This window comes from Vidua chalybeata, chromosome 10, assembly GCF_026979565.1.
Source record: "Vidua chalybeata isolate OUT-0048 chromosome 10, bVidCha1 merged haplotype, whole genome shotgun sequence".
Classification (NCBI taxonomy): Eukaryota; Metazoa; Chordata; class Aves; order Passeriformes; family Viduidae; genus Vidua; species Vidua chalybeata.
In genome coordinates this window covers 26,022,606-26,093,169 of record NC_071539.1, presented here as the reverse complement: position 1 = coordinate 26,093,169, position 70,564 = coordinate 26,022,606, and the positions used below count along the sequence as shown (strand labels likewise).

At 49.5% G+C, this 70,564-nt stretch overlaps 1 protein-coding gene and 1 long non-coding RNA gene across 4 annotated transcripts; one reads left to right on the top strand and one right to left on the bottom strand.

Moving 5' to 3' along the window:
• Positions 1-8,400: 8,400 nt before the first annotated feature.
• On the bottom strand, positions 8,401-16,026 carry LOC128792773 (uncharacterized). 3 transcript variants are annotated; one of them, XM_053951481.1, is made up of 5 exons: positions 15,958-16,026; positions 14,329-14,592; positions 13,516-13,880; positions 13,123-13,314; positions 8,401-12,538 (listed from the first exon to the last, which is right to left on the bottom strand). In XM_053951481.1, exons 1-5 carry the CDS (start codon positions 15,974-15,976, stop codon positions 11,867-11,869), a joined length of 1,512 nt encoding a protein of 503 aa, XP_053807456.1. In that variant the 5' UTR covers positions 15,977-16,026; the 3' UTR covers positions 8,401-11,866. The 3 variants fall into 3 exon arrangements, with proteins under 3 accessions (XP_053807456.1, XP_053807454.1, XP_053807455.1); XM_053951479.1 differs by having other exon boundaries at positions 13,123-13,880; XM_053951480.1 differs by having other exon boundaries at positions 13,252-13,880.
• An 18,519-nt stretch (positions 16,027-34,545) lies between these two features.
• On the top strand, positions 34,546-36,037 carry LOC128792966 (uncharacterized). The gene is made up of 2 exons (XR_008432612.1): positions 34,546-34,989; positions 35,228-36,037. It is a non-coding gene; the product is annotated as an uncharacterized LOC128792966 (long non-coding RNA).
• The last annotated feature ends 34,527 nt before the right edge of the window (positions 36,038-70,564 follow it).

The following is a 70,564-nucleotide window of genomic DNA, read 5'->3' as shown; positions in this document are numbered from 1 at the left end:
GCGATCTCCGGCTGCCGGAGGACAAGAAGCGGCTACTTCGCGCACAGATCACTGGAGCGGCAGCGGTGCGCTCCGAAGCGCCGCTTCTGCCGAAAGACGCCGGCAAGCGGCACTTGCTTTCGGCCAGCTCCGGAGCTGCGTATTCTGCCTCTCTAGTCGCCTACATCTTAGCCAAAAGCTTTTCCGCTCCAGTTCTCAAGGAGAAAGTGTACCAGCACTGCTCACTTAGCCCGACCTTGCCAGGAAATAGATTTGCTGCACATTCCAAGGACACTGCACTTTCCTGGGCAAGCTGCAACCTGCTGGCAGATGGCCGTGCTCCCTGCCCACTCCTGCCCAGCTCTGGGTGATAGCGGGCACGTTGCAGCCTGGCGAAGGCAAGAAGCCTGGAGAGCTGTCACAGAGCAGAAGGGCAGCTGAGATGCTGAAAAGCAGCAAAGCTGAACAGCCTGCCTCAGCTTCAGCAGTGTGTAATTGACTGAAGGCGAAAAACCAAGCAGCAGAGCAGCGGGCTTCTGTGCGCACTGAAGGCAATTGCAAGAATCCAGCAGCTGCTCCTTGCCAAGCACAGTCAGCTGCCTAGGTTCTTGCTTCTTGACCAACTCACAGTTGCCCTTCTTTTCAGCAGCTGCCACCGTGTTCTCTGCATCTCGGAGCCTCTGGGGAGCAACAAGAATTTCCAAGGTGGGATGCATGACGACTATGTCAAAACCCAGGAAAGTTGTCCTGGAACACCTTCCATTGGCATGCCAAGAGTGAATTCAAGAGGCAGGAGAGCAGCAGCCACCGTCCTGCAGCTGTCTGCGAGCTTCGCACACAAGCCGGCTTCTTCGCGGCTTCCTTCTTCGCCTCTTGCAAGCTACCGCGATCTCCGGCTGCCGGAGGACAAGAAGCGGCTACTTCGCGCACAGATCACTGGAGCGGCAGCGGTGCGCTCCGAAGCGCCGCTTCTGCCGAAAGACGCCGGCAAGCGGCACTTGCTTTCGGCCACATCCGGGGCGGCGTATTCTGCCTCTCTAGTCGCCTACATCTTAGCCAAAAGCTTTTCCCGCTCCAGTTCTCAAGGAGAAAGTGTACCAGCACTGCTCACTTAGCCCGACCTTGCCAGGAAATAAGATTTGCTGCACATTCCAAGGACACTGCACTTTCCTGGGCAAACTGCAACCTGCTGGCAGATGGCCGTGCTCTCTGCCCACTCCTGCCCAGCTCTGGGTGATAGCGGGCACGTTGCAGCCTGGCGAAGGCAAGAAGCCTGGGGAGCTGTCACAGAGCAGAAGGGCAGCTGAGATGCTGAAAAGCAGCAAAGCTGAACAGCCTGCCTCAGCTTCAGCAGTGTGTAATTGACTGAAGGCGAAAAACCAAGCAGCAGAGCAGCGGGCTTCTGTGCGCACTGAAGGCAATTGCAAGAATCCAGCAGCTCCTCCTTGCCAAGCACAGTCAGCTGCCTAGGTTCTTGCTTCTTGACCAACTCACAGTTGCCCTTCTTTTCAGCAGCTGCCACCGTGTTCTCTGCATCTCGGAGCCTCTGGGGAGCAACAAGAATTTCCAAGGTGGGATGCATGACGACTATGTCAAAACCCAGGAAAGTTGTCCTGGAACACCTTCCATTGGCATGCCAAGAGTGAATTCAAGAGGCAGGAGAGCAGCAGCCACCGTCCTGCAGCTGTCTGCGAGCTTCGCACACAAGCCGGCTTCTTCGCGGCTTCCTTCTTCGCCTCTTGCAAGCTACCGCGATCTCCGGCTGCCGGAGGACAAGAAGCGGCTACTTCGCGCACAGATCACTGGAGCGGCAGCGGTGCGCTCCGAAGCGCCGCTTCTGCCGAAAGACGCCGGCAAGCGGCACTTGCTTTCGGCCAGCTCCGGAGCTGCGTATTCTGCCTCTCTAGTCGCCTACATCTTAGCCAAAAGCTTTTCCGCTCCAGTTCTCAAGGAGAAAGTGTACCAGCACTGCTCACTTAACCCGACCTTGCCAGGAAATTGGATTTGCTGCACATTCCAAGGACACTGCACTTTCCTGGGCAAGCTGCAACCTGCTGGCAGATGGCCGTGCTCTCTGCCCACTCCTGCCAGCTCTGGGTGATAGCGGGCACGTTGCAGCCTGGCGAAGGCAAGAAGCCTGGAGAGCTGTCACAGAGCAGAAGGGCAGCTGAGATGCTGAAAAGCAGCAAAGCTGAACAGCCTGCCTCAGCTTCAGCAGTGTGTAATTGACTGAAGGCGAAAAACCAAGCAGCAGAGCAGCGGGCTTCTGTGCGCACTGAAGGCAATTGCAAGAATCCAGCAGCTGCTCCTTGCCAAGCACAGTCAGCTGCCTAGGTTCTTGCTTCTTGACCAACTCACAGTTGCCCTTCTTTTCAGCAGCTGCCACCGTGTTCTCTGCATCTCGGAGCCTCTGGGGAGCAACAAGAATTTCCAAGGTGGGATGCATGACGACTATGTCAAAACCCAGGAAAGTTGTCCTGGAACACCTTCCATTGGCATGCCAAGAGTGAATTCAAGAGGCAGGAGAGCAGCAGCCACCGTCCTGCAGCAGTCTGCGAGCTTCGCACACAAGCCGGCTTCTTCGCGGCTTCCTTCTTCGCCTCTTGCAAGCTACCGCGATCTCCGGCTGCCGGAGGACAAGAAGCGGCTACTTCGCGCACAGATCACTGGAGCGGCAGCGGTGCGCTCCGAAGCGCCGCTTCTGCCGAAAGACGCCGGCAAGCGGCACTTGCTTTCGGCCAGCTCCGGAGCTGCGTATTCTGCCTCTCTAGTCGCCTACATCTTAGCCAAAAGCTTTTCCGCTCCAGTTCTCAAGGAGAAAGTGTACCAGCACTGCTCACTTAGCCCGACTTTGCCAGGAAATAAGATTTGCTGCACATTCCAAGGACACTGCACTTTCCTGGGCAAGCTGCAACCTGCTGGCAGATGGCCGTGCTCCCTGCCCACTCCTGCCCAGCTCTGGGTGATAGCGGGCACGTTGCAGCCTGGCGAAGGCAAGAAGCCTGGAGAGCTGTCACAGAGCAGAAGGGCAGCTGAGATGCTGAAAAGCAGCAAAGCTGAACAGCCTGCCTCAGCTTCAGCAGTGTGTAATTGACTGAAGGCGAAAAACCAAGCAGCAGAGCAGCGGGCTTCTGTGCGCACTGAAGGCAATTGCAAGAATCCAGCAGCTGCTCCTTGCCAAGCACAGTCAGCTGCCTAGGTTCTTGCTTCTTGACCAACTCACAGTTGCCCTTCTTTTCAGCAGCTGCCACCGTGTTCTCTGCATCTCGGAGCCTCTGGGGAGCAACAAGAATTTCCAAGGTGGGATGCATGACGACTATGTCAAAACCCAGGAAAGTTGTCCTGGAACACCTTCTATTGGCATGCCAAGAGTGAATTCAAGAGGCAGGAGAGCAGCAGCCACCGTCCTGCAGCTGTCTGCGAGCTTCGCACACAAGCCGGCTTCTTCGCGGCTTCCTTCTTCGCCTCTTGCAAGCTACCGCGATCTCCGGCTGCCGGAGGACAAGAAGCGGCTACTTCGCGCACAGATCACTGGAGCGGCAGCGGTGCGCTCCGAAGCGCCGCTTCTGCCGAAAGACGCCGGCAAGCGGCACTTGCTTTCGGCCAGCTCCGGAGCTGCGTATTCTGCCTCTCTAGTCGCCTACATCTTAGCCAAAAGCTTTTCCGCTCCAGTTCTCAAGGAGAAAGTGTACCAGCACTGCTCACTTAGCCCGACCTTGCCAGGAAATAAGATTTGCTGCACATGCCAAGGACACTGCACTTTCCTGGGCAAGCTGCAACCTGCTGGCAGATGGCCGTGCTCTCTGCCCACTCCTGCCCAGTTCTTGGTCCTAGCGGGCACGTTGCAGCCTGGCGAAGGGAAGAAACCTCTGAAACGATACGCGGAATAAATAAATAGAGTCCGTAACCTGGGGTCGTTATGAAATGGGTATGTATGTCAGCGCCCGGCACAAGTGAGATAGCTCTCCAAAACTTGTGTCCCGAGCCTCAGTCTGACCCACGCTTTTATTCTTAAAGACGTTCCATATGCAATACACTGCACAACTTTTTCATGCGTATTCAACCCCTGGCCCGCCTGTCCTCGCTTCTCATGCTAAGTAAGTCCACGCCCTTCTGGGCATGCGTGGTTTGCTGTGGTGGTCGTACGGGGGGTCTCTTGGTGGTCCTGAGGCTGAAGATTGTGGTCTTCCTCATAATTGAACTTTTGAACTTTTCCTCTCTGCGCGTGGGCTTTTGGTCCTTTGGTGCTTATCTGAGTACGTCTGTCAGTCTTGATAGGCTTGGAGACAGAGGAGCTTCTTTATCTGGGTTCTTTGCTTCTTCTGGTATTGTTCTTTATGCAAGAAGCTTCCGAAATTTGCATTTTCCTATGCCCTTTGTACTAGGCAGAGGTTTCTTAAGTAAAAGGTTGAAAATTCAACACATAACTCTACAAGCTAAATTGGAAATGCTTAATTCATTTTGTTAACCTAACTCTAAAAATCTCTGCTTCAGTCCCCCCTTTTCTTAAAATATAGTAAATTCTTTTACTACAGGGGTCTTGATTTAAATTCTGATCTACTATCATGACCGTCCTCTTTCAGTAAGATTCTATGAATTCTAGAGAGTGATGTCAGACTGGCCATGTGTTTTAACATCCTCGAATTCTTACATGAGTGTTAAAGTAGACATCATTAAACTTACAGTAACTAAAATTAATAGAATTATAATTGGGTGACATAAAGTCTTCTAAACAGTGTATTTCACTAGTTATGACTTGTGTTTATTAGCTAGTGATTGGTGCTGGATACACCAAGTTAAGAGACTTAACATACAGGAGGTTAGTGACATGTCTTGGGTAGACATTCTCTTTCGCACCCCATATGGTTATTCATAAATCAATTCAAAGTGGTTTAGCTTTTCTTTAGTCTTGGGTTTGGTTCGGATCTGCAGTAGTGCTAATGGGAGGGATTGAGTCCATGACAAATTAGCTTCTTGTCCCAATTGTACAATTTGTTGTTTGATCAAATGATTCATTTTTTTTTACCTGACCACTTGATTGTGGGTTATATGGGGTGTGAAGTTCTCAGTCTATGTTCAAGTATTGGCTAACTTGTTGCACGAATTTTACAATAAAATGTGGTCCTCTATTTGAGGAGATTGTGGCCAGGACTCTAAAGCGTGGTATGTTTTCTTGTACCAATACCTTAGTTACTTCTTGAGCTTTAGAAGTCCTGGTGGGGAATGCTTCTGGCCATCCTGAAAAGGTATCTGTTAGCACCAGTAAAAACTTATACCCCCCTTTTCTTGGCAATTCTGTACAATCAATCTGCCATTGCTGCTCCGGCCCATGACCCTTCCTCATCTGGCTAAGCTTTGGTTTGGGAGTATTTTTGGGGTTGGTCTGGAGGCAAAGGTCACATTGTCGAGTTGTAAATGTCTAGTTATGCTAGAGCATCAATACCCCAATGGTTTTCTGGCGTTCTTCCTTTATTAGGGACCATAATAAATAGGAGGGTAGAACTAATTTTCCTTCTATGGTGGCCCATCCCTCTTGGTTATAGTCTCCTTTTTGCTCATAGATTAATTTTTTTTTCTAGTTTGTTGTATCTTGGCTTACCTTTAGGGGAAATTTGCCCGTCTGGAATCAGGGCTGCCTCAGTTATGACCTCAATTCTTGCTGCTTCTTTTGCTTCCCTATCTGCCAGCTCGTTTCCTTCTTCCAATTCTGAGTTTATCTTCTGATGTGCCTTAATGTGCATGATCGCTACTTTCTCTGGCAACTGGACTGCTTCTAGAAGTCGCAGTACTTCTGATGCATCTTTAATATTTTTCCCTTGAGAGTTCAGCAGTCCTCTCTCTTTCTAAATGGCTCTGTGAGCATGCACTACTCCAAATGCATACTTCGAGTCCGTGTATATGTTTATTTCTTTCCCTCTTGCCAATTCTAGGGCCCGAGTTAGAGCAATTATCTCGGCCTTCTGTGCAGAGGTATTTGTTGGCAGGGGCCCAGATGATATTACTTCCTTGCACGTTGTAACTGCCTACCCGGCGTGCCGTTTTCCACTGATGATATAACTGCTTCCATCAGTAAACGAGACTTCTGCATTCTCCAGAGGGGTGTCCTTCGAGTCAGGGCAGCTGGAGTAGGTGGCTTCAATGGTCTCCAGGCAGTCATGTTCCACTGGTTCCCCTTGGTTTCTACTGAGGAAGGAGGCTGGATTGACAATGTTAGTCACTACTATCTCTACATCATCTTGCTCCACTATGATAGCTTGGTATCTCAGGAGCCGTTGTGGGGAAAGCCAATGCCCACCTTTTACCTCTAGCACTGCAGACACTGTGTGAGACACTAGCACAGTTCTTTTCTGGCCTAGGGTGAATTTGTGTGCCTCTTGGATGTTCAGTACGACTGCTGCAACAGCTCTGAGGCACCCAGGCCACCCTTTAGCTGCTGTATCCAATTGCTTCGAGAAGTAAGCCACTGCTCTCCGATATGGGCCGAGGTCCTGTGCTAGTATTCCTAAGGCGATTCCTTGCTTCTCATGGGAGAATAAAAGGAAAGACTTACTCACGTCCGGCAATCTCAGGGCTGGAGCTGACATGAGGGCTTTTTTCAGCTGCTTGAAAGCTTGCGTAGCTTCCTTTGTCTCTTGGATGTTCCTGCTTTCAGTTGCAATCAGTTCATAGAAGGGCTTAACAAACAGTCCATAGTTATAGATCCATAACCTGCACCACCCTGTCATCCTCAGGAAAGTTCGTAGTTCCTTTACAGTCTGAGGTTTTGGGGTCTGGCATATTGCCTCCTTCGGCTTTGGCCCAAGGTACGTTGTCTAGCACTGACTTCGTAGCCCAGATAAGTTACTTTCTGTTTTACTACTTGGGCTTTTTTCTTTGATACTCAGTACCCTTGGAGCCCCAAAAAGTTCAAGAGGCTTATCGTCCAGGCCATGCATGCTTCCCTTGTCCGTGTGGCTATCAGGATGTCATCTACATACTGTAGCAACTTCCCTTCCTCTGGAGGGGCTTCTCAGGTCTCTAATTCTTTTGCAAGTTGTTCTCCAAACAAAGTGGGTGAGTTTTTGAATCCTTGTGGGAGTCTGGTCCATGTCAGTTGAGTTCTTCGCCCGCTCTTAGGATTTTCCCATTCAAATGCAAAAATTTTCTGGCTTCGTGGATAGGAAGGCAAAAGAAGGCATCTTTTAAATCTAAAACGGTAAACCAAGTTAGCTCGGCTGTTAAGCAAGTTAATAACGTGTAGGGATTGGCCACCACAGGATACAGATCCTCAGTTACCTTGTTTATGGCCCGCAGATCCTGTACTAACCGGTATGACCCATCAGGTTTACGAACTGGTAGGATAGGGGTATTAACACTTACATAACATAAGTTGTAACAAGGTATGTAGGATAGGGGTATTAACACTTACATAACATAAGTTGTAACAAGGTATTATAGACAATATCATGGTCATCAATGGAAGCAATATTTGATTGAACTTTTTCAGTTCTGAGGGTTCGTAACTTGTGTTTGTCAGTCACAGCAGGGAAGCACAGTGAGGCTGCTTAACAGGGCAGGATGCATACATATACTTTCCTTCGTCTACATTCACTTCACTTTATTTTTACTTACTCTTACACATAACAAAACAACCACAACAACAAGGTACCTTTTATTTTTCAACACACCTATTACACTTTTAGGTGTCCCTGGCTAGTCCCAGTGTTCTTGGATACCCCTCAATCTAGCTGTGTGGTTCCCAACTCTAGATCCTGTCAGACTTATCTTCAAACTGGCAAAATTTTTACTCAATCTTGGGTGCTCTCAACAACCCAGCAAACTTAATTCTGGCTGCTCTTGGAATGTTAATCCCTCAACCCAGCAGGTTTGACTTAACCCTGGATGCTCTTGGAACATTAATCCCTCAATCCAGCAGGTTTGATCTTGGATGTTCTTGGGCATTCTTATCCCTCAATCCAGCAGAATTTTTAGGGGCCCCTCCTACACATTTTACCTTTTATTTTTCCCCAATAGATTATGCCAAGAAAACCCTCTTTTTACCTTTTAATTAATTTTTTTTTCTAATTAATTACCTTTTCCTCCCCCCCCCCCCCACACACACTAAGGGGTCCCACTCTTTCTCTGAGACCCAGTCCCAGGGGGGGGTTCTCTCACTCTTTTTATCACTCGCTTAGTCTCTTTACTGGCCGCTTTTCTCGCGAAAAAGACGGAAACGCAGCATGGGAGACTGCCGCTCTCGCTTAGCAGGTCTGGGGTAACCAGCCCGCGTCTCATTCACACACATTCATCCCCCCTTTATTCGCCCTGTAATGCAAAGGATCTCCCAGTTGCCGAGCCGTGGGGGCTTTTAGGCACTCGGCACGAAGCTCGGATAGCTGGTACATCTGAGGGTCCACCAGAAGAACGGGAGGGACACTCGGGTTGCTGAAATCCTGCTCGTTTATTGAAGGGTCGCAGAAGGGGCAAACAGGGAGACAACGAAGCAGAAGGGAGGCAGATTCCGAGAGCCCCGAAGGGCGGGGTGAGGATTCTTTTACTGCGTAGGGGTAGGAGGGTTTAGCATTCGAGGGTACAATCTGGAGAAGGCTAAAGGGAGGGGAAATACAACATTAACCAGTGGGGAAAGGGGAAAGGAGTGTTCTTGGTGGAAGAAACAAAGGGAAAACGTGGAACAGAGAAGATTCTAGGCTAAGGGGCAGACTTGAACAATAACCGACAGGACAGGGGGAGGGTACAATTCTCTTACAAAAGGGGGTGGAGAACTCATACAACTGCTGTTTCCCATGGCAACCCTAGACTGCCTTCCCCAACCCCTCCTCCTACATCTCTCCCGTTTTTATTTATTAAATAAGCACTTCCCAACGTTTTAAGCAACATACGTCTAAACAAAAATAAAGCAACCGAGATCATGAACATTATCAGAAAGATCCAAAAGAGTCCCCTGAGGATGATAGCAACCCACCCTGGGACACCCCATTGAGACAGCAGTTTATTCACAGGATCTACAGTCGAGGTCTCAGTCTTGAGGTCGTCAACTTGCTCTCGGATCCGCTGGATATTAGCTTGGATGGATGTGCTCTTTGATGCCAGATTGAAGCAGCACATTCCTTCCAAGTCCTCACAGCCGTGGCCATGGGCGAGCAGTAAGAAGTCAATAGCAGCCCTATTTTGCAGTGTGGCGTGCCGGGTGACTTCTTCGTCCGCTAGCAAGTCGGAAAGGGCAGCGGACGTGGCGTTGGCCTGCTTACTGAGCCAACACTCGAGGTGAGAAAGCTCACCGAGGGCCTTTGCTGTGGCATACCATGGTAAAAATATGGATACCGTGACTCTCTTCGTCTTTCCCCAATTGTAAATTTTTGAATCACAATTTTTGTCGAATTGGTTATAGGATCTCTTTTTGCGAGCCAATTTCTTTTCGTTTTTCCAATTTAAAATTTGGGTTTTGTTCGGTGTCAGTGTGGTAAGCTGCCCAAGGCTGCAGGGGCCTCCCTGGATTTGGGAGGGAATCCCTGCCCACACCCTGTCGCCGCAGATGAGAAAAACCCCCCTGGGGAGCACCCTGGGAACTGAGGAGGACCTAGATACCATGGTCGAGGTGTAATTGCACCAATTTGCTGCATGGTATCTCCCATCGTGGGGAGATACATCGTGTCTTTTTACTTCTTGGGTACCAGCGGGGTGGAGTTTAGCCATTTGATCCCAGTCTTTCTGGGAGGGCTGGTACCTAAACCTGACACAATATGTTGCCTGAGAGGAGCCCAATAGGTCCAATTCTTGGGGCTCCTGTGGTGCATATGGCAGAATCCTCGTCCACTCATCCCAGGTGTCCACAGGATTAGGTTTTTTTCCTGCATATGGATAGTCGTTTGGCGACAGGGGGACTCCTACCAGGCACGTGGATAACGGATTGTCCACACTTCCCATGGCCATACAGAAGTTGTCCTGCTTCAAGGACTTCGCCAGCGTGACCCATATGTTTTCTCTCAGCTGTGGGACTATCCAGCTCCTGACCGGTGACAGCCAGATGATGACGATCAGGAGCATCAGATGTTTCAGAGGTGTCCTCAAGGCGGTAGTCATCCTCAGCGTCTTGTGATAAAAGAAAGCATAACTTGAATGATAAATTTTCCTCAGTGGTCCCTCCCCAACCTCCCCCGTTTTTATTTACTAAATAAGCACTAAATAAAATTAGAGAAAAGGGGTAAGGATTGAGGGAAAGGGGAGGTTAGGGGAAAGGAAAGGGTACAGGGGGCGATGGGGTAATTGGGTACATAGAGTTCAGCGGGGGAAAATATCTTCGGGTAATCATGACACGTGTGACGATATTGGGAGGAACGGTCTTTCTTCTCCTCCTCTTCCAGGCAGTGGAAACTCCATCCAGTGATGAGGTGTTCTCGGTGCTTTGCACCAAGGACACGTTGTCTTGCTGAGCTGGCACCTCTACAAAGGGCTTGACATATTTCCCCGGAATCCATCTTGGTCCTTTATCTGTAGAAACACAGGCATACCCTCTCCCCCAGGTTATTAGAGGGAAAGGGCCCTGGATAGCTTTGGATTCTGGGTCCTTTATCAAGACTGGTGGCCTCTCGGCGAGTTGCGCTCTGGTGTTATTGTGAAAATGGCGGATAATAGGAGGGTCAGGCTCCCTTTCTGAGCAGTTTAAAAAATTCAGGACATACAGGGCCTTACATAACCTTTCGGCTGGGCTCACTGTAATGTCCGGCTTATGTTGTTGTTCAAGGAGCCTTTTTAGATTTCTGTGGGCCCTCTCTATTATCGCCTGTCCTGTAGGATTGTGGGGAATTCCGGTGGTATGGGAAATTCCCCACTGTTGCGCAAACTCACCGAAGCGCTTTGACGCATAGCATGGGCCATTATCAGTTTTTATGTGAGATGGGACTCCCAACGTAGAGAATGCCATGAAAAGATGTTTCATGGCATCCCTGGTTTTTTCGCCTGCATGGACGGAGGCAAACACTGCGCCGGAAAACGTGTCAATAGAGACATGTATGTATTTCATCCGACCAAACGGCTCGAAGTGTGTTACATCTGTCTGCCATATCTCTAGCGCTCCCAACCCTCGGGGATTTGTCCCCGAAATGAGGGAAGGAAGAGCGAAAGACTGGCAGCTCGGGCAGGTAGAAACAATGGTTCTTGCCTGTGCTATCGAGATCTTAAACTGTCGCACTAGAGCCGGGGCATTCTGGTGGTAAAATGCACGGCTGAGCCGCGCTTGCCGGAGTATGTCTGGTAAGGTGGTTGAAGCGGTTGCAGATATTTGTGTTGACATGGCTAGGAGGTCCGCTTTCCGATTACCCTCAGTGATCTCTCCGGGTAAATCGGTGTGTGCCCTTACGTGCATGATATGATAAGGTTGCTCTCTATGGGAAAGTAGCCAAATGAGATCAGAGAGTAAACGGTATAAATTTGTGTTTGAAACTTCTTTGAGGAGGGCACCTTCGGCCCTTTCTGCTAGCCCAGCGACATAGGCCGAATCAGTGACCACATTCAGAGGCTGTTGAAATTTTTTGAATGCTCTCACGACTGCGGCAAGTTCCGCCATCTGGGGGGAACCCTCAACCACTTGGACGTCAGACTCCCACTTCTGACTGTCCGGGTCCTTCCAAGTGATCACCGATTTGTGGGATCTGCCCGACCCATCGGTGAACACCGTGAGAGCACCTGGAATTGGTGTTTTGCTTTTAAACATTCTCGGGGCCAAATGCAATGTATCCTTAAACAATTTATGCTTAGGATAGTGAACCGAAATTTGTCCGGGGAAGCTGTCCAGAGCAATGAGCAAATTTTCATTAGTTTGCAACAACGAGTCCAATTGATCTAATCTAACAGGTAAGTAAATGCACTCAGGGTCACACCCTGCGAGGGTTCAGAGGCGGTGTCGTGCCTTCATTATTAAAGTGGCTAGCAATTCTGCAGGGGTCGTGATCGTCCTAGAGGGCTGGTGTGGTAGGAAGAGCCACTCTAAGATGACCAGGGGATCAGATGCTCTGTTATCCCACTGGAAGAGAAGTCCATGGAGGTGGGGGCACTTACCCAACACCGCGAAGTTCACGGGAAGGGTCCGGACCACGCGGTGTGCCTGGCGAGACTTCAGAGCAACAGCAACCCGTTGCAGGGCTTCCCGCGCGGCAGGTGTCAGCTCGCGTGGTGAGGCGAGGTCTCCGTCGCCTCGAAGCAGACAGAAGAGAGGTGACAGCTCCTCAGTCGTCAGTCCCAGGAGGGGGCGGATCCAGGTGATCGTTCCGCACAGCTGCTGAAGGTCTCGCAGAGTCTTCGGATCCTTGTTGATGGTCAGTGTCTGTGGCGTCACTGTCCTTCCCGTGATGAGGAATCCGAGGTACCTCCATGGTGCTGAGAATTGGATCTTCTCTTCTGCTGTCTGGAGCCCTGCAGCTTTGATAGCCTTAATAGTCTTGTCCAGTGTTGCCTTTAGGTATGTCGAGTCGGAAGCACAAACTAGCACATCATCCATGTCATGCAGGATGATGGCCTCAGGGAAAAGCCGACGCACAGGTGATAAAATCTGCGCTACAAAAGTCTGACAGAGCACAGGGGAATTTTTCATCCCCTGAGGCAGGGATGTCCAATGATATCTTTTAAAAGGTTCAGCCCTATTCAATGATGGTACAGAAAAGGCGAACCTGGGAGCATCCCCGGGGTAGAGCGGAATGTTAAAAAAGCAGTCTTTGATGTCTATCACTGCTAGCTGCCAGTCTCTGGGGAGCATAGAAGGTGACGGAAGGCCTGGTTGAATGGGACCCAAATCTTCTATCACATCATTAACCCTTCGCAGGTCTTGGAGCAGGCGCCACCTGTCTGTGCCAGGTTTTCTAATTACAAAGACAGGGCTATTCCAAGGGCTGGTAGAAGGTGTTAAATGCCCAAGTTTCACCTGCTCCTCTACTCATTTATGAAGCGCACTCAATTTTTCTGATGGAAGGGGCCACTGATCCACCCAGACCGCTGTGTTGGTTTTCCAGGTCAGGGGTGGGGAAGTGCGCTCTGCAGTGGCCCACGCTAAAAATCCCACAAAGGGCTAGGGATGTCGAGGCGGGCTCCCCATTGGCACAAAACATCCCTTCCTAATAATAGTATGTTTGAAGAGACAACAAAAGGTCTCACCGTTGCCAATTGTCCTTCCGGACCTTCCACGCACACAAGATGCCTACTCCTCAGAGAGTGGACCGCTCCGCCCACACCGGAGATCCTGCCGCAAGGGGGCACAAGCTCCCAGTCGCTGGGCCACCTCACCTGGGGGATGATGGTCACGTCAGCTCCTGTGTCTGCCATGAGCCGCATCTGCACCGACTTTCCCTGGAAAGAAAGTTTGGCATCAATTAATGGTCTTTCTTTACATACATTTTGGGTGAAGAAAACATGTCTCTCTGTGTCCGGGTCATCGTGGGTGTCCAGTACGTAAAGCAAAGCAAAAGGATCGCCTTTCCTTAAAGTAAATGGTGGGTGGTTACAAATGACGGAGACGGTGATCTCCTCTCCTGGTGGAAAACACACTACCTCAGGTAAGATGGTGATTTCATTCGGCGTGTTGAAGGAGTCTTCTAAGATGAGCACGGTGGTGTCCCGACAGTCGTGGAGGGGGCCCAGGAACCCAGCAGGAATTCTCGTCAGGTCCTCATCCTGGAGAGAGATGGTGACGCTGCTGCGGAGGACCTGATGATTGCCCTGATTTAGGGTACCTGTCCGGCGGAAGAGGCGGAGTCCGTCCTCGTGGCTGCGCTGAACTGCTGGACTTGGCCGCGCGGCCACTCGTCCTCCCTGATGGTCGGGAGGCTGGGATGCTGAGAAGGGCCACTTGGTGTCGTCGCGCGGCCCTTCCTCGCGCTTCGCCGCCAGTTTCCCGCTGGCTGGTACCCTTGTCGCTGTAGATGAAACTGGTGATCTTGATAAAATGGGTTCCTAGGATATGGTCTTGGGGGGGCAAGATAGGTTGTTGAATCTGTGGCCAGTGGGGACAGTTCACCTGGATGTGACCCAGCTGACCACAGTTAAAACAGCGCGTATTTTGTAAGTTTATCATGGCCTCTCCCACCCCTTTGCTGACAGCCAGGGCCACCGTGTGCTCCATTGACATTGCCTTTGTGCAAGCCTCCACCATCTGAGAGATGGTGGGCTCGGGGTCCTGAGGTAGTGCACGGAGAATCTTTTTTGTTTCCGAATTAGAAATGGCCATCTTTCGTAGAAGCTCTGCACGAGCTTCTGCGTTGTCTATTTGTCTCTCAATGGCCTCTTTCAGTCTATCAACAAAAGTAATAAAAGTCTCCTCAGGCCCTTGCATGATAGAAGAAAAGTTTTGCAGGGGGGTCTTACCATCCGGTATCTTCAGGAGTGCCTCCTTTCCCGCTGCTGCTATGTCCTGAAGCAGCTCCTGTGCTAGTAGAATTTGGTCCTCCGGACTGCTGAACTCCCCTTCTCCAGCAAGGGCTTCCATTGCCTCATCCCCCTCTCCCACCTCCTCTGCGAGATCATACTTGCGCAGGAGTGGTTTCAACAGTTTTTTCCAATGAATCTCCCAGAGGTCGCATTCGGTGGGAGAAAACAGTGCCTTAGCAATATACCTTAAATCATGGGGGACTAGGAAACGTCCAGCAAATGTTAAGTCCAGCACATTTTTAAAGAAAGGCGAGTTTCTGCCATAATCTTTGGCAGCCTTCCTTAACTCCTTCACCTCAGCGTATGGAATTTGCTCCCACTTTGGCTCCCTCCCCCGCCGGAGGATGACCGGTGCCGCAAAGCTGCCCAAGTCCCGTGCCAATTCCAAATTCCCATCCTTAATTGCCTCCTCTCTGATCTTTGCCCAACCCCCCCCCCCCGACTTGTTGGAATGCTGGGGGCTGCCACTCTCGTCATCCTCTTCCGAGGATGAAGCAGGCTGGGTTAGGGCACGGTGCCTCCCCCTGGCCGGTGGGTCCCGGAGACCGTGCGTCCGACAGGCCAGGATGGCCTGCTTCTGGCCAGGCTTCTTCCTGGTTCTGGTACTGGCAGTGGCAGGAGAGGAGGAGGCGTGTCCCGACCCACCCACTGGGGCGTGACTTTCTGGTGGGGGGTTCCCACCCACAGGGGCTGGGCCCACTTGGGGACTGGTCCCAGCCACAGGGGGCCCACCCAGGGGTGTGGTCAGAGGGAAGGAGGGGACGGGTCCCGACACAGGGGCGGCACTCGACGGAGTGGGGGGAGGAGGTGGGGGCGAGATGTCAGGAATTTTCTGGGGTGAAGGAGAAGGAGGGGCACCATCTTGGGGCTGGTCTTTTTTCGCCATGAGGCAGGCGCCATTTTGTCCTATTTGTTCAGTTAAGTCCTCTAAAGAGCAACAGGGTTTCAAACTAGGATTAGGGTCTCTGGTATAGAGGGAACAGGAATGATATGTGTTGGGCTGGCCAGTCCCAACACACGAATGGGACAGGGAGGATCGGGAAGCAGCAGAGAGACGGCAGCAGCTCTGTGCCGATGTACGGCAGGATCTGTCTCCCGATCCGCCCTTAGGGGAAGAGGGAATAGGATTGGGGGGGGAAGAACACGAGGTAGGTGAACTGGGGACCCAACTCTCTCTCTTCTTTTTTAACAAATTAAGAATGGAATAAAAAAGCGGAAAAAAACGACCGACTGAAATCCTCCCCTGAACTTGTAAATCGTAAATCTTTCTCCCAACTCTTCCCCAGAAATCAGGCACCAAAACATCTTCCCGTGTAATAGCAGGAAAATGTTCAAAAATAAATTTAACAAAAGGCTTTAAATCTCTCTTATTAAAAGAAATGTTCCCTAAAACAAGGTGGGACTTAATTTGGATCTAAAACTCCTGTTGAGCTGGAGACAGGCGGTTACCCATTATATCAGGTCTCACAGCTAAATCACCCTCTTCGAAAAGGAAAAAAAAACAAAAAAAAACAAAAAAGGGAGGTGACGCCTAGTCAGGCATAAGAAAAAGCAAGATAAGCATACCTCTGAAGGACACAGGCATAAAACGGGGACATCGAAGAGGGGTCTGGTGGAACTTCTGCTGGTCCGAGGGCGTTGCTGCTGCCGCGCAGCTCGAAGGTCCGTCGGTTATCAGCAGAACCCAGGAGACAGAAGCCTTCCGAACTGAAAGGGCGACTGTCCCAGGAAACTGGTCCCGAACGCCACTTGCAATCCTGGAGAAGGCTGGTCACAGAGCAGGCAATCTCCAGGAGACGGTCAAGGACTGGACCCGCTGGTGTCCGTCCCTGTTCGGGCAGCCACTTGCCGAGCCGTGGGGGCTTTTAGGCACTCGGCACGAAGCTCGGATAGCTGGTACATCTGAGGGTCCACCAGAAGAACGGGAGGGACACTCGGGCTGCTGAAATCCTGCTCGTTTATTGAAGGGTCGCAGAAGGGGCAAACAGGGAGACAACGAAGCAGAAGGGAGGCAGATTCCGAGAGCCCCGAAGGGCGGGGTGAGGATTCTTTTACTGCGTAGGGGTAGGAGGGTTTAGCATTCGAGGGTACAATCGGGATGTGATAAACTGTGGTAACTTGTTTGTTCATCAAAGGAATTGGAATATTAAAGGAGGAAAAATAAAATTAAAGTATGAGGGACTAGCTTGCTTGTTAGGAGATAGGGGAAGCATCTGTGAAGTTGGGAAACAGCAACTTGTGGGTTTTACTAAAAAAAGGACAATAAAGAAGCAACTGCTACAAACTGCAAGGCTATAGGCATATTGCAAGGCTATAGACATATTGCAAAACGCAAGACCGCAAGTGTGATTAATCACCATTTAGGGAGCTTTTCTTAGCTTCTCTTGCAGACACAGGCTAAGGATGTTGGGGGATGGCCGGAGATGATTATGAAATCAGCGACCACCAGGCAACGGCCACCGGACTAGACAACGTAGGAGTGCTCCGGGTATGCCCATCACTGTCCGGAACCGATTGTGAAACCAACGATCACCTGCCTCGACATAACGCAGACACGATGCAGAGGGATGCTCAAGCTACGCCCACCGCTATCGCAAGAGACGCGAATGAAGAAACCTCCAAGAAACTACAAAAGAGACTGAATAAGGGGGGTGGGGTGTGGGGCACTGCAGTGTGGGACACTGCAGGAGGGGCGGTTAGGAGACCCCTACCCACCCAGCGCTGTTTTGCTTGCTACTGCTTGCTGTAATTAATAAAATTCTAATTGACCTTAAAAAGGCTGAATTAAATTATTCGCCTCAATTTATCACAATTTGGTGCCGTGACTCGGATAAAGGAAACCCGGGACGGAGGCCCCACTAGCGTGAGGCGCCGCACCGCCTTTTTGCGGTGGACCTAAGGGGGGGCTTCCTCCTTGGGCCTTTACCGACGAACCTAAAACTCAGTAGCAAGCAAAGTTACCCCCGTTAATCTTTGTGCACGAAGAACCGCGGAAGAGTGAACACGCAGGAAGCATAAGTAGCCCCCGGTGGGTGGTGGGCCTCCTTTTTCCAGGGTTGATTCAAACCTGCTGGATTGAGGGATTAATATTCCAAGAGCATCCAGGGTTGATTCAAACCTGCTGGATTGAGGGATTAATATTCCAAGAGCATCCAGGGTTGATTCAAACCTGCTGGATTGAGGGATTAATATTCCAAGAGCATCCAGGGTTGATTCAAACCTGCTGGATTGAGGGATTAATAGTCTAAGAGCATCCAGGGTTGATTCAAACCTGCTGGATTGAGGGACTAATGTTCCAAGAGCATCCAGGGTTGGGGGACGTAGGAGGGGGGGAGCTGCACCCCCCTCGGCGTCGAGTTACCCTCGGTGGGGAGGCTCCTGGGTTAGGAGGAGAGCAAGCGGGCCTAACCCAGACGCAGAGGTGGACTGCGTCAAAGTTCCTGGGGCAGGGGATCCCCGGAGAAACTTCCCCAAGTTTCGGCTTACTAATTTAGTATAAGTGTATGTGCTCGGTGGGCCCCGTACAAGCGGGCTCCGGAATGCGTGTGCGTGTGAAAAAGACGGTGGGCCCCGTACAAGCGGGCTCCGGAGTGCATGTGAAAGGGACAAAGCCTCGACCCCGGAAACGGGGTCTTTAAGAGTCGTTTAGGGGTGTGTAGTCCCGGGGTGATTGAGGTGAATAAGAAGACACACAGGGCGAAGCCCCGGTCGAGAAACGGAGGCGCCGGAAAGACGTGAGTAGTCCGGTCTGCTCGGTCGCTCGGTCAGGGGTGGGAGTCCTGGAGTGTAGCAAATGCGAATGTGTGTGTGAGAGGGGAACTGGCAGCTCAGATTCCCCAAGTGAGTGTGGACCCCATAGTAGGGCGTTTCCCATATCCGGCGACAGAGTAGGCCACGAATTGGGGGAAGCGACTGTCGTATTGTTTGTGTTGAGTGTGAGAAGGCACTCTAGAAGATGGGTCACAGAAAAAAGTAAATCTGCTGAACCCATGGGTGGGAGAATCTTGGTAAAACTTCCACTAGGCTTAACGGTAAAGTATTGGGATGCCTTTCCTTCTAGAAAAGGAAAAGATAGGGTTAAAATGATCCATTATTGTATGAAAATTTGGGGGAGTAAACGGATAGGGGGAGACCAGCTGTATTGGCCTGTGTTTGGGTCGTTTGAGGATTGGATCTGTCAAGCTCTAAATATATATATATATTAACTCCAAAGAGCCCTTTAACCAAGAGGAGAGCGAATATGCAGCTCTTTGGATAGTGGGAGAGATTGAAGAAAGCTTTCCAGTTGTATTCAGGGGTGGACCCCAATACCCCAGAGGGTGAGACACTTTTGAAGGTGCATTTTGTGGTCGATTCTTGGGTGGACATTCGGAAGGAGTTGGAGAGGTTGGAGGGATGGCAGGCGAGAGGATTGGATGAGTTGTTGTGAGAGGCTCAAAAGGTGTGTGTTGGGAGAGAGGATGAGAGTTTTAAAAAGCAGTCTGGAATCGTGTTAGCAGCAGTGGGGGGGACAGCGGAGTCCCCGGGGTGGGGGGAACTGGAGGTCAGTCCAGAGGTCGGACTGACGTCCAGCGAAGATGGTTTGAAGGGAAGTCGAGAGTTGGTTTGAAGGGAAGTCGAGAGATGGAGAGAGCATTGTCTGTTTCTATTGTGGGAAGAAGGGACACATGAGGAGAGTGTCGGCAGAAGATTGCTGATGAGGAACAGTTCAAAGAAGATTAAGGGGGTCAGGGGCTCTATCTACTGGGGACAAGAGAAAGAACAGAGCCCCTGGTAAAATTAAAAACAAGAATATGAGTTCCTTGTGGACTCAGGGGCGGAGAGATCAACCGTCCAGACCCTTCCCCAAGGGTGTAAAGTTTCACCTGAAATAATACAGGTGATTGGGGCCAAAGGGGAACCCTTTGGAGTACCTGTAATTAAGGATGTACTCTTAGAAAGTGATTCTAAATTAGGAATTGGGTTATTTTTACTAGTTCCAGAAGCAGATTATAATCTATTAGGGAGAGATTTGATGGTCAAGTTGGGGATAGGGATAGAGGCTAAAAAGGGAGAACTAACAGTAAAACTATATCCTCTCCGGGCTGAAGACGAGAAAAAGATTAACCCAGAAGTTTGGTATACCCCAGACAGTGTGGGGAAATTAAATGTTGAACCCTTTGAGGTAACTATCAGGAACCCAGAAATCCCTGTCAGGATTCGGCAATATCCCATACCCAAAGAGGGGAGGGAAGGACTAAAAACAGAAATAAAGAGACTTTTGGAAAAGGGACTTTTAGAACCCTGCATGTCCCCTTTCAATACCCCCATTCTGCCGGTAAAGAAACCGAATGGCAGTTACAGATTGGTGCATGACTTGCGGGAAATCAATAAAAGAACAGTTGAGAGATTCCCGGTCGTAGCCAATCCACATACTGTTTTAAGCCAACTTGGCCCAGAAAACCAGTGGTATAGTGTAATAGATCTTAAAGATGCTTTTTGGGCCTGTCCCCTTAAGGAAACTTCTAGAGATTATTTTGCTTTTGAATGGGAAGACCCGGATACACATAGAAAACAACAATTGAGGTGGACAGTCCTTCCCCAGGGGTTTACAGAATCCCCAAATTTGTTTGGGCAAGCTCTGGAACAAATATTGGCAGAATATTCACAGGGGGAGGGGATTGTGCTTCTACAATACGTAGATGATTTATTAATTGCAGGGAAAGAAGAAGAAAAAGTAAGGGAAGAAACTATAAAACTCCTAAATTATTTAAGCCTTAAGGGACTCAAAGTTTCAAAGTCGAAATTACAATTCGTGGAAGAGGAAGTTAAGTACCTCGGACACTGGCTGACTCAGGGGACTAAGAAATTGGATACTGATAGAGTCCAAGGAATACTTTCCCTGGAAGCTCCAAAAACTAAAAGGCAGGTTCGACAGTTACTGGGACTTTTTGGGTATTGCAGACAATGGATTGAAAATTTTAGGGGGAAAGTTAAATTTCTGTATGAAAAATTAACAACAGATGGGCTATTAAAGTGGAGCTCTGAGGATGAGACCCGGTTAAAATCATTGAAAACTGAATTGGTCAATGCCCCGGTTCTCAGCCTCCCGGATCTAAAAAGACCATTCTTTTTATTCATTAATGTCAATGAAGGGGTGGCATACGGGGTGTTAGCCCAGGAATGGGCTGGCGGAAAGAAACCAGTGGCATATCTTTCAAAGCTTCTCGACCCTGTTAGTCGAGGGTGGCCTGCCTGTTTGCAATCGATAGTGGCTGCTGCCCTTTTGGTAGAAGAAGCAGGAAAGATAATTTTTGGGAGTGAACTGAAGGTTCTATCTCCTCATAACATCCGTGGAGTACTACAACAAAAAGCGGATAAATGGATAACAGATGCCAGCCTCCTAAAGTATGAAGGCATCCTAATTTCTTCTCCTAGGTTAAGTATTGAAACCACAAGCTTACAAAATCCAGCCCAGTTTCTATATGGGGAACCAGTTGTGGGACTAACTCATGATTGTCTTTTGCAAATAGAGGAACAAACAAAAATAAGACCAGACCTCAAAGAGGAGGAATTAGAAGAAGGATATCGATATTATGTAGATGGATCCTCTCGGGTCCTTGAAGGGAAAAGGAAATCTGGGTATGCTATTGTGGATGGGAAGATTCTTAAGAAAATAGAATCTGGTCCTCTTAGTCCCAGCTGGTCAGCACAAGCATGTGAATTGTATGCAATGCTCAGAGCTTTAGAACTGCTAAGAGGAAAGGCTGGGACCATTTCTACTGATTCAAAATATGCTTATGGGGTGGTTCATACATTTGGTAAAATCTGGGAAGAAAGGGGACTTATCAATTCACAGGGAAAGGGGTTGATACATGGGGAATTAATTCGGAAAGTGCTCCAGGCCTTGAGAGGTCCGGAAAGAATAGCTATTGTTCATGTAAAAGGACATCAAGTGGGGATGGGAAACTCAGTACAGGGAAATAACTTAGCCGACCAGGAGGCGAAAAAGGCAGCTCTAATGAGTTTAAAACCATATAAGGGGGGGTCGCACAAAGGGAAAATTGCTCCACTTGTGGAGCTGACTTAGAGGAAGAACCATGTTGGGCTTGTTGGGATGCATACGGAATTGATTCGATACAGTGTGCCTGTGATAACCCCCAAAAGGAACATTGATGGTGCCACGGACTCATTAATCATGAGTGTGCCTGTGAAGACCCCCAAGAGAAACATTGCCGGTTCCATGGACCCATTAACCATGTGTTAGCCTTCACGGTACAGGAAAAACAAAAACTAAACCAAATGGGGGTGAAGGAAAAAGAGGGAGGCAAGTGGATACTACCGGACAGGCGGGAGGTACTCCCAAAAGGAATGGCAATGAGGCTCCTGCAAGCAATCCATGAGAAAACCCACTGGGGAACTCAAGGCCTGGTTGACCAATTTGCAATTAAATATATGTGTATAGGGGTCTATAATCTTGCAAAACAGGTAACCCAACAATGTTTAACCTGTCAAAGAATAAATAAACAACAATTAAGAGAAATACCAATGGGCAGAAGGGAACTGGTACAACGACCCTTTTCACATATACAAATAGATTTTACAGAATTACCAAAAGTGGGGAGGTATAAATATTTATTGGTACTGGTAGACCACTTAACCCATTACGTGGAAGCTTATCCTACGGCCCGAGCTACTTCGAACACTGTGGTAAAAGTATTATTAGAGCAAATTATCACCCGGTATGGATTAATTGAGTGTTTAGACTCAGACCGGGGACCCCATTTCACCTCTAAAGTTGCAAAAGATGTCCTGACAGATTTGGGAACTCAATGGAAATATCACACCCCATAGCATCCACAGAGCTCGGGAGGGTGGAAAGGATGAATGGAGAAAAAAAAACAAAAAACCAAAAAAACAAAAAACAAAAACCAAAACAAAAAAAAAAATTAAAAAAAAAAAACCCCAAAAAAAACAACAAAAAAACCTCACAAAGTTAATGCTGGAAACAAAAATGTCATGGGTTAAGTGTCTACCTCTTGCCTTATTGAACATTCGAACTCAACCCCAAACTAATGTGGGAATCTCTCCATTTGAAATGTTATTTAGAATGCCCAAAGATCACCCTGCCTAAAAGATGCTCATATTAAATTTTACATCACCCAAATTATGAGCAGAAGGCAGGACTTGAGGAAGAAAGAAGTGTTGGCACAGAGACCACCAATCCATAAGATAAAACCAGGAGATCAAGTATCACAGAAACGGCAGTCAAGACGGCCGAAAAGGGGTGGACTCACGCCAGCCGAGTGAAAGGCCCGGTTGCCACAAATAACCAGTGGAGAGTGACTAGCCAGCCTGGGAACTTGAAAGTGACTCTTAAGAAAAACTAATGAACTCTGTGGACATCATCCAAATCAACCATAAGGGGAAGCAAAGGGATACAATTACAAACTAGCTAAAGACTATATAGTGATTTGTAACAAGGAAGGTTGTGGAGATTGTTATCCTTTTGTGTGCTTTATATGTAAAATTTGCCAAGAACGGTGGTGGGTCCATTGCCAGAGGGGAAGACCACCAATTGGGGTTTGTACTGAGTGCTATAAAACTCAGCGAAAACTAACTGAAACTGTGCCAAGGATAGGAGAACTGGAAAATCGGTGGGTCAATTTTGGATCTGAGTGGTGGGAAATATTTACCAAGGGAGTATACCCTGAGTATTTTTGTTTTCATACTAACGAGCCCACTCCATTTGCTGCTCAGATAATAAAAGGGTGTTGTCGAAAGGAACTGAAGGGGATTCCTTGCAACCCACTTCTGGCCAAAGATAAGAACTGGGAACAGTACAAGGCTAGGCAGGAGCGGAAAAGGGGACGCTCAGGCGAGTACTGCTGCTGCCGAGAAGATGGTTTACCTCGCGGCTCGAAGCACCCGAGTCGGCGAGCGAGGCAGAGAGGAAAAGGCCAAGCCCCCTCTAAGTGGAACAATGCTGAAATGCTCCAACTACTGCCAGCCGAGTACTAGGATCCCTCAAAGGACCAGTCTAAGTGCCTCCGAAACACCAAGGGAGCAGCAAGCCAAAAAGGGGAAAACAGGATATTACAAAACAAAATCAAGGCTAGGACTCCACCCTTATTGGCGAATTATTAGTTTTCTATTGCTCTGTCCTAGTGGTGTTTCTAGTCAGGACAATGCTAAACACTTTACTTCTAGCCTACGAAACAGCAAAGCGATTTGATGAACGAAATGGTAAAAGAGAAAATGGGGGATTGTGATAAACTGTGGTAACTTGTTTGTTCATCAAAGGAATTGGAATATTAAAGGAGGAAAAATAAAATTAAAGTATGAGGGACTAGCTTGCTTGTTAGGAGATAGGGGAAGCATCTGTGAAGTTGGGAAACAGCAACTTGTGGGTTTTACTAAAAAAAGGACAATAAAGAAGCAACTGCTACAAACCGCAAGGCTATAGGCATATTGCAAGGCTATAGACATATTGCAAAACGCAAGACCGCAAGTATGATTAATCACCATTTAGGGAGCTTTTCTTAGCTTCTCTTGCAGACACAGGCTAAGGATGTTGGGGGATGGCCGGAGCTGATTATGAAATCAGCGACCACCAGGCAACGGCCACCGGACTAGACAACGTAGGAGTGCTCCGGGTACGCCCATCACTGTCCGGAACCGATTGTGAAACCAACGATCACCTGCCTCGACACAACGCAGACACGATGCAGAGGGATGCTCAAGCTACGCCCACCGCTATCACAAGAGACGCGAATGAAGAAACCTCCAAGAAACTATAAAAGAGACTGAATAAGGGGGGTGGGGTGTGGGGCACTGCAGTGTGGGACACTGCAGGAGGGGCGGTTAGGAGACCCCTACCCACCCAGCGCTGTTTTGCTTGCTACTGCTTGCTGTAATTAATAAAATTCTAAATGACCTTCAAAAGGCTGAATCAAATTATTCGCCTCAATTTATCACAGGGAGAAGGCTAAAGGGAGGGGAAATATAACATTAACCAGTGGGGAAAAGGGAAAGGAGTGTTCTTGGTGGAAGAACCAAAGGGAAAACGTGGAACAGAGAAGATTCTAGGCTAAGGGGCAGACTTGAACAATAACCGACAGGACAGGGGGAGGGTACAATTCTCTTACAAAAGGGGGTGGAGAACTCATACAACTGCTGTTTCCCATGGCAACCCTAGACTGCCTTCCCCAACCCCTCCTCCTACACCAGTGACAGCTTTTCACACTGAAGGCAAGTGCTATTGTATAACAAACACTTAACTCTTAGCCCAGCCGGGCTCGCTGGCTACTTTTGCAAGCTTTTTACCAACTAGCGAGGCTTGTAAGCGGTGCTTGTAACTCCTAGCTTGTACCACGCTCCCACTAGCTGCGCTATCAGCTAGCGGCGTTCAAAGCAGCTCCTCAAACCGCGGCTTGTGCCCGCGCGCCCGCTGCGCTATCAGCTGGGCTGCGCCTAAAGCACCTTTGCAAGCCCCGACTTAAGCCCCGCGCCGCGCTCCCCTCGCTCGCCAGGGACAGCCCGTGCCACGCATGCGCACCACCCGCTCTATCAGGTAGAGTGCGCACTACCCGCACTATCAGGTAGTGTGGCTGAGAGCTGCCCTGCGCATGCGCCCCACCCGCTCTATCAGGTAGAGTGGCTGCTAGCCGCCCCGAGCATGCGCACTACCCGCACTAGCAGGTAGTGTGGCTGAGCTGCCCCGCGCATGCGCACTACCCGCACTAGCAGGTAGTGTGGGCTGAGAGCTGCCCTGCGCATGCGCTCTCTAGCACTGCCGCGCCGCGTCTCTCTATCTTAGCAACGCCGCACCGCGCATCACCGTTCCACTCACACATACACACACACGCACAAGCACGCACGTCCGGACGTAACAGACACACTACACTGCAATCGGGACACACACCACACACTGAAATCGCGATTTCGCCCTCCCCGAGCCGCGCTATCAGCTGGGGAGGTCCTCCCGCCGCCGGCCTCTCCCCCGATGGCGGTCTGCTTGCAAGCCCCTAGGCAAACCTGCGCGCAAAAACATCTTTTTGCGACTTATCAGTGCCAACCTTAAGAAAATAAATTAATACATACCGCTTTCATCCGCTAGTCGACGGGCCGTGGTATGCTCCCCGCAGTGTACAGCCGAGGCGCAGAGTCCCTCCGGGGAAAAGCCCCGTGGCGCCTGAGGGTGTCTGCTCCCAACCGGACCTGCAGGTGAGCAGAGCAGTCCCTTCGTGGTCGCCAACTGAAACGATACGCGGAATAAATCAATAGACTCCATAACCTGGGTTAGTTATGAAGTGGGTATGTACGTCAGCGCCCGGCACAAGTGAGATAGCTCTCCAAAACTTGTGCCCCGAGCCTCAGTCTGACCCACACTTTTATTCTTAAAGACGTTCCATATGCAATACACTGCACGACTTTTTCATGCGTATTCAACCCCTGGCCCCGCCTGTCCTCGCTTCTCCTGCTAAGTAAGTCCACGCCCTTCTGGGCATGCGTGGTTTGCTGTGGTGGTCGTACGGGGGGTCTCTTGGTGGTCCTGAGGCTGAAGATTGTGGTCTTCCTCATGATTGAACTTTTGAACTTTTCCTCTCTGCGCGTGCGCTTTTGGTCCTTTGGTGCTTATCTGAGTACGTCTGTCAGTCTTGATAGGCTTGGAGACAGAGGAGCTTCTTTATCTGGGTTCTTTCCTTCTTCTGTTATTGTTCTTTATGCAAGAAGCCTCAGAAATTTGCATTTTCCTTTGCCCTTTGTATTAGGCAGAGGTTTCTTAGAGTAAAAGGTTGAAAATTCAACAGATAACTCTACAAGCTAAATTAGAAATGCTTAATTCATTTTGTTACCCTAACTCTAAAAATCTCTGTTTCACCTCGAGAGCTGTCACAGAGCAGAAGGGCAGCTGAGATGCTGAAAAGCAGCAAAGCTGAACAGCCTGCCTCAGCTTCAGCAGTGTGCAGTTGACTGAAGGCGAAACACGAAGCAGCAGAGCAGCGGGCTTCTGTGCGCACTGAAGGCAATTGCAAGAATCCAGCAGCTGCTCCTTGCCAAGCACAGGCAGCAGCCTAGGTTCTTGCTTCTTGACCAACTCACAGTTGCCCTTCTTTTCAGCAGCTGCCACCGTGTTCTCTGCATCTCGGAGCCTCTGGGGAGCAACAAGAATTTCCACGGTGGTGTAAGAGCCCGTCTGAAGCCCCTCATTTTCCGTTCTGCCTTCCGATTGCCACGAGAAAGAATCCCTTCCTCCACTGCAGTTCCGGCTTAGAACAGGACACAGTGCAGGTGCAACCACTGAACCGTCATGCTAGCTGTTCCGAACAAGGCCTGGCAAGAACTTGGCAAGGACTTGGCAAGGACTTGGCAAAGACCTGACGTGGACCCAGCACGGGACAGCCTGATGCGCGGCCTGCTTCTAATCTCCGTTCTTAAGCCAAATGAACTTTTGGGGTGACTCCCGGGGTCCTTCATTGAAGACCCCTCATCTGCCTCATTACCAGTGTGACAAACAAAGAATGAGAACCCTCCTCCCAAGGACTGAGACTGAGACCCCTGCTATAGGGAGGAGGGGAAATTGGTGGTCTGACCACTAATGACATGACCTGTTTCCCTTCAGTGATTCAAATGGACTTATTCTTCATTGTATTCGTCTTGCTTTGGTGGTTTCTGTGGACTCACCTGTTCCCGCGTGGCGATTACAATGGACTTTCGTTGTTACACTTGCTCCCCCCTCTTTCCTCTGTGGACTATAACTGGAGCCCCGAGTCGACCAGAACTTCGGAGACTCCCCCGACACGACAGACGGAACCCCATCGTCCGGACCACTGAGGATCTCGCCTGTGTTGGTAGCTATTCCCATACCCCTCTTCTCTCTCTCTCTCTCTCCTTTTATCTCCTTTCCGATCCCCACTATCGCATTTACTGGTTTGGCCCCTAATAAAGGTGCATTTGTTGTGATTAACTGATAGTCCCTTGTTGTTTGCCTTTTTGCACTTTTGGGATGGGTGAAAAGAACCATCACGACACCCCGCAAGAAGCGGATCGTGACATTAAAATTGGCGTCACGGACAGGATTTCTGTCTAGACAGAAGGGTTGCAGCTGAAAAGGCACCCAGACTGTCTTTGGAAATTCACAAAGGATCCACTAGTGCAAAAGGCGGGACACTTGTTTTGTTGTTGTTGTGTATCTGGTCTGGGAAGGAAGGGACAACTTGAAGCAACTAAGCAGAGCCTCCCAGGCAGATTATTGTCCTTTCACCCAGCCAGGGAAGCGAAGGGCGACACAGCGAGGGCTGTGTAGTTTTGTGGAACTTAAGTTTGTAGCTCCCTGTCGTGGTTTTGGTCCCTTCACAAAATGAGTGACAATCTTAGCCTTGAAATTAAAGCTGAATTTTATGCACTACTAGCCAAACACAATGCCAGACCTTCTACGGAAGGAGAAAAATGGGCACAGAGTAATTGGTTGAACTTAGAAAATGTTATGGATAGAGTGTGTTCATTACAACATGAAACAAAATTCAAACTGGGTAAAAATAAAACTATCTTATGCTCAGTTTTGGGAGCTTGTCTTACGGCAGCTATAGAAAATGGCTTCGAGCGAAGAAGTGAGGAACATGCTATAATAGACTCCCTTCAAAATCTAGTTGAAATTTTGCAAAAACAGTTCTATGAAGCAAAAGATGTGATCTATGCATTGCGAGCTGCCTTAACAGAGGAACATGTTAACAAATCACATCATGCTGATTCCTCTACAGAGCCTGAGGAGAAGGAAACTCCTCACATGAAACAAATCTATCCTCATCAAGAACTTGAAGCAGCAAGTAATTGTGGGGAACATTGCTGCCATCACTTGAGACCCTTGATTAAAACTATCTCAGTGTATAGCTATCTCAGTGATGATGATCTCCAACCTCACATCACAACCAAACACATACCATCACAACTAAACACTGCCACTGAGCTAGCTAAGCTTAAAAGGGAATATGGACACCCTCCACATGAATCAGAATATGTTTTCCGGGTGTCCCTCACTGGTGGTGATCAAATTCAATTAAGTGAACAGGAAGCCAGTGGGTACTGGGGACATGGTGTCTTCTTAACAACAGGAGAGAAAGGTGACACATGGTCCCTGACACAGCATGCAGCTTTTTGGGCCGGGGGAACAAGCCCCTTGGAAAGGGGAGATCCCATAGCTAGAATTAGTACCCCCGACCAACTCTTGGAAAATGTGCACAAAGCTGCTTGCCTGCAAATGACTCTCAAAAAGAAATTAATTCCTGACTTTGAATCCCTGATGCAATTACCTGTGAAGCCCAAGATAACGACCCCTTGAATTTGTGGGCTTCCAGAATCACTCAAACCTACAGCAATTCTCCTTCCAAAAACCATAGCAGCTGTATCTCCTGTAGAAAGACCAGATAGATTTCCTAGTAAGCAGAAGGACCCATTTGTTCCCCTTTATGACTTGTTGAGGAAAGGGGTGAAATGGGATTGGAGTCTTTCTCAGGAGTCAGCATTGCAATTGCTGATTTTTGAAGCAACAGCTCATCAAGCAGTGACCCCTATCCATCCTACAGATCCTTTCCAGGTGGAATGGGGATTTGCCTCCTCAGGGCTGTCAGTACACATATGGCAGCGGGGTGCTGAGGGTCTGACAAGACCTGTTGGTTTTTACTCCCGTGGTTCCAAAGATGCTGAGAAAAGATACACTACCTGGGAAAAAGGATTGTTGATGGTTATCTTAGCTTTCCTAGAAGTAGAAAAAATTGCACGAAAACAACCAATTGTATTGAGAGGCCCCTTCAAGGTTATTAAGACAGCCACTAGTGGGACTCCCCCTCCTGACGGGGTGGCCCAGAGGGCCTTAGTGAGAAAGTGGTATGCTCAGGTTGAACATTACTGTAACTTCTTCTCAATGACAGAAGGATCTGTAAAAACTTTACCAATCCAAGAAACTGAGAGCTTGGACAAACCTGTCTCTGTAATCAAAGTAACCCCTCCTTTCTGCCCCAAACAATCAGCAAACTCTTGGTTTACTGATGCTTCTGCTAAAGGGAAAGGAAAAGTATGGAAATATAGGGCAGAAGCCCTCCACTTTTCCTCTGGTGAGCAAATGATTACAGAGGGAGAAGGTAGTGCACACATTGGGGAGCTGATAGCTGTCTGGAGTGTTTTTCAACGAGAAGCACAGAATTCCTCTTTGGTCTGCATCTACACTGACTCCTATGCTCTGTACCAAATGATCCTAATCATCCAGCTCATGACCCTGGCCAACGTGTTCTGGTGGACCTCTCTTACTATAGGACTAGTAGCACTTGTGCTAAAACCCCCTCTGAATAAATATGCATGGGAAGCCTCTGGTGCTCTAGGGAAAGAGCATTGGACAAATACATGCTGGATAATTCCATCATTCTAACTTTTCTGCCTCTCGGCGGCAGAATTCTGTTGTGTTTACTTTTTCAGAAGAAAAAGGGACATGAAGACCACCTAATCCATGATCAAACTGGTAATACTTTTCTGCATCCTACCACAACCCCATGGCCAGAAACCAGCTGAGTGACCGTGGTCTGAACTAATTGTGGTAGCATGCAGAAAAAGTGAAAGGATCTCTTTAAGCACAAAAAGGTCTGCACACACCCAAGCGTACAGGATTGTTGGCACAATTTTACACTAACACAGACTGCAGAAGTGGTTTGTTTATGGGGAAAAAACACCAAAGGGCTTTCTTTTAAGTTTATAATAAATGCTGTAGCTCAATCTACTACGGTTTATACCACCACCACTACCACCACTCGAGCCCAGCCACCAGTTATGCTTACCCCGAAAATTTTTGAAGTTGGACCATATATAATCAGGAAAACTGGCCAACAACAGATATTATTTGATCCGGCATGGTCTCTTAAACAAGTCAAATTGCTGATGCAAAACAATGTCTCAGAAATACAACCAGCTTGTTCACCCTTTTTGCAAACCTCTTTTCAGGCTTGGACAGCCTGGCTGCGACAGTGGAACCCTCCTAAAAAACGGGTGCCAAGAGACATAACTGGTGTTGTGGGAACAGAATTGGGAATCCGTTCAGAGGTATTAATGAATAAATTGGCTTCTACGACTAGAGATTTGACCAAAATACAGTAACCACTGCAGTCGTCCTTATCGGCCTTGGGAACACATCAGTGCTTGCTATCAAACATTCTACCAAATTGGGAAAAGATAAATGTGAATGATAAAAAATTGATCATTGATGCACTTAATGCCACACAAAGCAATGTTTCCTTAGCTCTTAGCTGTATCCAGGCTCAATTATGGATGCAGTCAGTTGCTGCCTCAATTATAAGAGAAGGTGAAGAAGGCACTTTTCCTACTGAGATTAGGAAAATAGTCTGGGACAGTGCCACTGACTTGGAAAGAGATTTCCAATCCTGGTGGAATGTAGTGAATTTTACCTATGACCCTAACACAAACACAGCCACAGCATTTTGTGCTGACCATAAGTAATGCCTCAGTGCATTTGATATTCCCTAGCATCGCATTAGGATTAAATCATGATGGACCCACTTTCTATCCTTCTGAACATAGAGAATGGGCCCGTCAAATTGATGACAAACGGCAAACTGTCAATTTAGAGTCCTGTACTATCCGAGAACAACTAGGGTTTATCTGTGAAGGTAATGCAATTATAGCTCAAGATATCTGTTTAGACACAGAACAAAATAGCTGTCATTTTGATATTCATCCGAACGAGACTTCTGAAACAGTCCTTGTATCTACAGGCAATGGGCGTGCCTGCTTCAGAACCGCTAGTGATACTGTGTTTATAGAAAGTACAGTAGTAGATACTAAAAATCATTCAAATTATTGTGCTTGCAACTTTACTAAAATTGCAGGATGTGATTTTTCTTTTGTAGCTCCAGTTACCTTACATGAACTTTTAGAATCCAATCTCATGTTGATTCACAAGCTACTGCCTACTCCCATTGGGATGAACCTTACTTTGGTAAAGCAACCATTACTTCATCAAGATCTAATAGAGATCCTAGGAAAAATCAAGGAGAATGGACAGAAAACTCTGGTAACTGTTCATCATGATGTGCAAGATATACATCGTGTTGTAGAAAGGGTGGAAAGTGATGCCGAGCACAAGTGGTGGGATACCCTTTTCGGGTGGTCACCCACCGCCACGGGTATCCTGAACAAATTGTGCCATCCCGTTGTTGTTCTTCTGATTTTAGTTATGATTGGTTTTGTTTTATCAGTAATCTTGCTTATTGTAAATTGGAGAATGATGAAACGATTCGCGTTTCATGATGCGCGGCCTGCTTCTAATCTTCGTTCTTAAGCCAAATGAACTTTTGGGGTGACTCCCGGGGTCCTTCATTGAAGACCCCTCATCTGCCTCGTTACCAGTGTGACAAACAAAGAATGAGAACCCTCCTCCCAAGGACTGAGACTGAGACCCCTGCTATAGTTTGATCCCATCCCCCCTTGTCCTGTGACTGCAGTTCCTGAGAAAGAGTCCTCTCCCACTTCCCTGTAGTTCAGGCAGTTCCTGCAGGGTCCCACGTGCGGCTGACCCTGCAGACAGGAGAGAGAGAAGCCAAGCTCCCAGAGAGAGAAAATGGGGAAAGTGACAGGAGGGAAGAGAGGGAAAAGGTAGACGTGGGCCCATGGCCCCCAGCAGCAGCAGCACCCACAGGCCCAAAGCCCCCCGCCCCCTGCCCAGCACAGCCTGCCCTGCCCCTCCAGCTGTCAGCCGAGTGGGGGACAGGGGCCAGTGGCCGCTGCCAGCAGCAGGAATGGGGGCAGGGTGAGGATCCCCTGGCTTGGCTTTTGTCTCTTGATCAGTGCGGGCACAGGGCAGTGCAAGGCGGGCTGGCAAGCGAAGGCCGGAGCCTTTGGAGGCTCCAAGCCTTAAACATCAGCCCTTGCAGCAGCCCAGATCCGGGTCCCGCAGTTCCCAAGGCTGCCATGGCCTTCAGAGCATGAAGGTGGATTTGGCATGCCTGTGGCCCGATGCCGCCTCCCGGTCCAGGAGTCCCCGTGGCTCCAGCAGCAAGGGTGGCTGAAGGCTTCCTGCCTGCTTTGGGCCATTGCTGCAGGGGCCACTGCTGTCAGAGCCCCCTCTCTGCTGCTGACAGCTCTGCTCCTGGGGACACTGCTCTGGCCCAGCCCAGGAAGAGCAGCAGTGCCCAGTGCCAGCAGTGGTGTCGGTGGGACCCCCTGTGCACAGGGACCCCCAGCCCCGGGGTGGCCGTGCCAGCCCCGCCGGGGACCTCCAGCCCCGGCAACCCAGAACAAGTGGAAAGCACAAGGGTGCAAACGCCGCCTGGGCCCAAAGGCATTGCAAAGAGAACTGAGATTTTAAAAAGAAACAGTATTTTTTTCCCAAAGATAGGCAAAAGCTAGGATTTACAGAAGATGTTTTATTTGGACAATCCTTATAGAAACAACAGTCTACAGAACATGTTTACATGGGTGCTTATAGACTAACAAACTTCCAAACATATTTACATGGGAGCCTATAGACTAACAAACTTGCTAACATATTTACATGGGAGCCTATAGGGTAACAAACTTTAAAACATATTTACAGAAAACCTCTAAACCTAGAACATAATTACAAAGGGGTCATATCAATGTCCAGCATCTCCCTCAGTCCTGGAGGAAAGGATGCAGCAGCGCTGGACTCTGCTGCCAGCAGTGGCTCAGGTGGGCTGGGCGTGGGAAGCATCTGCTTCTCTTGCTCGTGGGGCTCCATCTTCATCCGAGGACCATGGGCTCCTCCTCATCCTTCTCATCAACCTCCATTTCCTCGGTGTCGTCCTCCACGTCCACCTCCATGTCCTCGGCAGTGTCTTCTGTGTCCACCTCCATCATTTCTTCTCCATGCACCACCATGTCCACTTCCATCTCCTCCAGAGTGTCTCTGACCGTCTGCAAGAGGCAGCACAATCTCACGCTGGGCTTGCTGTCCCATCCCATCCATTCCCACATGGCTGCAGCCTGCCCAGGCAGGGTGCCCCCCTCCCTGGAATGGCACTGTACCTCCACTGGGGCAGCAGTGCCCATCCTGCCGGGATTGGCTTCAGAGCAGGCGTCAGGAAAAGCCCAGGCAGCAGCAACAGCTCGGCACTGACGGGCAGAGCGAAGGGCGAGGGAGAACTGGCCGCTGGCAGCAGGTGAAGTGTCTGCTGTGCTCGTTTCCAGGACCTGGACCTTCCTCCTGCAACACGCTGGGAGCTGTGATGTCACAGAAGTTTCAGGGCCACTCCAGACGGAGAGATGGGGATCATGGAATGATCAAATCCTTGAATGCTTTGGCTTGCAAGGGCCCCTAAGGATCATCTGCTTTCAACCTGAGCAACTTCCCACCACACCAGGTTGCTCTGGACCCTGTCCAAGCTGGCCTTGGATGTTCCTGGCGACGGGGCATCCACAGCCTCTCTGCACTGCTCCCTGTGTCAGGGACAACCACCCTCCCAAGAAAGAACTTCTTCCCATCATCAAATCTATTCCAGCTCTTGCAGTTTGATCCCATTCCCCCTTGTCCTGTGACTACAGTTCCTGAGAAAGAGTCCTCTCCCACTTCCCTGTAGTTCAGGCAGTTCCTGCAGGGTCCCACGTGCGGCTGACCCTGCAGACAGGAGAGAGAGAAGCCAAGCTCCCAGAGAGAGAAAATGGGGAAAGTGACAGGAGGGAAGAGAGGGAAAAGGTAGACGTGGGCCCATGGCCCCCAGCAGCAGCAGCACCCACAGGCCCAAAGCCCCCCGCCCCCTGCCCAGCACAGCCTGCCCTGCCCCTCCAGCTGTCAGCCGAGTGGGGGACAGGGGCCAGTGGCCGCTGCCAGCAGCAGGAATGGGGGCAGGGTGAGGATCCCCTGGCTTGGCTTTTGTCTCTTGATCAGTGCGGGCACAGGGCAGTGCAAGGCGGGCTGGCAAGCGAAGGCCGGAGCCTTTGGAGGCTCCAAGCCTTAAACATCAGCCCTTGCAGCAGCCCAGATCCGGGTCCCGCAGTTCCCAAGGCTGCCATGGCCTTCAGAGCATGAAGGTGGATTTGGCATGCCTGTGGCCCGATGCCGCCTCCCGGTCCAGGAGTCCCCGTGGCTCCAGCAGCAAGGGTGGCTGAAGGCTTCCTGCCTGCTTTGGGCCATTGCTGCAGGGGCCACTGCTGTCAGAGCCCCCTCTCTGCTGCTGACAGCTCTGCTCCTGGGGACACTGCTCTGGCCCAGCCCAGGAAGAGCAGCAGTGCCCAGTGCCAGCAGTGGTGTCGGTGGGACCCCCTGTGCACAGGGACCCCCAGCCCCGGGGTGGCCGTGCCAGCCCCGCCGGGGACCTCCAGCCCCAGCAACCCAGAACAAGTGGAAAGCACAAGGGTGCAAACGCCGCCTGGGCCCAAAGGCATTGCAAAGAGAACTGAGATTTTAAAAAGAAACAGTATTTTTTTCCCAAAGATAGGCAAAAGCTAGGATTTACAGAAGATGTTTTATTTGGACAATCCTTATAGAAACAACAGTCTACAGAACATGTTTACATGGCAGCCTATAGAGTAACAATCTACAGAACATCTTTACATGGGTGCTTATAGACTAACAAACTTCCAATCATATTTACATGGGTACGTATAGACTAACAAACTTCCTAACATATTTACATGGGAGCTTATAGGGTAACAAATTTTCTAACTTATTTACGTAGTGTGCAATTGACTGAAGGCGAAAAACCAAGCAGCCGAGCAGCGGGCTTCTGTGCGCACTGAAGGCAATTGCAAGAATCCAGCAGCTGCTCCTTGCCAAGCACAGGCAGCTGCCTAGGTTCTTGCTTCTTGACCAACTCACAGTTGCCCTTCTTTTCAGCAGCTGCCACCGTGTTCTCTGCATCTCGGAGCCTCTGGAGAGTAGCAGGACTTTCCAAGGTGGGATTCATGACCGCTACGTCAGAACCCAGGAAAGTTTTCTTGGAACACCTTCTATTGGCATGCCAAGAGTGAATTCAAGAGGCAGGAGAGCAGCAGCCACCGTCCTGCAGCAGTCTGCGAGCTTCGCACACAAGCCGGCTTCTTCGCGGCTTCGTTCTTCGCCTCTTACAAGCTACCGCGATCTCCAGCTGCCGGAGGACAAGAAGCGGCTACTTCGCGCACAGATGACGGCAGCGGCAGCGGTGCGCTCCGGAGCCCCGCTTTTGCCGAAAGACGCCGGCAAGCGGCACTTGCTTTCGGCCAGCTCCGCAGCTGCGTATTCTGCCTCTCTAGTCGCCTACTGTAGGAGGAGGGGTTGGGTAAGGAAGGCAGTCCAGGGTTGCCATGGGAAACTGCAGTTGTATGAGTTCTCCACCCCCTTTTGTAAGAGAATTGTACCCTCCCCCTGTCCTGTCAGTTATTGTTCAAGTCTGCCCCTTAGCCTAGAATCTTCTCTGTTCCACGTTTTCCCTTTGTTTCTTCCACCAAGAACACTCCTTTCCCCTTTCCCCACTGGTTAATGTTGTATTTCCCCTCCCTTTAGCCTTCTCCCGATTGTACCCTCGAATGCTAAACCCTCCTACCCCTACGCAGTAAAAGAATCCTCACCCCGCCCTTCGGGGCTCTCGGAATCTGCCTCCCTTCTGCTTCGTTGTCTCCCTGTTTGCCCCTTCTGCGACCCTTCAATAAACGAGCAGGATTTCAGCAACCCGAGTGTCCCTCCCGTTCTTCTCGTGGACCCTCAGATGTACCAGCTATCCGAGCTTCGTGCCGAGTGCCTAAAAGCCCCCACGGCTCGGCAACTGGGAGATCCTTTGCATTACAGGGCGAATAAAGGGGGGATGAATGTGTGTGAATGAGACGCGGGCTGGTTACCCCAGACCTGCTAAGCGAGAGCGGCAGTCTCCCATGCTGCGTTTCCGTCTTTTTCGCGAGAAAAGCGGCCAGTAAAGAGACTAAGCGAGTGATAAAAAGAGTGAGAGAACCCCCCCCTGGGACTGGGTCTCAGAGAAAGAGTGGGACCCCTTAGTGTGTGGGGGGGGGGGGGGGAGGAAAAGGTAATTAATTAGAAAAAAAAATTAATTAAAAGGTAAAAAGAGGGTTTTCTTGGCATAATCTATTGGGGAAAAATAAAAGGTAAAATGTGTAGGAGGGGCCCCTAAAAATTCTGCTGGATTGAGGGATAAGAATGCCCAAGAACATCCAAGATCAAACCTGCTGGATTGAGGGATTAATGTTCCAAGAGCATCCAGGGTTAAGTCAAACCTGCTGGGTTGAGGGATTAACATTCCAAGAGCAGCCAGAATTAAGTTTGCTGGGTTGTTGAGAGCACCCAAGATTGAGTAAAAATTTTGCCAGTTTGAAGATAAGTCTGACAGGATCTAGAGTTGGGAACCACACAGCTAGATTGAGGGGTATCCAAGAACACTGGGACTAGCCAGGGACACCTAAAAGTGTAATAGGTGTGTTGAAAAATAAAAGGTACCTTGTTGTTGTGGTTGTTTTGTTATGTGTAAGAGTAAGTAAAAATAAAGTGAAGTGAATGTAGACGAAGGAAAGTATATGTATGCATCCTGCCCTGTTAAGCAGCCTCACTGTGCTTCCCTGCTGTGACTGACAAACACAAGTTACGAACCCTCAGAACTGAAAAAGTTCAATCAAATATTGCTTCCATTGATGACCATGATATTGTCTCTAATACCTTGTTACAACTTATGTTATGTAAGTGTTAATACCCCTATCCTACATACCTTGTTACAACTTATGTTATGTAAGTGTTAATACCCCTATCCTACCAGTTCGTAAACCTGATGGGTCATACCGGTTAGTACAGGATCTGCGGGCCATAAACAAGGTAACTGAGGATCTGTATCCTGTGGTGGCCAATCCCTACACGTTATTAACTTGCTTAACAGCCGAGCTAACTTGGTTTACCGTTTTAGATTTAAAAGATGCCTTCTTTTGCCTTCCTATCCACGAAGCCAGAAAATTTTTGCATTTGAATGGGAAAATCCTAAGAGCGGGCGAAGAACTCAACTGACATGGACCAGACTCCCACAAGGATTCAAAAACTCACCCACTTTGTTTGGAGAACAACTTGCAAAAGAATTAGAGACCTGAGAAGCCCCTCCAGAGGAAGGGAAGTTGCTACAGTATGTAGATGACATCCTGATAGCCACACGGACAAGGGAAGCATGCATGGCCTGGACGATAAGCCTCTTGAACTTTTTGGGGCTCCAAGGGTACTGAGTATCAAAGAAAAAAGCCCAAGTAGTAAAACAGAAAGTAACTTATCTGGGCTACGAAGTCAGTGCTAGACAATGTACCTTGGGCCAAAGCCGGAAGGAGGCAATATGCCAGACCCCAAAACCTCAGACTGTAAAGGAACTACGAACTTTCCTGAGGATGACAGGGTGGTGCAGGTTATGGATCTATAACTATGGACTGTTTGTTAAGCCCTTCTATGAACTGATTGCAACTGAAAGCAGGAACATCCAAGAGACAAAGGAAGCTACGCAAGCTTTCAAGCAGCTGAAAAAAGCCCTCATGTCAGCTCCAGCCCTGAGATTGCCGGACGTGAGTAAGTTTTTCCTTTTATTCTCCCATGAGAAGCAAGGAATCGCCTTAGGAATACTAGCACAGGACCTCGGCCCATATCGGAGAGCAGTGGCTTACTTCTCGAAGCAATTGGATACAGCAGCTAAAGGGTGGCCTGGGTGCCTCAGAGCTGTTGCAGCAGTCGTACTGAACATCCAAGAGGCACACAAATTCACCCTAGGCCAGAAAAGAACTGTGCTAGTGTCTCACACAGTGTCTGCAGTGCTAGAGGTAAAAGGTGGGCATTGGCTTTCCCCACAACGGCTCCTGAGATACCAAGCTATCATAGTGGAGCAAGATGATGTAGAGATAGTAGTGACTAACATTGTCAATCCAGCCTCCTTCCTCAGTAGAAACCAAGGGGAACCAGTGGAACATGACTGCCTGGAGACCATTGAAGCCACCTACTCCAGCTGCCCTGACTCGAAGGACACCCCTCTGGAGAATGCAGAAGTCTCGTTTACTGATGGAAGCAGTTATATCATCAGTGGAAAACGGCACGCCGGGTAGGCAGTTACAACGTGCAAGGAAGTAATATCATCTGGGCCCCTGCCAACAAATACCTCTGCACAGAAGGCCGAGATAATTGCTCTAACTCGGGCCCTAGAATTGGCAAGAGGGAAAGAAATAAACATATACACGGACTCGAAGTATGCATTTGGAGTAGTGCATGCTCACAGAGCCATTTAGAAAGAGAGAGGACTGCTGAACTCTCAAGGGAAAAATATTAAAGATGCATCAGAAGTACTGCGACTTCTAGAAGCAGTCCAGTTGCCAGAGAAAGTAGCGATCATGCACATTAAGGCACATCAGAAGATAAACTCAGAATTGGAAGAAGGAAACGAGCTGGCAGATAGGGAAGCAAAAGAAGCAGCAAGAATTGAGGTCATAACTGAGGCAGCCCTGATTCCAGACGGGCAAATTTCCCCTAAAGGTAAGCCAAGATACAACAAACTAGAAAAAAAATTAATCTATGAGCAAAAAGGAGACTATAACCAAGAGGGATGGGCCACCATAGAAGGAAAATTAGTTCTACCCTCCTATTTATTATGGTCCCTAATAAAGGAAGAACGCCAGAAAACCATTGGGGTATTGATGCTCTAGCATAACTAGACATTTACAACTCGACAATGTGACCTTTGCCTCCAGACCAACCCCAAAAATACTCCCAAACCAAAGCTTAGCCAGATGAGGAAGGGTCATGGGCCGGAGCAGCAATGGCAGATTGATTGTACAGAATTGCCAAGAAAAGGGGGGTATAAGTTTTTACTGGTGCTAACAGATACCTTTTCAGGATGGCCAGAAGCATTCCCCACCAGGACTTCTAAAGCTCAAGAAGTAACTAAGGTATTGGTACAAGAAAACATACCACGCTTTAGAGTCCTGGCCACAATCTCCTCAAATAGAGGACCACATTTTATTGTAAAATTCGTGCAACAAGTTAGCCAATACTTGAACATAGACTGAGAACTTCACACCCCATATAACCCACAATCAAGTGGTCAGGTAAAAAAAAAATGAATCATTTGATCAAACAACAAATTGTACAATTGGGACAAGAAGCTAATTTGTCATGGACTCAATCCCTCCCATTAGCACTACTGCAGATCCGAACCAAACCCAAGACTAAAGAAAAGCTAAACCACTTTGAATTGATTTATGAATAACCATATGGGGTGCGAAAGAGAATGTCTACCCAAGACATGTATGTTAAGTCCTTAACTTGGTGTATCCAGCACCAATCACTAGCTAATAAACACAAGTCATAACTAGTGAAATACACTGTTTAGAAGACTTTATGTCACCCAATTATAATTCTATTAATTTTAGTTACTGTAAGTTTAATGATGTCTACTTTAACACTCATGTAAGAATTCGAGGATGTTAAAACACATGGCCAGTCTGACATCACTCTCTAGAATTCATAGAATCTTACTGAAAGAGGACGGTCATGATAGTAGATCAGAATTTAAATCAAGACCCCTGTAGTAAAAGAATTTACTATATTTTAAGAAAAGGGGGGACTGAAGCAGAGATTTTTAGAGTTAGGTTAACAAAATGAATTAAGCATTTCCAATTTAGCTTGTAGAGTTATGTGTTGAATTTTCAACCTTTTACTTAAGAAACCTCTGCCTAGTACAAAGGGCATAGGAAAATGCAAATTTCGGAAGCTTCTTGCATAAAGAACAATACCAGAAGAAGCAAAGAACCCAGATAAAGAAGCTCCTCTGTCTCCAAGCCTATCAAGACTGACAGATGTACTCAGATAAGCACCAAAGGACCAAAAGCCCACGCGCAGAGAGGAAAAGTTCAAAAGTTCAATTATGAGGAAGACCACAATCTTCAGCCTCAGGACCACCAAGAGACCCCCCGTACGACCACCACAGCAAACCACGCATGCCCAGAAGGGCGTGGACTTACTTAGCATGAGAAGCGAGGACAGGCGGGGCCAGGGGTTGAATACGCATGAAAAAGTTGTGCAGTGTATTGCATATGGAACGTATTTTAAGAATAAAAGCGTGGGTCAGACTGAGGCTCGGGACACAAGTTTTGGAGAGCTATCTCACTTGTGCCGGGCGCTGACATACATACCCATTTCATAACGACCCCAGGTTACGGACTCTATTTATTTATTCCGCGTATCGTTTCAGAGGTTTCTTCCCTTCGCCAGGCTGCAACGTGCCCGCTAGGACCAAGAACTGGGCAGGAGTGGGCAGAGAGCACGGCCATCTGCCAGCAGGTTGCAGCTTGCCCAGGAAAGTGCAGTGTCCTTGGAATGTGCAGCAAATCTTATTTCCTGGCAAGGTCGGGCTAAGTGAGCAGTGCTGGTACACTTTCTCCTTGAGAACTGGAGCGGAAAAGCTTTTGGCTAAGATGTAGGCGACTAGAGAGGCAGAATACGCAGCTCAGGAGCTGGCCGAAAGCAAGTGCCGCTTGCCGGCGTCTCTCGGCAGAAGCGGCGCTTCGGAGCGCACCGCTGCCACTCCAGTGATCTGTGCGCGAAGTAGCCGCTTCTTGTCCTCCGGCAGCCGGAGATCGCGGTAGCTTGCAAGAGGCGAAGAACGAAGCCGCGAAGAAGCCGGCTTGTGTGCGAAGCTGGCAGGCTGCTGCAGGACGGTGGCTGCCGCTCTCCTGCATGTTGAAATCACTCTTGGCATGCCAATGGAAGGTGTTCCAGGACAACTTTCCTGGGTTTTGACATAGTCGTCATGCATCCCACCTTGGAAATTCTTGTTGCTCCCCAGAGGCTCCGAGATGCAGAGAACACGGTGGCAGCTGCTGAAAAGAAGGGCAACTGTGAGTTGGTCAAGAAGCAAGAACCAAGGCAGCTGACTGTGCTTGGCAAGGAGCAGCTGCTGGATTCTTGCAATTGCCTTCAGTGCGCACAGAAGCCCGCTGCTCTGCTGCTTGGTTTTTTCGCCTTCAGTCAATTACACACTGCTGAAGCTGAGGCAGGCTGTTCAGCTTTGCTGCTTTTCAGCATCTCAGCTGCCCTTCTGCTCTGTGACAGCTCTCCAGGCTTCTTGCCTTCGCCAGGCTGCAACGTGCCCGCTACTACCCAGCGCTGGGCAGGAGTGGGCAGAGAGCACGGCCATCTGCCAGCAGGTTGCAGCTTGCCCAGGAAAGTGCAGTGTCCTTGGAATGTGCAGCAAATCTTATTTCCTGGCAAGGTCGGGCTAAGTGAGCAGTGCTGGTACACTTTCTCCTTGAGAACTGGAGCGGAAAAGCTTTTGGCTAAGAAGTAGGCGACTAGAGAGGCAGAATACGCAGCTCCGGAGCTGGCCGAAAGCAAGTGCCGCTTGCCGGCGTCTTTCGGCAGAAGCGGCGCTTCGGAGCGCACCGCTGCCGCTCCAGTGATCTGTGCGCGAAGTAGCCGCTTCTTGTCCTCTGGCAGCCGGAGATCGCGGTAGCTTGCAAGAGGCGAAGAACGAAGCCGCGAAGAAGCCGGCTTGTGTGCGAAGCTCGCAGACAGCTGCAGGACGGTGGCTGCTGCTCTCCTGCCTCTTGAATTCACTCTTGGCATGCCAATAGAAGGTGTTCCAGGACAACTTTCCTGGGTTTTGACATAGTCGTCATGCATCCCACCTTGGAAATTCTTGTTGCTCCCCAGAGGCTCCGAGATGCAGAGAACACGGTGGCAGATGCTGAAAAGAAGGGCAACTGTGAGTTGGTCAAGAAGCAAGAACCTAGGCAGCTGCCTGTGCTTGGCAAGGAGCAGCCTCTGGATTCTTGCAATTGCCTTCAGTGCGCACGGAAGCCCGCTGCTCTGCTGCTTGGTTTTTCGCCTTCAGTCAATTACACACTGCTGAAGCTGAGGCAGGCTGTTCAGCTTTGCTGCTTTTCAGCATCTCAGCTGCCCTTCTGCTCTGTGACAGCTCTCCAGGCTTCTTGCCTTCGCCAGGCTGCAACGTGCCCGCTACTACCCAGAGCTGTGCAGGAGTGGGCAGAGAGCACGGCCATCTGCCAGCAGATTGCAGCTTGCCCAGGAAAGTGCAGTGTCCTTGGAATGTGCAGCAAATCTTATTTCCTGGCAAGGTCGGGCTAAGTGAGCAGTGCTGGTACACTTTCTCCTTGAGAACTGGAGCGGAAAAGCTTTTGGCTAAGATGTAGGCGACTAGAGAGGCAGAATACGCAGCTCAGGAGCTGGCCGAAAGCAAGTGCCGCTTGCCGGCGTCTCTCGGCAGAAGCGGCGCTTCGGAGTGCACCACTGCCGCTCCAGTGATCTGTGCGCGAAGTAGCCGCTTCTTGTCCTCCGGCAGCCGGAGATCGCGGTAGCTTGCAAGAGGCGAAGAACGAAGCCGCGAAGAAGCCGGCTTGTGTGCGAAGCTGGCAGACAGCTGCAGGACGGTGGCTGCTGCTCTCCTGCATGTTGAAATCACTCTTGGCATGCCAATGGAAGGTGTTCCAGGACAACTTTCGTGGGTTTTGACATAGTCGTCATGCATCCCACCTTGGAAATTCTTGTTGCTCCCCAGAGGCTCCGAGATGCAGAGAACACGGTGGCAGCTGCTGAAAAGAAGGGCAACTGTGAGTTGGTCAAGAAGCAAGAACCTAGGCAGCTGACTGTGCTTGGCAAGGAGCAGCTGCTGGATTCTTGCAATTGCCTTCAGTGCGCACAGAAGCCCGCTGCTCTGCTGCTTGGTTTTTCGCCTTCAGTCAATTACACACTACTGAAGCTGAGGCAGGCTGTTCAGCTTTGCTGCTTTTCAGCATCTCAGCTGCCCTTCTGCTCTGTGACAGCTCTCCAGGCTTCTTGCCTTCGCCAGGCTGCAACGTGCCCGCTATCACCCAGCGCTGGGCAGGAGTGGGCAGGGAGCACGGCCATCAGCCAGCAGGTTGCAGCTTGCCCAGGAAAGTGCAGTGTCCTTGGAATGTGGAGCAAATCTTATTTCCTGGGAAGGTCGGGCTAAGTGAGCAGTGCTGGTACACTTTCTCCTTGAGAACTGGAGCGGAAAAGCTTTTGGCTAAGATGTAGGCGACTAGAGAGGCAGAATACGCAGCTCCGGAGCTGGCCGAAAGCAAGTGCCGCTTGCCGGCGTCTTTCGGCAGAAGCGGCGCTTCGGAGCGCACCGCTGCCGCTCCAGTGATCTGTGCGCGAAGTAGCCGCTTCTTGTCCTCCGGCAGCCGGAGATCGCGGTAGCTTGCAAGAGGCGAAGAACGAAGCCGCGAAGAAGCCGGCTTGTGTGCGAAGCTCGCAGACAGCTGCAGGACGGTGGCTGCTGCTCTCCTGCCTCTTGAATTCACTCTTGGCATGCCAATAGAAGGTGTTCCAGGACAACTTTCCTGGGTTTTGACATAGTCGTCATGCATCCCACCTTGGAAATTCTTGTTGCTCCCCAGAGGCTCCGAGATGCAGAGAACACGGTGGCAGCTGCTGAAAAGAAGGGCAACTGTGAGTTGGTCAAGAAGCAAGAACCTAGGCAGCTGACTGTGCTTGGCAAGGAGCAGCTGCTGGATTCTTGCAATTGCCTTCAGTGCGCACAGAAGCCCGCTGCTCTGCTGCTTGGTTTTTCGCCTTCAGTCAATTACACACTGCTGAAGCTGAGGCAGGCTGTTCAGCTTTGCTGCTTTTCAGCATCTCAGCTGCCCTTCTGCTCTGTGACAGCTCTCCAGGCTTCTTGCCTTCGCCAGGCTGCAACGTGCCCGCTACTACCCAGCGCTGGGCAGGAGTGGGCAGAGAGCACGGCCATCTGCCAGCAGGTTGCAGCTTGCCCAGGAAAGTGCAGTGTCCTTGGAATGTGCAGCAAATCTTATTTCCTGGCAAGGTCGGGCTAAGTGAGCAGTGCTGGTACACTTTCTCCTTGAGAACTGGAGCGGAAAAGCTTTTGGCTAAGAAGTAGGCGACTAGAGAGGCAGAATACGCAGCTCCGGAGCTGGCCGAAAGCAAGTGCCGCTTGCCGGCGTCTTTCGGCAGAAGCGGCGCTTCGGAGCGCACCGCTGCCGCTCCAGTGATCTGTGCGCGAAGTAGCCGCTTCTTGTCCTCTGGCAGCCGGAGATCGCGGTAGCTTGCAAGAGGCGAAGAACGAAGCCGCGAAGAAGCCGGCTTGTGTGCGAAGCTCGCAGACAGCTGCAGGACGGTGGCTGCTGCTCTCCTGCCTCTTGAATTCACTCTTGGCATGCCAATAGAAGGTGTTCCAGGACAACTTTCCTGGGTTTTGACATAGTCGTCATGCATCCCACCTTGGAAATTCTTGTTGCTCCCCAGAGGCTCCGAGATGCAGAGAACACGGTGGCCAGCTGCTGAAAAGAAGGGCAACTGTGAGTTGGTCAAGAAGCAAGAACCTAGGCAGCTGCCTGTGCTTGGCAAGGAGCAGCCTCTGGATTCTTGCAATTGCCTTCAGTGCGCACGGAAGCCCGCTGCTCTGCTGCTTGGTTTTTCGCCTTCAGTCAATTACACACTGCTGAAGCTGAGGCAGGCTGTTCAGCTTTGCTGCTTTTCAGCATCTCAGCTGCCCTTCTGCTCTGTGACAGCTCTCCAGGCTTCTTGCCTTCGCCAGGCTGCAACGTGCCCGCTACTACCCAGAGCTGTGCAGGAGTGGGCAGAGAGCACGGCCATCTGCCAGCAGATTGCAGCTTGCCCAGGAAAGTGCAGTGTCCTTGGAATGTGCAGCAAATCTTATTTCCTGGCAAGGTCGGGCTAAGTGAGCAGTGCTGGTACACTTTCTCCTTGAGAACTGGAGCGGAAAAGCTTTTGGCTAAGATGTAGGCGACTAGAGAGGCAGAATACGCAGCTCAGGAGCTGGCCGAAAGCAAGTGCCGCTTGCCGGCGTCTCTCGGCAGAAGCGGCGCTTCGGAGTGCACCACTGCCGCTCCAGTGATCTGTGCGCGAAGTAGCCGCTTCTTGTCCTCCGGCAGCCGGAGATCGCGGTAGCTTGCAAGAGGCGAAGAACGAAGCCGCGAAGAAGCCGGCTTGTGTGCGAAGCTCGCAGACTGCTGCAGGACGGTGGCTGCTGCTCTCCTGCATGTTGAAATCACTCTTGGCATGCCAATGGAAGGTGTTCCAGGACAACTTTCGTGGGTTTTGACATAGTCGTCATGCATCCCACCTTGGAAATTCTTGTTGCTCCCCAGAGGCTCCGAGATGCAGAGAACACGGTGGCAGCTGCTGAAAAGAAGGGCAACTGTGAGTTGGTCAAGAAGCAAGAACCTAGGCAGCTGACTGTGCTTGGCAAGGAGCAGCTGCTGGATTCTTGCAATTGCCTTCAGTGCGCACAGAAGCCCGCTGCTCTGCTGCTTGGTTTTTCGCCTTCAGTCAATTACACACTGCTGAAGCTGAGGCAGGCTGTTCAGCTTTGCTGCTTTTCAGCATCTCAGCTGCCCTTCTGCTCTGTGACAGCTCTCCAGGCTTCTTGCCTTCGCCAGGCTGCAACGTGCCCGCTATCACCCAGAGCTGGGCAGGAGTGGGCAGGGAGCACGGCCATCAGCCAGCAGGTTGCAGCTTGCCCAGGAAAGTGCAGTGTCCTTGGAATGTGGAGCAAATCTTATTTCCTGGGAAGGTCGGGCTAAGTGAGCAGTGCTGGTACACTTTCTCCTTGAGAACTGGAGCGGAAAAGCTTTTGGCTAAGATGTAGGCGACTAGAGAGGCAGAATACGCAGCTCCGGAGCTGGCCGAAAGCAAGTGCCGCTTGCCGGCGTCTTTCGGCAGAAGCGGCGCTTCGGAGCGCACCGCTGCCGCTCCAGTGATCTGTGCGCGAAGTAGCCGCTTCTTGTCCTCCGGCAGCCGGAGATCGCGGTAGCTTGCAAGAGGCGAAGAACGAAGCCGCGAAGAAGCCGGCTTGTGTGCGAAGCTCGCAGACAGCTGCAGGACGGTGGCTGCTGCTCTCCTGCCTCTTGAATTCACTCTTGGCATGCCAATGGAAGGTGTTCCAGGACAACTTTCCTGGGTTTTGACATAGTCGTCATGCATCCCACCTTGGAAATTCTTGTTGCTCCCCAGAGGCTCCGAGATGCAGAGAACACGGTGGCAGCTGCTGAAAAGAAGGGCAACTGTGAGTTGGTCAAGAAGCAAGAACCTAGGCAGCTGACTGTGCTTGGCAAGGAGCAGCTGCTGGATTCTTGCAATTGCCTTCAGTGCGCACAGAAGCCCGCTGCTCTGCTGCTTGGTTTTTCGCCTTCAGTCAATTACACACTGCTGAAGCTGAGGCAGGCTGTTCAGCTTTGCTGCTTTTCAGCATCTCAGCTGCCCTTCTGCTCTGTGACAGCTCTCCAGGCTTCTTGCCTTCGCCAGGCTGCAACGTGCCCGCTACTACCCAGAGCTGGGCAGGAGTGGGCAGAGAGCACGGCCATCTGCCAGCAGATTGCAGCTTGCCCAGGAAAGTGCAGTGTCCTTGGAATGTGCAGCAAATCTTATTTCCTGGCAAGGTCGGGCTAAGTGAGCAGTGCTGGTACACTTTCTCCTTGAGAACTGGAGCGGAAAAGCTTTTGGCTAAGATGTAGGCGACTAGAGAGGCAGAATACGCAGCTCCGGAGCTGGCCGAAAGCAAGTGCCGCTTGCCGGCGTCTTTCGGCAGAAGCGGCGCTTCGGAGCGCACCGCTGCCGCTCCAGTGATCTGTGCGCGAAGTAGCCGCTTCTTGTCCTCCGGCAGCCGGAGATCGCGGTAGCTTGCAAGAGGCGAAGAACGAAGCCGCGAAGAAGCCGGCTTGTGTGCGAAGCTGGCAGACAGCTGCAGGACGGTGGCTGCTGCTCTCCTGCATGTTGAAATCACTCTTGGCATGCCAATGGAAGGTGTTCCAGGACAACTTTCGTGGGTTTTGACATAGTCGTCATGCATCCCACCTTGGAAATTCTTGTTGCTCCCCAGAGGCTCCGAGATGCAGAGAACACGGTGGCAGCTGCTGAAAAGAAGGGCAACTGTGAGTTGGTCAAGAAGCAAGAACCTAGGCAGCTGACTGTGCTTGGCAAGGAGCAGCTGCTGGATTCTTGCAATTGCCTTCAGTGCGCACAGAAGCCCGCTGCTCTGCTGCTTGGTTTTTCGCCTTCAGTCAATTACACACTGCTGAAGCTGAGGCAGGCTGTTCAGCTTTGCTGCTTTTCAGCATCTCAGCTGCCCTTCTGCTCTGTGACAGCTCTCCAGGCTTCTTGCCTTCGCCAGGCTGCAATGTGCCCGCTATCACCCAGAGCTGGGCAGGAGTGGGCAGGGAGCACGGCCATCAGCCAGCAGGTTGCAGCTTGCCCAGGAAAGTGCAGTGTCCTTGGAATGTGGAGCAAATCTTATTTCCTGGGAAGGTCGGGCTAAGTGAGCAGTGCTGGTACACTTTCTCCTTGAGAACTGGAGCGGAAAAGCTTTTGGCTAAGATGTAGGCGACTAGAGAGGCAGAATACGCAGCTCCGGAGCTGGCCGAAAGCAAGTGCCGCTTGCCGGCGTCTTTCGGCAGAAGCGGCGCTTCGGAGCGCACCGCTGCCGCTCCAGTGATCTGTGCGCGAAGTAGCCGCTTCTTGTCCTCCGGCAGCCGGAGATCGCGGTAGCTTGCAAGAGGCGAAGAACGAAGCCGCGAAGAAGCCGGCTTGTGTGCGAAGCTCGCAGACAGCTGCAGGACGGTGGCTGCTGCTCTCCTGCCTCTTGAATTCACTCTTGGCATGCCAATGGAAGGTGTTCCAGGACAACTTTCCTGGGTTTTGACATAGTCGTCATGCATCCCACCTTGGAAATTCTTGTTGCTCCCCAGAGGCTCCGAGATGCAGAGAACACGGTGGCAGCTGCTGAAAAGAAGGGCAACTGTGAGTTGGTCAAGAAGCAAGAACCTAGGCAGCTGACTGTGCTTGGCAAGGAGCAGCTGCTGGATTCTTGCAATTGCCTTCAGTGCGCACAGAAGCCCGCTGCTCTGCTGCTTGCTTTTTCGCCTTCAGTCAATTACACACTGCTGAAGCTGAGGCAGGCTGTTCAGCTTTGCTGCTTTTCAGCATCTCAGCTGCCCTTCTGCTCTGTGACAGCTCTCCAGGCTTCTTGCCTTCGCCAGGCTGCAACGTGCCCGCTAGTACCCAGAACTGGGCAGGAGTGGGCAGAGAGCACGGCCATCTGCCAGCAGGTTGCAGCTTGCCCAGGAAAGTGCAGTGTCCTTGGAATGTGCAGCAAATCTTATTTCCTGGCAAGGTCGGGCTAAGTGAGCAGTGCTGGTACACTTTCTCCTTGAGAACTGGAGCGGAAAAGCTTTTGGCTAAGATGTAGGTGACTAGAGAGGCAGAATACGCAGCTCCGGAGCTGGCCGAAAGCAAGTGCCGCTTGCCGGCGTCTTTCGGCAGAAGCGGCGCTTCGGAGCGCACCGCTGCCGCTCCAGTGATCTGTGCGCGAAGTAGCCGCTTCTTGTCCTCCGGCAGCCGGAGATCGCGGTAGCTTGCAAGAGGCGAAGAACGAAGCCGCGAAGAAGCCGGCTTGTGTGCGAAGCTCGCAGACAGCTGCAGGACGGTGGCTGCTGCTCTCCTGCCTCTTGAATTCACTCTTGGCATGCCAATGGAAGGTGTTCCAGGAGAAACTTCCTTAGTTTTGATTTATTTTTCATGCATCCCACCTGTCACGATCCGCTTTTTGCGGGGTGTCATGATGGTTCTTTTCACCCATCCCAAAAGTGCAAAAAGGCAAACAACAAGGGACTATCAGTTAATCACAACAAATGCACCTTTATTAGGGGCCAAACCAGTAAATGCGATAGTGGGGATCGGAAAGGAGATAAAAGGAGAGAGAGAGAGAGAAGAGGGGTATGGGAATAGCTACCAACACAGGCGAGATCCTCAGTGGTCCGGACGATGGGGTTCCGTCTGTCGTGTCGGGGGAGTCTCCGAAGTTCTGGTCGACTCGGGGCTCCAGTTATAGTCCACAGAGGAAAGAGGGGGGAGCAAGTGTAACAACGAAAGTCCATTGTAATCGCCACGCGGGAACAGGTGAGTCCACAGAAACCACCAAAGCAAGACGAATCCAATGAAGAATAAGTCCATTTGAATCACTGAAGGGAAACAGGTCATGTCATTAGTGGTCAGACCACCAATTTCCCCTCCTCCCTATAGCAGGGGTCTCAGTCTCAGTCTTTGGGAGGAGGGTTCTCATTCTTTGTTTGTCACACTGGTAACGAGGCAGATGAGGGGTCTTCAATGAAGGACCCCGGGAGTCACCCCAAAAGTTCATTTGGCTTAAGAACGGAGATTAGAAGCAGGCCGCGCATCAGGCTGTCCCGTGCTGGGTCCACGTCAGGTCTTTGCCAAGTCCTTGCCAAGTCCTTGCCAAGTTCTTGCCAGGCCTTGTTCGGAACAGCTAGCATGACGGTTCAGTGGTTGCACCTGCACTGTGTCCTGTTCTAAGCCGGAACTGCAGTGGAGGGAAGGGATTCTTTCTCGTGGCAATCGGAAGGCAGAATGGAAAATGAGGGGCTTCAGACGGGCTCTTACACCACCCCGTGACTGACGATTGCCCTCGAAAGATCTTCATCAGCAGGGTTCCATGGTGTCGTCGTGGAGTCTTCAGGACTCGTCAAGTGTTGGCAGCACATTCCAGGGAAAAGGGAAGAGAAAAAGGAAAGGAAAGAGAAAACAGGAAAACTAAAACAATAATTAATTCAGCAATAGTTTGTTTAAATAATAATCAATATTAATCAATTAAACAATAAATTGATCAAATAATAAACCAGTATAATCAATATTAAGCAGTAAAGTAATAAACCTAGTATCATCGATATTACTCAGTATAATTTTATAATCAAGAAACAAAAATCATTAAAACAGTGATTAAAAAAAAACATAAAAGAAAAGGATGTAAAACATATCTACCAACCCTATAATCTTCTTGTGTCTACAGTCCTGGGAATATCTATAGTGTAAAGGATGTCGGCCAAGTGGTGTGCATTAATTATAGATGTTAATTTTGTTCATCGTTTCATCATTCTCCAATTTACAATAAGCAAGATTACTGATAAAACAAAACCAATCATAACTAAAATCAGAAGAACAACAACGGGATGGCACAATTTGTTCAGGATACCGGTGGCGGTGGGTGACCACCCGAAAAGGGTATCCCACCACTTGTGCTCGGCATCACTTTTCACCCTTTCTACAACACGATGTATTTCTTGCACATCATGATGAACAGTTACCAGAGTTTTCTGTCCATTCTCCTTGATTTTTCCTAGGATCTCTATTAGATCTTGATGAAGTAATGGTTGCTTTACCAAAGTAAGGTTCATCCCAATGGGAGTAGGCAGTAGCTTGTGAATCAACATGAGATTGGATTCTAAAAGTTCATGTAAGGTAACTGGAGCTACAAAAGAAAAATCACATCCTGCAATTTTAGTAAAGTTGCAAGCACAATAATTTGAATGATTTTTAGTATCTACTACTGTACTTTCTATAAACACAGTATCACAAGCGGTTCTGAAGCAGGCACGCCCATTGCCTGTATTTACAAGGACTGTTTCAGAAGTCTCGTTAGGATGAATATCAAAATGACAGCTATTTTGTTCTGTGTCTAAACAGATATCTTGAGCTATAATTGCGTTACCTTCACAGATAAACCCTAGTTGTTCTCGGATAGTACAGGACTCTAAATTGACAGTTTGCCATTTGTCATCAATTTGACGGGCCCATTCTCTATGTTCAGAAGGATAGAAAGTGGGTCCATCATGATTTAATCCTAATGCGATGCTAGGGAATATCAAATGCACTGAGGCATTACTTATGGTCAGCACAAAATGCTGTGGCTGTGTTTGTGTTAGGGTCATAGGTAAAATTCACTACATTCCACCAGGATTGGAAATCTCTTTCAAAGTCAGTGGCACTGTCCCAGACTATTTTCCTAATCTCAGTAGGAAAAGTGCCTTCTTCACCTTCTCTTATAATTGAGGCAGCAACTGACTGCATCCATAATTGAGCCTGGATACAGCTAAGAGCTAAGGAAACATTGCTTTGCGTGGCATTAAGTGCATCAATGATCAATTTTTTATCCTTCACATTTATCTTTTCCCAATTTGGTAGAATGTTTGATAGCAAGCACTGATGTGTTCCCAAGGCCGATAAGGACGACTGCAGTGGTTGCTGTATTTTGGTCAAATCTCTAGTCGTAGAAGCCAATTTATTCATTAATACCTCTGAATTGATTCCCAATTCTGTTCCCACAACACCAGTTATGTCTCTTGGCACCCGTTTTTTAGGAGGGTTCCACTGTCGCAGCCAGGTTGTCCAAGCCTGAAAAGAGGTTTGCAAAAAGGGTGAACAAGCTGGTTGTATTTCTGAGACATTGTTTTGCATCAGCAATTTGACTTGTTTAAGAGACCATGCCGGATCAAATAATATCTGTTGTTGGCCAGTTTTCCTGATTATATATGGTCCAACTTCAAAAATTTTCGGGGTAAGCATAACTGGTGGCTGGGCTCGAGTGGTGGTAGTGGTGGTGGTATAAACCGTAGTAGATTGAGCTACAGCATTTATTATAAACTTAAAAGAAAGCCCTTTGGTGTTTTTTCCCCATAAACAAACCACTTCTGCAGTCTGTGTTAGTGTAAAATTGTGCCAACAATCCTGTACGCTTGGGTGCGTGCAGACCATTTTGTGCTTAAAGAGATCCTTTCACTTTTTCTGCATGCTACCACAATTAGTTCAGACCACGGTCACTCAGCTGGTTTCTGGCCATGGGGTTGTGGTAGGATGCAGAAAAGTATTACCAGTTTGATCATGGATTAGGTGGTCTTCATGTCCCTCGGAGTTCTTCTGAAAAAGTAAACACAACAGAATTCTGCCGCCGAGAGGCAGAAAAGTTAGAATGATGGAATTATCCAGCATGTATTTGTCCAATGCTCTTTCCCTAGAGCACCAGAGGCTTCCCATGCATATTTATTCAGAGGGGGTTTTAGCACAAGTGCTACTAGTCCTATAGTAAGAGAGGTCCACCAGAACAGGTTGGCCAGGGTCATGAGCTGGATTATTAGGATCATTTGGTAGAGAGCATAGGAGTCAGTGTAGATGCAGACCAAAGAGGAATTCTGTGCTTCTCGTTGAAAAACACTCCAGACAGCTATCAGCTCCCCAATGTGTGCACTACCTTCTCCCTCTGTAATCATTTGCTCACCAGAGGAAAAGTGGAGGGCTTCTGCCCTATATTTCCATACTTTTCCTTTCCCTTTAGCAGAAGCATCAGTAAACCAAGAGTTTGCTGATTGTTTGGGGCAGAAAGGAGGGGTTACTTTGATTACAGAGGCAGGTTTGTCCAAGCTCTCAGTTTCTTGGATTGGTAAAGTTTTTACAGATCCTTCTGTCATTGAGAAGAAGTTACAGTAATGTTCAACCTGAGCATACCACTTTCTCACTAAGGCCTTCTGGGCCACCCCGTCAGGAGGGGGAGTCCCACTAGTGGCTGTCTTAATAACCTTGAAGGGGCCTCTCAATACAATTGGTTGTTTTCGTGCAATTTTTTCTACTTCTAGGAAAGCTAAGATAACCATCAACAATCCTTTTTCCCAGGTAGTGTATCTTTTCTCAGCATCTTTGGAACCACGGGAGTAAAAACCAACAGGTCTTGTCAGACCCTCAGCACCCCGCTGCCATATGTGTACTGACAGCCCTGAGGAGGCAAATCCCCATTCCACCTGGAAAGGATCTGTAGGATGGATAGGGGTCACTGCTTGATGAGCTGTTGCTTCAAAAATCAGCAATTGCAATGCTGACTCCTGAGAAAGACTCCAATCCCATTTCACCCCTTTCCTCAACAAGTCATAAAGGGGAACAAATGGGTCCTTCTGCTTACTAGGAAATCTATCTGGTCTTTCTACAGGAGATACAGCTGCTATCGTTTTTGGAAGGAGAATTGCTGTAGGTTTGAGTGATTCTGGAAGCCCACAAATTCAAGGGGTCGTTATCTTGGGCTTCACAGGTAATTGCATCAGGGATTCAAAGCCAGGAATTAATTTCTTTTTGAGAGTCATTTGCAGGCAAGCAGCTTTGTGCACATTTTCCAAGAGTTGGTCGGGGGTACTAATTCTAGCTATGAGATCTCCCCTTTCCAAGGGGCTTGTTCCCCCGGCCCAAAAAGCTGCACGCTGTGTCAGGGACCATGTGTCACCTTTCTCTCCTGTTGTTAAGAAGACACCATGTCCCCAGTACCCACTGGCTTCCTGTTCACTTAATTGAATTTGATCACCACCAGTGAGGGACACCCGGAAAACATATTCTGATTCATGTGGAGGGTGTCCATATTCCCTTTTAAGCTTAGCTAGCTCAGTGGCAGTGTTTAGTTGTGATGGTATGTGTTTGGTTGTGATGTGAGGTTGGAGATCATCATCACTGAGATAGCTATACACTGAGATAGTTTTAATCAAGGGTCTCAAGTGATGGCAGCAATGTTCCCCACAATTACTTGCTGCTTCAAGTTCTTGATGAGGATAGATTTGTTTCATGTGAGGAGTTTCCTTCTCCTCAAGCTCTGTAGAGGAATCAGCATGATGTGATTTGTTAACATGTTCCTCTGTTAAGGCAGCTCGCAATGCATAGATCACATCTTTTGCTTCATAGAACTGTTTTGCAAAATTTCAACTAGATTTTGAAGGGAGTCTATTATAGCATGTTCCTCACTTCTTCGCTCGAAGCCATTTTCTATAGCTGCCGTAAGACAAGCTCCCAAAACTGAGCGGCGCGGCAGTGCTAGAGAGCGCATGCGCAGGGCAGCTCTCAGCCCACACTACCTGCTAGTGCGGGTAGTGCGCATGCGCGGGGCAGCTCAGCCACACTACCTGCTAGTGCGGGTAGTGCGCATGCTCGGGGCGGCTAGCAGCCACTCTACCTGATAGAGCGGGTGGGGCGCATGCGCAGGGCAGCTCTCAGCCACACTACCTGATAGTGCGGGTAGTGCGCACTCTACCTGATAGAGCGGGTGGTGCGCATGCGTGGCACGGGCTGTCCCTGGCGAGCGAGGGGAGCGAGGCGCGGGGCTTAAGTCGGGGCTTGCAAAGGTGCTTTAGGCGCAGCCCAGCTGATAGCGCAGCGGGCGCGCGGGCACAAGCCGCGGTTTGAGGAGCTGCTTTGAACGCCGCTAGCTGATAGCGCAGCTAGTGGGAGCGTGGTACAAGCTAGGAGTTACAAGCACCGCTTACAAGCCTCGCTAGTTGGTAAAAAGCTTGCAAAAGTAGCCAGCGAGCCCGGCTGGGCTAAGAGTTAAGTGTTTGTTATACAATAGCACTTGCCTTCAGTGTGAAAAGCTGTCACTGGTGTAGGAGGAGGGGTTGGGGAAGGCAGTCTAGGGTTGCCATGGGAAACAGCAGTTGTATGAGTTCTCCACCCCCTTTTGTAAGAGAATTGTACCCTCCCCCTGTCTTGTCAGTTATTGTTCAAGTCTGCCCCTTAGCCTAGAATCTTCTCTGTTCCACGTTTTCCCTTTGGTTCTTCCACCAAGAACACTCCTTTCCCTTTTCCCCACTGGTTAATGTTGTATTTCCCCTCCCTTTAGCCTTCTCCCTGTGATAAATTGAGGCGAATAATTTGTTTCAGCCTTTTTAAGGTCAATTAGAATTTTATTAATTACAGCAAGCAGTAGCAAGCAAAACAGCGCTGGGTGGGTAGGGGTCTCCTAACCGCCCCTCCTGCAGTGTCCCACACTGCAGTGCCCCACACCCCACCCCCCTTATTCAGTCTCTTTTATAGTTTCTTGGAGGTTTCTTCATTCGCATCTCTTGCGATAGCGGTGGGCGTAGCTTGAGCATCCCTCTGCATCGTGTCTGCGTTGTGTCGAGGCAGGTGATCGTTGGTTTCACAATCGGTTCCGGACAATGATGGGCGTACCCGGAGCACTCCTACGTTGTCTAGTCCGGTGGCTGTTGCCTGGTGGTCGCTGATTTCATAATCAGCTCCGGCCATCCCCCAACATCCTTAGCCTGTGTCTGCAAGAGAAGCTAAGAAAAGCTCCCTAAATGGTGATTAATCATACTTGTGGTCTTGCGTTTTGCAATATGTCTATAGCCTTGCAATATGCCTATAGCCTTGCGGTTTGTAGCAGTTGCTTCTTTATTGTCCTTTTTTTAGTAAAACCCACAAGTTGCTGTTTCCCAACTTCACAGATGCTTCCCCTATCTCCTAACAAGCAAGCTAGTCCCTCATACTTTAATTTTATTTTTCCTCCTTTAATATTCCAATTCCTTTGATGAACAAACAAGTTACCACAGTTTATCACAATCCCCCATTTTCTCTTTTACCATTTCGTTCATCAAATCGCTTTGCTGTTTCGTAGGCTAGAAGTAAAGTGTTTAGCATTGTCCTGACTAGAAACACCACTAGGACAGAGCAATAGAAAACTAATAATTCACCAATAAGGGTGGAGTCCTAGCCTTGATTTTTTTTTGTAATATCCTGTTTTCCCCTTTTTGGCTTGCTGCTCCCTTGGTGTTTCGGAGGCACTTAGACTGGTCCTTTGAGGGATCCTAGTACTCGGCTGGCAATAGTTGGAGCATTTCAGCATTGTTCCACTTAGAGGGGGCTTGGCCTTTTCCTCTCTGCCTCGCTCGCCGACTCGGGTGCTTCGAGCCGCGAGGTAAACCATCTTCTCGGCAGCAGCAGTACTCGCCTGAGCGTCCCCTTTTCCGCTCCTGCCTAGCCTTGTACTGTTCCCAGTTCTTATCTTTGACCAGAAGTGGGTTGCAAGGAATCCCCTTCAGTTCCTTTCGACAACACCCTTTTATTACCTGAGCAGCAAATGGAGTGGGCTCGTTAGTATGAAAACAAAAATACTCAGGCTATACTCCCTTGGTAAATATTTCCCACCACTCAGATCCAAAACTGACCCACCGATTTTCCAATTCTCCTATCCTTAGCACAGTTTCAGTTAGTTTTCGCTGAGTTTTATAGCACTCAGTACAAACCCCAATTGGTGGTCTTCCCCTCTGGCAATGGACCCACCACCGTTCTTGGCAAATTTTACATATAAAGCACACAAAAGGATAACAATCTCCACAACCTTCCTTGTTACAAATCACTATATAGTCTTTAGCTAGTTTGTAATTGTATCCCTTTGCTTCCCCTTATGGTTGATTTGGATGATGTCCACAGAGTTCATTAGTTTTTCTTAAGAGTCACTTTCAAGTTCCCAGGCTGGCTAGTCACTCTCCACTGGTTATTTGTGGCAACCGGGCCTTTCACTCGGCTGGCGTGAGTCCACCCCTTTTCGGCCGTCTTGACTGCCGTTTCTGTGATACTTGATCTCCTGGTTTTATCTTATGGATTGGTGGTCTCTGTGCCAACACTTCTTTCTTCCTCAATCCTGCCTTCTGCTCATAATTTGGGTGATGTAAAATTTAATATGAGAATCTTTTTGGCAGGGGTGATCTTTGGGCATTCTAAATAACATTTCAAATGAAGAGATTCCCACATTAGTTTGGGGTTGAGTTCGAATGTTCAATAAGGCAAGAGGTAGACACTTAACCCATGACATTTTTGTTTCCAGCATTAACTTTGTGAGTTTTTTTTTTGGGTTTTTTTTTTTTTTGTGTGTGTTTTTTTTGGTTTTTTTGTTGGTTTTTTTTTGTTTTTTTTTTTTTTTTTTTTTTGTTTTTTTGTTTTTTTGGTTTTTTGTTTTTGGGTTTTTTTTTGTTTGGTTTTTTTTTTGTTTTTTTTTCTCCATTCATCCTTTCCACCCTCCCGAGCTCTGTGGATGCTATGGGGTGTGATATTTCCATTGAGTTCCCAAATCTGTCAGGACATCTTTTGCAATTTTAGAGGTGAAATGGGGTCCCCGGTCTGAGTCTAAACACTCAATTAATCCATACCGGGGATAATTTGCTCTAATAATACTTTTACCACAGTGTTCGAAGTAGCTCGGGCCGTAGGATAAGCTTCCACGTAATGGGTTAAGTGGTCTACCAGTACCAATAAATATTTATACCTCCCCACTTTTGGTAATTCTGTAAAATCTATTTGTATATGTGAAAAGGGTCGTTGTACCAGTTCCCTTCTGCCCATTGGTATTTCTCTTAATTGTTGTTTTATTTATTCTTTGACAGGTTAAACATTGTTGGGTTACCTGTTTTGCAAGATTATAGACCCCTATACACATATATTTAATTGCAAACTGGTCAACCAGGCCTTGAGTTCCCCAGTGGGTTTTCTCATGGATTGCTTGCAGGAGCCTCATTGCCATTCCTTTTGGGAGTACCTCCCGCCTGTCCGGTAGTATCCACTTGCCTCCCTCTTTTTCCTTCACCCCCATTTGGTTTAGTTTTTGTTTTTCCTGTACCGTGAAGGCTAACACATGGTTAATGGGTCCATGGAACCGGCAATGTTTCTCTTGGGGGTCTTCACAGGCACACTCATGATTAATGAGTCCGTGGCACCATCAATGTTCCTTTTGGGGGTTATCACAGGCACACTGTATCGAATCAATTCCGTATGCATCCCAACAAGCCCAACATGGTTCTTCCTCTAAGTCAGCTCCACAAGTGGAGCAATTTTCCCTTTGTGCGACCCCCCCCCTTATATGGTTTTAAACTCATTAGAGCTGCCTTTTTCGCCTCCTGGTCGGCTAAGTTATTTCCCTGTACTGAGTTTCCCATCCCCACTTGATGTCCTTTTACATGAACAATAGCTATTCTTTCCGGACCTCTCAAGGCCTGGAGCACTTTCCGAATTAATTCCCCATGTATCAACCCCTTTCCCTGTGAATTGATAAGTCCCCTTTCTTCCCAGATTTTACCAAATGTATGAACCACCCCATAAGCATATTTTGAATCAGTAGAAATGGTCCCAGCCTTTCCTCTTAGCAGTTCTAAAGCTCTGAGCACTGCATACAATTCACATGCTTGTGCTGACCAGCTGGGACTAAGAGGACCAGATTCTATTTTCTTAAGAATCTTCCCATCCACAATAGCATACCCAGATTTCCTTTTCCCTTCAAGGACCCGAGAGGATCCATCTACATAATATCGATATCCTTCTTCTAATTCCTCCTCTTTGAGGTCTGGTCTTATTTTTGTTTGTTCCTCTATTTGCAAAAGACAATCATGAGTTAGTCCCACAACTGGTTCCCCATATAGAAACTGGGCTGGATTTTGTAAGCTTGTGGTTTCAATACTTAACCTAGGAGAAGAAATTAGGATGCCTTCATACTTTAGGAGGCTGGCATCTGTTATCCATTTATCCGCTTTTTGTTGTAGTACTCCACGGATGTTATGAGGAGATAGAACCTTCAGTTCACTCCCAAAAATTATCTTTCCTGCTTCTTCTACCAAAAGGGCAGCAGCCACTATCGATTGCAAACAGGCAGGCCACCCTCGACTAACAGGGTCGAGAAGCTTTGAAAGATATGCCACTGGTTTCTTTCCGCCAGCCCATTCCTGGGCTAACACCCCGTATGCCACCCCTTCATTGACATTAATGAATAAAAAGAATGGTCTTTTTAGATCCGGGAGGCTGAGAACCGGGGCATTGACCAATTCAGTTTTCAATGATTTTAACCGGGTCTCATCCTCAGAGCTCCACTTTAATAGCCCATCTGTTGTTAATTTTTCATACAGAAATTTAACTTTCCCCCTAAAATTTTCAATCCATTGTCTGCAATACCCAAAAAGTCCCAGTAACTGTCGAACCTGCCTTTTAGTTTTTGGAGCTTCCAGGGAAAGTATTCCTTGGACTCTATCAGTATCCAATTTCTTAGTCCCCTGAGTCAGCCAGTGTCCGAGGTACTTAACTTCCTCTTCCACGAATTGTAATTTCGACTTTGAAACTTTGAGTCCCTTAAGGCTTAAATAATTTAGGAGTTTTATAGTTTCTTCCCTTACTTTTTCTTCTTCTTTCCCTGCAATTAATAAATCATCTACGTATTGTAGAAGCACAATCCCCTCCCCCTGTGAATATTCTGCCAATATTTGTTCCAGAGCTTGCCCAAACAAATTTGGGGATTCTGTAAACCCCTGGGAAGGACTGTCCACCTCAATTGTTGTTTTCTATGTGTATCCGGGTCTTCCCATTCAAAAGCAAAATAATCTCTAGAAGTTTCCTTAAGGGGACAGGCCCAAAAAGCATCTTTAAGATCTATTACACTATACCACTGGTTTTCTGGGCCAAGTTGGCTTAAAACAGTATGTGGATTGGCTACGACCGGGAATCTCTCAACTGTTCTTTTACTGATTTCCCGCAAGTCATGCACCAATCTGTAACTGCCATTCGGTTTCTTTACCGGCAGAATGGGGGTATTGAAAGGGGACATGCAGGGTTCTAAAAGTCCCTTTTCCAAAAGTCTCTTTATTTCTGTTTTTAGTCCTTCCCTCCCCTCTTTGGGTATGGGATATTGCCGAATCCTGACAGGGATTTCTGGGTTCCTGATAGTTACCTCAAAGGGTTCAACATTTAATTTCCCCACACTGTCGGGGGTATACCAAACTTCTGGGTTAATCTTTTTCTCGTCTTCAGCCCGGAGAGGATATAGTTTTACTGTTAGTTCTCCCTTTTTTGCCTCTATCCCTATCCCCAACTCGACCATCAAATCTCTCCCTAATAGATTATAATCTGCTTCTGGAACTAGTAAAAATGACCCAATTCCTAATTTAGAATCACTTTCTAAGAGTACATCCTTAATTACAGGTACTCCAAAGGGTTCCCCTTTGGCCCCAGTCACCTGTATTATTTCAGGTGAAACCTTACACCCTTGGGGAAGGGTCTGGACGGTTGATCTCTCCGCCCCTGAGTCCACAAGGAACTCATATTCTTGTTTTTAATTTTACCAGGGGCTCTGTTCTTTCTCTTGTCCCCAGTAGATAGAGCCCCCGACCCCCTTAATCTTCTTTGAACTGTTCCTCATCAGCAATCTTCTGCCGACACTCTCTCCTCATGTGTCCCTTCTTCCCACAATAGAAACAGACAATGCTCTCTCCACCTCTTGACTTCCCTTCAAACCAACTCTCGACTTCCCTTCAAACCATCTTCGCTGGACGTCAGTCCGACCTCTGGACTGGCCTCCAGTTCCCCCCACCCCGGGGACTCTGCTGTCCCCCCCCACTGCTGCTAACACGATTCCAGACTGCTTTTTAAAACTCTCATCCTCTCTCCCAACACACACCTTTTGAGCCTCTCACAACAACTCATCCAATCCTCTCGCCTGCCATCCCTCCAACCTCTCCAACTTCTTCCGAATGTCCACCCAAGAATCGACCACAAAATGCACCTTCAAAAGTGTCTCACCCTCTGGGGTATTGGGGTCCACCCCTGAATACAACTGGAAAGCTTTCTTCAATCTCTCCCACTATCCAAAGAGCTGCATATTCGCTCTCCTCTTGGTTAAAGGGCTCTTTGGAGTTAATATATATATATATATTTAGAGCTTGACAGATCCAATCCTCAAACGACCCAAACACAGGCCAATACAGCTGGTCTCCCCCTATCCGTTTACTCCCCCAAATTTTCATACAATAATGGATCATTTTAACCCTATCTTTTCCTTTTCTAGAAGGAAAGGCATCCCAATACTTTACCGTTAAGCCTAGTGGAAGTTTTACCGAGATTCTCCCACCCATGGGTTCAGCAGATTTCCTTTTTTCTCTGACCCATCTTCTAGAGTGCCTTCTCACACTCAACACAAACAATACGACAGTCGCTTCCCCCAATTCGTGGCCTACTCCGTCGCCGGATATGGGAAACGCCCTACTATGGGGTCCACACTCACTTGGGGAATCTGAGCTGCCAGTTCCCCTCTCACACACACATTCGCATTTGCTACACTCCAGGACTCCCACCCCTGACCGAGCGACCGAGCAGACCGGACTACTCACGTCTTTCCGGCGCCTCCGTTTTTCGACCGGGGCTTCGCCCTGTGTGTCTTCTTATTCACCTCAATCACCCCGGGACTACACACCCCTAAACGACTCTTAAAGACCCCGTTTCCGGGGTCGAGGCTTTGTCCCTTTCACATGCACTCCGGAGCCCGCTTGTACGGGGCCCACCGTCTTTTTCACACGCACACGCATTCCGGAGCCCGCTTGTACGGGGCCCACCGAGCACATACACTTATACTAAATTAGTAAGCCGAAACTTGGGGAAGTTTCTCCGGGGATCCCCCGCCCCAGGAACTTTGACGCAGTCCACCTCCGCGTCTGGGTTAGGCCCGCTTGCTCTCCTCCTAACCCAGGAGCCTCCCCACCGAGGGTAACTCGACGCCGAGGGGGGGGCAGCTCCCCCCCTCCTACGTCCCCCAACCCTGGATGCTCTTGGAACATTAGTCCCTCAATCCAGCAGGTTTGAATCAACCCTGGATGCTCTTAGACTATTAATCCCTCAATCCAGCAGGTTTGAATCAACCCTGGATGCTCTTGAATATTAATCCCTCAATCCAGCAGGTTTGAATCAACCCTGGATGCTCTTGGAATATTAATCCCTCAATCCAGCAGGTTTGAATCAACCCTGGATGCTCTTGGAATATTAATCCCTCAATCCAGCAGGTTTGAATCAACCCTGGATGCTCTTGGAATATTAATCCCTCAATCCAGCAGGTTTGAATCAACCCTGGAAAAAGGAGGCCCACCACCCACCGGGGGCTACTTATGCTTCCTGCGTGTTCACTCTTCCGCGGTTCTTCGTGCACAAAGATTAACGGGGGTAACTTTGCTTGCTACTGAGTTTTAGGTTCGTCGGTAAAGGCCCAAGGAGGAAGCCCCCCCTTAGGTCCACCGCAAAAAGGCGGTGGGGCGCCTCACGCTAGTGGGGCCTCCGTCCCGGGTTTCCTTTATCCGAGTCACGGCACCAAATTGTGATAAATTGAGGCGAATAATTTGATTCAGCCTTTTTAAGGTCAATTAGAATTTTATTAATTACAGCAAGCAGTAGCAAGCAAAACAGCGCTGGGTGGGTAGGGGTCTCCTAACCGCCCCTCCTGCAGTGTCCCACACTGCAGTGCTCCACACCCCACCCCCCTTATTCAGTCTCTTTTGTAGTTTCTTGGAGGTTTCTTCATTCGCGTCTCTTGCGATAGCGGTGGGCGTAGCTTGAGCATCCCTCTGCATCGTGTCTGCGTTATGTCAAGGCAGGTGATCGTTGGTTTCACAATCGGTTCCGGACAGTGATGGGCATACCCGGAGCACTCCTACGTTGTCTAGTCCGGTGGCCGTTGCCTGGTGGTCGCTGATTTCATAATCATCTCCGGCCATCCCCCAACATCCTTAGCCTGTGTCTGCAAGAGAAGCTAAGAAAAGCTCCCTAAATGGTGATTAATCATACTTGTGGTCTTGCGTTTTGCAATATGTCTATAGCCTTGCAATATGCCTATAGCCTTGCGGTTTGTAGCAGTTGCTTCTTTATTGTCCTTTTTTTAGTAAAACCCACAAGTTGCTGTTTCCCAACTTCACAGATGCTTCCCCTATCTCCTAACAAGCAAGCTAGTCCCTCATACTTTAATTTTATTTTTCCTCCTTTAATATTCCAATTCCTTTGATGAACAAACAAGTTACCACAGTTTATCACATCCCGATTGTACCCTCGAATGCTAAACCCTCCTACCCCTACGCAGTAAAAGAATCCTCACCCCGCCCTTCGGGGCTCTCGGAATCTGCCTCCCTTCTGCTTCGTTGTCTCCCTGTTTGCCCCTTCTGCGACCCTTCAATAAACGAGCAGGATTTCAGCAGCCCGAGTGTCCCTCCCGTTCTTCTGGTGGACCCTCAGATGTACCAGCTATCCGAGCTTCGTGCCGAGTGCCTAAAAGCCCCACGGCTCGGCAACTGGCTGCCCGAACAGGGACGGACACCAGCGGGTCCAGTCCTTGACCGTCTCCTGGAGATTGCCTGCTCTGTGACCAGCCTTCTCCAGGATTGCAAGTGGCGTTCGGGACCAGTTTCCTGGGACAGTCGCCCTTTCAGTTCGGAAGGCTTCTGTCTCCTGGGTTCTGCTGATAACCGACGGACCTTCGAGCTGCGCGGCAGCAGCAACGCCCTCGGACCAGCAGAAGTTCCACCAGACCCCTCTTCGATGTCCCGTTTTATGCCTGTGTCCTTCAGAGGTATGCTTATCTTGCTTTTTCTTATGCCTGACTAGGCGTCACCTCCCTTTTTTGTTTTTTTTTGTTTTTTTTTCCTTTTCGAAGAGGGTGATTTAGCTGTGAGACCTGATATAATGGGTAACCGCCTGTCTCCAGCTCAACGGGAGTTTTAGATCCAAATTAAGTCCCACCTTGTTTTAGGGAACATTTCTTTTAATAAGAGAGATTTAAAGCCTTTTGTTAAATTTATTTTTGAACATTTTCCTGCTATTACACAGGAAGATGTTTTGGTGCCTGATTTCTGGGGAAGAGTTGGGAGAAAGATTTACGATTTACGATTTACAAGTTCAGGGAGGATTTCAGTCGGTCGTTTTTTTCCGCTTTTTCATTCCATTCTTAATTTGTTAAAAAAGAAGAGAGAGAGTTGGGTCCCCAGTTCACCTACCTCGTGTTCTTCCCCCCCCAATCCTATTCCCTCTTCCCCTAAGGGCGGATCGGGAGACAGATCCTGCCGTACATCGGCACAGAGCTGCTGCCGTCTCTCTGCTGCTTCCCGATCCTCCCTGTCCCATTCGTGTGTTGGGACTGGCCACCCCAACACATGTCATTCCTGTTCCCTCTATACCAGAGACCCTAATCCTAGTTTGAAACCCTGTTGCTCTTTAGAGGACTTAACTGAACAAATAGGACAAAATGGCGCCTGCCTCATGGCGAAAAAAGACCAGCCCCAAGATGGCGCCCCTCCTTCTCCTTCACCCAGAAAATTCCTGACATCTCGCCCCCACCTCCTCCCCCCACTCCGTCGAGTGCCGCCCCTGTGTCGGGACCCGTCCCCTCCTTCCCTCTGACCACACTCCTGGGTGGGCCCCCTGTGGCTGGGACCAGTCCCCAAGTGGGCCCAGCCCCCGTGGGTGGGAACCCCCCACCAGAAAGTCACGCCCCAGTGGGTGGGTCGGGACACGCCTCCTCCTCTCCTGCCACTGCCAGTACCAGAACCAGGAAGAAGCCTGGCCGGAAGCAGGCCATCCTGGCCTGTCGGACGCACGGTCTCCGGGACCCACCGGCCAGGGGGAGGCACCGTGCCCTAACCCAGCCTGCTTCATCCTCGGAAAGGATGAGGAGAGTGGCAGCCCCCAGCATTCCAACAAGTCGGGGGGGGGGGGGGATTGGGCAAAGATCAGAGAGGAGGCAATTAAGGATGGGAATTTGGAATTGGCACGGGACTTGGGCAGCTTTGCGGCACCGGTCATCCTCCGGCGGGGGAGGGAGCCAAAGTGGGAGCAAATTCCATACGCTGAGGTGAAGGAGTTAAGGAAGGCTGCCAAAGATTATGGCAGAAACTCGCCTTTCTTTAAAAATGTGCTGGACTTAACATTTGCTGGACGTTTCCTAGTCCCCCATGATTTAAGGTATATTGCTAAGGCACTGTTTTCTCCCACCGAATGCGACCTCTGGGAGATTCATTGGAAAAAACTGTTGAAACCACTCCTGCGCAAGTATGATCTCGCAGAGGAGGTGGGAGAGGGGGATGAGGCAATGGAAGCCCTTGCTGGAGAAGGGGAGTTCAGCAGTCCGGAGGACCAAATTCTACTAGCACAGGAGCTGCTTCAGGACATAGCAGCAGCGGGAAAGGAGGCACTCCTGAAGATACCGGATGGTAAGACCCCCCTGCAAAACTTTTCTTCTATCATGCAAGGGCCTGAGGAGACTTTTATTACTTTTGTTGATAGACTGAAAGAGGCCATTGAGAGACAAATAGACAACGCAGAAGCTCGTGCAGAGCTTCTACGAAAGATGGCCATTTCTAACTCTCGGAAACAAAAAAGATTCTCCGTGCACTACCTCAGGACCCCGAGCCCACCATCTCTCAGATGGTGGAGGCTTGCACAAAGGCAATGTCAATGGAGCACACGGTGGCCCTGGCTGTCAGCAAAGGGGTGGGAGAGGCCATGATAAACTTACAAAATACGCGCTGTTTTAACTGTGGTCAGCTGGGTCACATCCAGGTGAACTGTCCCCACTGGCCACAGATTCAACAACCTATCTTGCCCCCCCAAGACCATATCCTAGGAACCCATTTTATCAAGATCACCAGTTTCATCTACAGCGACAAGGGTACCAGCCAGCGGGAAACTGGCGGCGAAGCGCGAGGAAGGGCTGCGCGACGACACCAAGTGGCCCTTCTCAGCATCCCAGCCTCCCGACCATCAGGGAGGACGAGTGGCCGCGCGGCCAAGTCCAGCAGTTCAGCGCAGCCACGAGGACGGACTCCGCCTCTTCCGCCGGACAGGTACCCTAAATCAGGGCAATCATCAGGTCCTCCGCAGCAGCGTCACCATCTCTCTCCAGGATGAGGACCTGACGAGAATTCCTGCTGGGTTCCTGGGCCCCCTCCACGACTGTCGGGACACCACCGTGCTCATCTTAGAAGACTCCTTCAACACGCCGAATGAAATCACCATCTTACCTGAGGTAGTGTGTTTTCCACCAGGAGAGGAGATCACCGTCTCCGTCATTTGTAACCACCCACCATTTACTTTAAGGAAAGGCGATCCTTTTGCTTTGCTTTACGTACTGGACACCCACGATGACCCGGACACAGAGAGACATGTTTTCTTCACCCAAAATGTATGTAAAGAAAGACCATTAATTGATGCCAAACTTTCTTTCCAGGGAAAGTCGGTGCAGATGCGGCTCATGGCAGACACAGGAGCTGACGTGACCATCATCCCCCAGGTGAGGTGGCCCAGCGACTGGGAGCTTGTGCCCCTTGCGGCAGGATCTCCGGTGTGGGCGGAGCGGTCCACTCTCTGAGGAGTAGGCATCTTGTGTGCGTGGAAGGTCCGGAAGGACAATTGGCAACGGTGAGACCTTTTGTTGTCTCTTCAAACATACTATTATTAGGAAGGGATGTTTTATGCCAATGGGGAGCCCGCCTCGACATCCCTAGCCCTTTGTGGGATTTTTAGCGTGGGCCACTGCAGAGCGCACTTCCCCACCCCTGACCTGGAAAACCAACACAGCGGTCTGGGTGGATCAGTGGCCCCTTCCATCAGAAAAATGAGTGCGCTTCATAAATGAGTAGAGGAGCAGGTGAAACTTGGGCATTTAACACCTTCTACCAGCCCTTGGAATAGCCCTGTCTTTGTAATTAGAAAACCTGGCACAGACAGGTGGCGCCTGCTCCAAGACCTGCGAAGGGTTAATGATGTGATAGAAGATTTGGGTCCCATTCAACCAGGCCTTCCGTCACCTTCTATGCTCCCCAGAGACTGGCAGCTAGCAGTGATAGACATCAAAGACTGCTTTTTTAACATTCCGCTCTACCCCGGGGATGCTCCCAGGTTCGCCTTTTCTGTACCATCATTGAATAGGGCTGAACCTTTTAAAAGATATCATTGGACATCCCTGCCTCAGGGGATGAAAAATTCCCCTGTGCTCTGTCAGACTTTTGTAGCGCAGATTTTATCACCTGTGCGTCGGCTTTTCCCTGAGGCCATCATCCTGCATGACATGGATGATGTGCTAGTTTGTGCTTCCGACTCGACATACCTAAAGGCAACACTGGACAAGACTATTAAGGCTATCAAAGCTGCAGGGCTCCAGATAGCAGAAGAGAAGATCCAATTCTCAGCACCATGGAGGTACCTCGGATTCCTCATCACGGGAAGGACAGTGACGCCACAGACACTGACCATCAACAAGGATCCGAAGACTCTGCGAGACCTTCAGCAGCTGTGCGGAACGATCACCTGGATCCGCCCCCTCCTGGGACTGACGACTGAGGAGCTGTCACCTCTCTTCTGTCTGCTTCGAGGCGACGGAGACCTCGCCTCACCACGCGAGCTGACACCTGCCGCGCGGGAAGCCCTGCAACGGGTTGCTGTTGCTCTGAAGTCTCGCCAGGCACACCGCGTGGTCCGGACCCTTCCCGTGAACTTCGCGGTGTTGGGTAAGTGCCCCCACCTCCATGGACTTCTCTTCCAGTGGGATAACAGAGCATCTGATCCCCTGGTCATCTTAGAGTGGCTCTTCCTACCACACCAGCCCTCTAGGACGATCACGACCCCTGCAGAATTGCTAGCCACTTTAATAATGAAGGCACGACACCGCCTCTGAACCCTCGCAGGGTGTGACCCTGAGTGCATTTACTTACCTGTTAGATTAGATCAATTGGACTCGTTGTTGCAAACTAATGAAAATTTGCTCATTGCTCTGGACAGCTTCCCCGGACAAATTTCGGTTCACTATCCTAAGCATAAATTGTTTAAGGATACATTGCATTTGGCCCCGAGAATGTTTAAAAGCAAAACACCAATTCCAGGTGCTCTCACGGTGTTCACCGATGGGTCGGGCAGATCCCACAAATCGGTGATCACTTGGAAGGACCCGGACAGTCAGAAGTGGGAGTCTGACGTCCAAGTGGTTGAGGGTTCCCCCCAGATGGCGGAACTTGCCGCAGTCGTGAGAGCATTCAAAAAATTTCAACAGCCTCTGAATGTGGTCACTGATTCGGCCTATGTCGCTGGGCTAGCAGAAAGGGCCGAAGGTGCCCTCCTCAAAGAAGTTTCAAACACAAATTTATACCGTTCACTCTCGGATCTCATTTGGCTACTTTCCCATAGAGAGCAACCTTATCATATCATGCACGTAAGGGCACACACCGATTTACCCGGAGAGATCACTGAGGGTAATCGGAAACGGACCTCCTAGCCATGTCAACACAAATATCTGCAACCGCTTCAACCACCTTACCAGACATACTCCGGCAAGCGCGGCTCAGCTGTGCATTTTACCACCAGAATGCCCCGGCTCTAGTGCGACAGTTTAAGATCTCGATAGCACAGGCAAGAACCATTGTTTCTACCTGCCCGAGCTGCCAGTCTTTCGCTCTTCCTTCCCTCATTTCGGGGACAAATCCCCGAGGGTTGGGAGCGCTAGAGATATGGCAGACAGATGTAACACACTTCGAGCCGTTTGGTCGGATGAAATACATACATGTCTCTATTGACACGTTTTCCGGCGCAGCGTTTGCCTCCGTCCATGCAGGCGAAAAAACCAGGGATGCCATGAAACATCTTTTCATGGCATTCTCTACGTTGGGAGTCCCATCTCACATAAAAACTGATAATGGCCCATGCTATGCGTCAAAGCGCTTTGGTGAGTTTGCGCAACAGTGGGGAATTTCCCATACCACCGGAATTCCCCACAATCCTACAGGACAGGCGATAATAGAGAGGGCCCACAGAAATCTAAAAAGGCTCCTTGAACAACAACATAAGCCGGACATTACAGTGAGCCCAGCCGAAAGGTTATGTAAGGCCCTGTATGTCCTGAATTTTTTAAACTGCTCAGAAAGGGAGCCTGACCCTCCTATTATCCGCCATTTTCACAATAACACCAGAGCGCAACTCGCCGAGAGGCCACCAGTCTTGATAAAGGACCCAGAATCCAAAGCTATCCAGGGCCCTTTCCCTCTAATAACCTGGGGGAGAGGGTATGCCTGTGTTTCTACAGATAAAGGACCAAGATGGATTCCGGGGAAATATGTCAAGCCCTTTGTAGAGGTGCCAGCTCAGCAAGACAACGTGTCCTTGGTGCAAAGCACCGAGAACACCTCATCGCTGGACGGAGTTTCCACTGCCTGGAAGAGGAGGAGAAGAAAGACCGTTCCTCCCAATATCGTCACATGTGTCATGATTACCCGAAGATATTTTCCCCCGCTGAACTCTATGTACCCAATTACCCCATCGCCCCCTGTACCCTTTCCTTTCCCCTAACCTCCCCTTTCCCTCAATCCTTACCCCTTTTCTCTAATTTTATTTAGTGCTTATTTAGTAAATAAAAACGGGGGAGGTTGGGGAGGGACCACTGAGGAAAATTTATCATTCAAGTTATGCTTTCTTTTATCACAAGACGCTGAGGATGACTACCGCCTTGAGGACACCTCTGAAACATCTGATGCTCCTGATTGTCATCATCTGGCTGTCACCGGTCAGGAGCTGGATAGTCCCACAGCTGAGAGAAAACATATGGGTGACGCTGGCGAAGTCCTTGAAGCAGGACAACTTCTGTATGGCCATGGGAAGTGTGGACAATCCGTTATCCACGTGCCTGGTAGGAGTCCCCCTGTCGCCAAACGACTATCCATATGCAGGAAAAAAACCTAATCCTGTGGACACCTGGGATGAGTGGACGAGGATTCTGCCATATGCACCACAGGAGCCCCAAGAATTGGACCTATTGGGCTCCTCTCAGGCAACATATTGTGTCAGGTTTAGGTACCAGCCCTCCCAGAAAGACTGGGATCAAATGGCTAAACTCCACCCCGCTGGTACCCAAGAAGTAAAAACACGATGTATCTCCCCACGATGGGAGATACCATGCAGCAAATTGGTGCAATTACACCTCGACCATGGTATCTAGGTCCTCCTCAGTTCCCAGGGTGCTCCCCAGGGGGGTTTTTCTCATCTGCGGCGACAGGGTGTGGGCAGGGATTCCCTCCCAAATCCAGGGAGGCCCCTGCAGCCTTGGGCAGCTTACCACACTGACACTGAACAAAACCCAAATTTTAAATTGGAAAAACGAAAAGAAATTGGCTCGCAAAAGAGATCCTATAACCAATTTGACGAAAATTGTGATTCAAAAATTTACAATTGGGGAAAGACGAAGAGAGTCACGGTATCCATATTTTTACCATGGTATGCCACAGCAAAGGCCCTCGGTGAGCTTTCTCACCTCGAGTGTTGGCTCAGTAAGCAGGCCAACGCCACGTCCGCTGCCCTTTCCGACTTGCTAGCGGACGAAGAAGTCACCCGGCACGCCACACTGCAAAATAGGGCTGCTATTGACTTCTTACTGCTCACCCATGGCCACGGCTGTGAGGACTTTGAAGGAATGTGCTGCTTCAATCTGGCATCAAAGAGCACATCCATCCAAGCTAATATCCAGCGGATCCGAGAGCAAGTTGACGACCTCAAGACTGAGACCTCGACTGTAGATCCTGTGAATAAACTGCTGTCTCCATGGGGTGTCCCAGGGTGGGTTGCTATCATCCTCAGGGGACTCTTTTGGATCTTTCTGATAATGTTCATGATCTCGGTTGCTTTATTTTTGTTTAGACGTATGAGGAGGGGTTGGGAAGGCAGTCTAGGGTTGCCATGGGAAACAGCAGTTGTATGAGTTCTCCACCCCCTTTTGTAATAGAATTGTACCCTCCCCCTGTC

Coding starts and splice junctions, on each gene's coding strand:
- LOC128792773 (XM_053951479.1), bottom strand. Junction 13,881..14,328: donor ACTCCTGAAGATACCGGATG/GTAAGACCCCCC, acceptor TTTCATCTACAG/CGACAAGGGTACCAGCCAGC. Junction 12,539..13,122: donor CGGAAGGACAATTGGCAACG/GTGAGACCTTTT, acceptor GTGCTCTGTCAG/ACTTTTGTAGCGCAGATTTT.